General features: G+C 54.0%; 5 protein-coding genes across 9 annotated transcripts; 3 read left to right on the top strand and 2 right to left on the bottom strand.

The window, feature by feature from the left end:
- The first annotated feature begins 7691 nt into the window (after nt 1–7691).
- On the top strand, nt 7692–20136 carry ATP4A (ATPase H+/K+ transporting subunit alpha). The gene is made up of 22 exons (XM_065925791.1): nt 7692–7703; nt 7794–7934; nt 8036–8095; nt 8477–8680; nt 10003–10116; nt 10314–10566; nt 10849–11117; nt 11773–11971; nt 12344–12453; nt 12557–12691; nt 13138–13330; nt 14345–14520; nt 15002–15138; nt 15226–15376; nt 15472–15640; nt 15732–15886; nt 17073–17196; nt 17612–17757; nt 19111–19244; nt 19616–19717; nt 19809–19900; nt 20108–20136. Exons 1-22 carry the CDS (start codon nt 7692–7694, stop codon nt 20134–20136), a joined length of 3105 nt encoding a protein of 1034 aa, XP_065781863.1.
- Nucleotides 20137–23064: 2928 nt separating this feature from the next.
- On the bottom strand, nt 23065–24957 carry TMEM147 (transmembrane protein 147). Its single transcript, XM_065925973.1, has 7 exons — nt 24754–24957; nt 24583–24652; nt 23985–24044; nt 23762–23898; nt 23537–23621; nt 23325–23446; nt 23065–23242 (listed from the first exon to the last, which is right to left on the bottom strand). Exons 1-7 carry the CDS (start codon nt 24828–24830, stop codon nt 23119–23121), a joined length of 675 nt encoding a protein of 224 aa, XP_065782045.1. The 5' UTR covers nt 24831–24957; the 3' UTR covers nt 23065–23118.
- A 23-nt stretch (nt 24958–24980) lies between these two features.
- Nucleotides 24981–43506, top strand: SBSN (suprabasin). Of its 2 annotated transcripts, none has more exons than XR_010661696.1 (4): nt 24981–25162; nt 42282–42347; nt 42464–42508; nt 43394–43424. XR_010661696.1 is itself a non-coding variant. In XM_065925871.1 (4 exons), exons 1-4 carry the CDS (start codon nt 38947–38949, stop codon nt 43415–43417), a joined length of 1674 nt encoding a protein of 557 aa, XP_065781943.1. In that variant the 5' UTR covers nt 38428–38946; the 3' UTR covers nt 43418–43506. The 2 variants fall into 2 exon arrangements, 1 of the variants encoding a protein (XP_065781943.1); XM_065925871.1 differs by lacking the exon at nt 24981–25162 and adding an exon at nt 38428–40485 and having other exon boundaries at nt 43394–43506.
- Nucleotides 25169–34046, bottom strand: GAPDHS (glyceraldehyde-3-phosphate dehydrogenase, spermatogenic). Its single transcript, XM_065926006.1, has 11 exons — nt 33980–34046; nt 31715–31856; nt 30554–30650; nt 30261–30367; nt 28001–28091; nt 27802–27920; nt 27354–27435; nt 26910–27061; nt 26586–26748; nt 25484–25581; nt 25169–25388 (listed from the first exon to the last, which is right to left on the bottom strand). Exons 1-11 carry the CDS (start codon nt 34044–34046, stop codon nt 25316–25318), a joined length of 1191 nt encoding a protein of 396 aa, XP_065782078.1. The 3' UTR covers nt 25169–25315.
- Nucleotides 43507–51217: 7711 nt separating the features above from the next.
- Nucleotides 51218–64511, top strand: DMKN (dermokine). Of its 4 annotated transcripts, XM_065925910.1 has the most exons (19): nt 51218–51814; nt 52083–52274; nt 52386–52439; nt 52712–52756; nt 53130–53154; nt 53221–53318; nt 54153–54212; nt 54405–54443; nt 56420–56470; nt 56621–56668; nt 56938–56985; nt 59137–59193; nt 59549–59596; nt 61431–61478; nt 61824–61865; nt 62191–62262; nt 62992–63015; nt 63124–63171; nt 64307–64511. In XM_065925910.1, the coding sequence occupies exons 1-18, from the start codon at nt 51413–51415 to the stop codon at nt 63169–63171; spliced, it is 1401 nt and encodes a 466-aa protein (XP_065781982.1). In that variant the 5' UTR covers nt 51218–51412; the 3' UTR covers nt 64307–64511. The 4 variants fall into 4 exon arrangements, with proteins under 4 accessions (XP_065781982.1, XP_065781980.1, XP_065781983.1 ...); XM_065925908.1 differs by having other exon boundaries at nt 53130–53318; XM_065925911.1 differs by lacking the exon at nt 52083–52274 and having other exon boundaries at nt 53130–53318.
- The last annotated feature ends 2849 nt before the right edge of the window (nt 64512–67360 follow it).

The following is a 67360-nucleotide window of genomic DNA, read 5'->3' as shown; positions in this document are numbered from 1 at the left end:
GAAAGCCAAGAAAGTGTACAGAGTCTAGGAATCTGTATCAGTCAGCTGGTGGTCCAGCCCCATCATCTTTTTTTTTTGGTCCTCCTCTCATGATTGGCTGACGTGTGCAAGGGGCGTGTCCTGGACATCCACGGCCCCCCATCCCCCATGTTTCTCTTTACCTATTGGCTGACAGTCGTATGGACAGGCTCACTTTCCTGATGACGCTAATTCAGTCCCACTTGTTGATTCTCCTCTTCTGATTGGCTAGAAGTTGGAAAAAGATGTCCGGGCTCCTTGCCCCTCCCCCTCCTTCCAGAATTAGACGATAAGGTCAAGAGAACTGTATGCCTCATTCTTGGCTTCTGAACCCCATTCTGATATTTGCATACTTCTCTATCCGAGATTACCTTTTCTAACTCTAATTTTCTCAAGCTTCCCTGCCAGGCAAAAGGAAGGGGAGTCGGCATGCCCTAGTCACAAAACGCAGTCCTTGGTTTCTCACGGTTTCTATCAAACGTCTGTGAGTTTTGCCTTCGACTCCTCCAGCCATGCCTTTATTCAGCGAACAGCGAGCCACCTGCCGTGTGCCAGGCTCTGTGCTGGACACTGAGGGCTCTTAGAAACACAAGACACTGCTCAACCCACCCTCCTTCAAAGGGCTCCTTTTTCCTTTGCCTCCTGAGCACACCCTCCATCCCACCCTCGTCGCTGATTCTCACACCTCCCCGACTGTGTTCATCTTTAATAGTGTGGCTCCCAGAGGCTGCGTCCGGGCCCTGCCCTCCCCACCTTGCTGTTCCCCCACCCTTGCCAGAGGTTGTCTCATCTCCTGTAGCCTCGTTTTAAGTTTCCCGTGGAAACTTCCCTGGTGGTCTGGTGCTAAGACTCTGTGCTTCCAGTGCAGGGGGCCTGGGTTCGATCCCTGGTCAGGGGACTAGTCCCACATGCCACAATGAAGATAGAAGATCCCCCGTGCCACAACTAAGACCAGGGGCAGTCAAATAAATTAAATGTATTTTTAAAAAGTTTCTACACTGACAACACCCTTATCTCAGTCCCCAGTTCCAGACTCTCCTGTAAGCTCCAAGACCCTGTTGTTCCGAAGCCACCTGGTCATCTCCCCTGCATGTCCCTGGTTCCTACAATATCTGAGCACTTCCTTGAGTCTACCTCTCCTCCCAGCCCTCATCTCTGGGGCGGCCTCATCGCCCTCAGGCCAGAGCCCTGGGCCTCACCTGAACACTGCCTTCTCCAGCCCCTGTCCCCACAGGGGACCTCCTGAGCACCCCTCCTCCCAGCTGCCCCCTTTGTCCTTTCCCCCAGGCTCCTTCCTCAGCCTTCTCCCTTGGCTTCTAACCTTAGTCTCCTCTGATTCACTCTCTTTGTAGCAGCCAGGGGCAGCTTCCTAAAACTCAATGCTGATTAAGCCCCTCTCTTGATCAAACCTCAGATGCCTCCAAAATCCTAGCCCCTCAGGAACTTCCCTGGTGGTCCTGTGGTTAAGAATCCACCTTCCAACGCAGGAAACTTAGGTTTGATCCCTGGTGGGGAAGCTAGGATCCCACATGCCTTGGAGCAGCTAACCTGTGAGCTGAAACTACTGAGCTCACATGCTCCAGAGCCCACGCACTACAACCAGAGAAAATGTGCACCGCAACCAAAGACAGAACACGACAGACACAATCAACATGACAACGAAGGTCCAACACAGCCAAGAATAAATAAATATTAAAGAGAGAGAAAGACCCAGGGGAGGGAGATAGGGAGCCATGCAGAATCTGGGAGAAAATCATTCCAGGACACGCATGCGTACATGCTGAGTTGCTCAGTCTTGTCCAACTCTTTGCAACCCCATGGACTGTAGCCCGCTAGACACCTCTGTCCATGGGGATTCTCCAGGCAAGAATATTGGAGTGGGTTGCCATGCCTTCCTCCAATTCCAGGACGAGGAAACAGCAAAGGGTTTGATGTTTCAAGGTTTGATGTTACAAAGGCCAGGAGGCAGGACTGCTCATTGTGCTTGAGGCACCGTGTGGCTGGGGTCAGGGGCGTGGTGTGGGGGTGGGGTGGGGGGAAGAGGTGAGGATGGGGAGGCAACAGGACAGCGCACCAGGACCTCAGGCCCCAATGTGAGGACTTTGCTTTCAGCTGGGGTGAGGTAGAGCCCCGGGAGGGCTCTGAGCCAGGAGGGCCTTGCTCTGACTCAGGGGTTCACCGGCTCCCTCTGGCTGCGTATATGGGGACAGGGATGGGAGCAGGGGGATGAAAGCAGGGAGACAGAGGCGGAGAACCCAGGCAGGAAGGGATGGAAGTTGAACCTGAGAGGGAGCAGAGATGGGAGAGATGGCTGGATTGGGGATATGATTTTAAGATCCTGGATAAAGAACCCCCGAGGACATCTGACCTTTGCACATCTGTACAAAGGTGGGAGGGGAGCAGAACCCAGGAGACCAGGCTGCTGGCTCAGCTGGGCTGGGGTGACCTTGCCCCTCCCTCGCTGACCCACTGCCTACTCCTCTGCCAGCTTCAAGGAGAAGGGGAAGCAAGGTCCCTGCCTGCTGGGCCCCTAGCGTCCAGCTGGAGGGGGAGGCGCAGGTGGGGGAAGGGTGACCTGCCTAGGAGGCGAAGGGCATTGCTGAGCCCACTATCTTATCAGAGACCAAACACAGAAAACCAAGGTCACAATGAGCTCTTTCACTCCACAAACACTCTCTGAGGCCAGCCGGGGTGACTCTGGGCTGGGTGGTGCAGGCACAGGATGGTGACCGAGACATCTGGGACTCTATCCTCTGGAGGAGGAGGGGAGAGGAAATGTCACTAGACAGCGACAGCCCAGAGTGGTCAGGCTTGTGAAGGAGGAACTAAGCGTCAGATTAGTCTCAGGCTAGTATAGGGAAACCTAGAGGTCTGTGGGGGCCCAGTGTGGATACCTGATCCAGCCTGGTGGGTGGTCCCAGAAGACTTCCTGGAGGAAGGGGCGTCTGTGCTGGAGCAGGATAGATGAGGGGTAGTTGAACGTGGGCAGGATGAAAGGTGAGTGTCTCAGGCAGAGAAAACTGTATGTTTCAAGGTCTTGAAATGATTTTTTTTTTCTTTTGGCTTGTAGGATCTTAGTTCTCCGACCAGGGATTGAACCTGCAGTGAAAGTGTGGAGTCCTAACCACTGGACTGCCAGGGAATTCCCTTGAAATAACAATTTTGATAAGCAGACATCTTAAAACATGAAGCAGAAGTGGCACATGGGACGAAGGAGGGACAGCCAGCAGGTCTCGTAGGATGCAGAATCCCTAAGAGTGTGTGCGGTCACAATTCTAGGAGACTCTTGTTCAAATTCTCCTGAAAGTGAAAGCTGCACAGTCAAGTCCACACTTTGCAACCCCATGGACTGTTGCCCACCAGGCTCCTCTGTTCATGAAGGTCTCCAGGCAAGAATATGTAGTGGGTTGCCATGTCCTCCTCCAGTGTACCTTCCCAACCCAGGGATCTAACTCAGGTCTCCTGCATTGCAGGTGGTTTCTTTACCATCTGAACCACCGTGGAAGCCCATAAAAACCCATTCAAATATTTGCCATTCATTTAATAGTCTGCCTTCTCTGATAGTTAGGAAAAAATGTTCAATTCTGAACGTTAATTGTTCTCAAGAAGTCTCTATTGCCCCATGTGCCCCAGGTTCATGGAAATTGCTCCCTGTGCTAGATGGATCATGTCACGCTTTGTGACATTCTTGAGAGAAGTCTTTGCCCCTGAGTGGTGCTGGGAGTTGCCTGTCCCCTCCCCACATGGCACAATCCACCTGGGCACCGCTCCAGGTGCCAACATTAGTACACCTCCCACTTTATCCAGATCCTGCCTGGGGCACCTGCCTGTCCACCGCGGAGACAGGGTTAGGATTGCTTGGACACGCAATGAAAAAAATAAATGCACAAGCAAAGACCACGCCCAGCCCCCCGCCGCCAAAGATGCAGAACTTGAGTACCAGCTGAAGACCGTGTAAGCAGGGGGCTTGTTAAAAAAAAAAAAAAAAAATTAACAGGACACTGACTAGTCAGAATGGATGAGGCCATGGGGCTGGAGCAAGGTCGGGCTGGGATGGGTGTGGGAGGTCTGGGGGCTCAGACAGTGGCTGTTTCCACTACTTGAATCACTGGTCCAGCTGAGTGCCATCCACGACTGCCACATAGAAAATAAAAAGACCATAGAACAGCCCTCTGGTCATTCCCTAAACCTCTTGATGTCCATGTCTGACCCATTCCAGGCTGCTTGAAAACTCGAAAATAAAGCCCGCCCTGACATGATACTCAGAGAACACAAACATCACTGCCGTGCTCCTGCCAACCACGAGGAACCATCTGCCAAACCAAACCAAGGGAAATTCTGCACAATAACAGAGATACTCTTCCAAAATGTTAAGGTCATGAAAGGCAAGGAAAGACTGGGGGAATGTCACAGACTGAAGGAGTGGGGAGCCAGGATGGCTAGACGCAAAGTCTGGTTCTGGATTGGGTCCTAGACCAAGAAAGAGACATAAGCAGGAAAACTGAGGAAATTCAAATAAATTCTCTAAATCAGTTAATAATGTCATATCCACATTAGTTTCTGAATTTGATCGGGGACTGTGGTTGTGTAAGAAAGTGCCCTTGTTCATAGAAGACAAATGCCCAAGTATTTATAGATAAACAAGCATCCTGTTTCCAACTTACTCTCAAGTGAGTCAGTGATTCAGCTAGAACTTTAAAAAAAAAACCTATCATCTATCTTGTTGTTCAGTTGCTCAGTCGTGTCCAACTCTTTGTGATCCCATGGCCTGCAGCATGCCAGGTTTCCCTGCTCTTCACCATCTCCAGGAGCTTTTTCAAACTCATGTCCACTGAGTCAGTGATGCCATCCAACCATCTCATCCCTTCTCCTCCTGCCTTCAATCTATCCCAGCATCGGGGTCTTTTCTAATGAGTTGGCTTTTCCCATCAGGTGGCTATGTGTTTATTAATATCTATGGCTTGGAAAGACCAAAGGCAAAAGAAGAGGGAAGCAGAGGATGAAATGGTTAGATAGCATCACCGACTCAGTGGACATGAATTTGAGCAAACTCTGGGAGATGGTGAAGGACAGGGAAGCCTGGTGTGCTGGAGTCCATGGGGTTGCAGAGAGTTGGACATAACTTAGCAACTGAACAGCAATAACAAATCTATCTATCTTTCTATTTATATCATCTGTCTAGCGCAGATATGGTCAAATCATTAAATTTAGGGGAAACGTAAGCAGGAGTTCATTTTACTATCCCTGTGACTTGTAAGTCTAAAATATTTAAAATCATTGAAAACGAACATAATACAACTAAGAAATGAGAAATACAAATGAGGTAGGGACCAGAGAAAGGCAGTCCCTGAATTTTGATGGGGGTCTGCACTGTATCTCAGGTCAGCCCTCTGCTGCCCATGATGGTGCCTTGTCTCTGCACCTGTGACTTAGGTTGTGGGCTTCCCTAATCGATACAGACGAGCCTGCCTGTCTGCTCCCAGCCCTGCACACAGCGAGGGGACACCAGAGGAGTTCCTAGTGATGAGACTTCCTGAGAACCTGGCTGGTGCTCCAGGTTTGTTAGTGAATGTTCCCAACCACTCAAAGATATAAATCCTGTTCAATATCCAACAGTGTCTGTCGAGCATCTACTGGGTGCCTGAGATCACCTTTCCGGGCGCTGTGCATACAGCAGCAAACACAGCCAAGTCCCTTCCACTGGGACACTGATGACACCAAGCAAATAAGATACAAGGTCAGGTTGTGTTTAACGTGTGAATGAACAGGGTAAGGGGATGGAGCCTGGTGGGGATGCCGTATTATATGTGAGGACTCTCTAAAGAGGTGACATATGATTTGAGACCTGGAGGGGAGAAAAAGCCAGCTGATATCTGAGGAAAAGAAGGGCTTCTCTGGTGGCTCAGCTCCTGCAATGCAGGAGACCCAGGTTCAATCCCTGGGTCGGAGAGATCCCCTGGAGAAGGAACAGCTACTCACTCCAGCATTCTTGCCTGGAGAATCCCATGGACAGAGGAGCCTGGTGGGCTACAGTCCATGGAATTGCAAAGAGCCAGACATGACTGACTGACTGATTGGAAGAGCGTACCAGGGAGAAGGAACTGCAAGTGCAAAGGCCCTGGGGCAGAAATGACCTTGGTCTGGACAAAGCACAGCAGTAGAGGCTGAACTGGGAGAGGTGATCCGGGGCCAGGTCTTACAGGAATGATTTCAGAGTTCAGTCTGAGTGTGAAGGGAAGCCTGTGGAGGGTTGTAAGCAGGGAAGGAGTAACACAAGCCGCTTTACACGTGTGACTCAGAGAGAAAAGTACCCGGTGAGTGAGTGAGTGTGACTTTGGCCCTGCCTCCTCTCTTGGGGTTTCCTGCAGCCAGGTGGAAGGGGCGGTGAGGGGTTCCGACTGCTCCCAGGTGACCCGCCCCAGAAGAGAAGGACATCACCCAGGCAGTTATCAGATCTACCCACACATGCCCCTGGAGACACTGTGAGGCTCAAGCAGAATATCGAGGACCTGCCATCCCACCAGGGCAGCCCTCACGGCTTCCCATGGAGGTCCCTGCCTGGGGAGGTTTCGATGGGGGGTCTCCAAACCTCACACCTGGTACCAAGCGCCAAGTTCTAAAACTCCCTTCCCCACTTTGCACCGTGGTTCCCACCTGGGCAGGTTGGGGTGGAGACAGGGCAGTGAGTGAAGGCTGTAATGGCTGTAGCTGGAGGGTGGCAGGCCTCTGGGGTCCTCTGAGCCTCAGTTTCCCCCTCTGTATGATGGGAATAATACTGCCACCTTCACAGGAATTTCTCGCAGGGACCCGTGTGCTCAATACTGGCCCATGCTTAGCACTGCTGCTGTGAAGTTGGGGTGTTTTCATTGGTGAGCGCCTATGAGAGCCGGGCTCCAGGGTCAAACTTGGGCTGGAATCCGGTCCCTGTTACTAAATTACTGCAACCTCAGGCAAAGTCCTCGATCTCTCTGTGGCTCGGTTTCCCCACCGATACAATGGGGGCTAATAAGAGAACTAATAAGAGAAGCTAATAAGCTTCGTGGGGCGGTTCTGAGGAGCTAAGGAAACATTCGAGCCAAGCACACAGGGCTGACCCAGCACGGGATAAGTGCTCCCTGAACGACAGGCATTAGAGCCACTCTTGTGACCCCCACACACCCAGGGGTCCAGCGCCTGCTATTCAGCTTAAAATAGGACAGACACTCTGCAGTCAAGCTGCCTGCTTCTGAGTCCTACCTCTCACATCCTGTGGGATGTGGGGACATGTGACTTCACCCCCCTGTGTCTGTCTCCCGATCTGTAAGTGGGGGGCAGGTGAGAATGGCACTTACCTCAAAGGGTAGTTGTGAGCTTAAACAAGCTAATACATGAAAGCCCTTAGCACAATGCTGGGCACGTAATGAGCACCTTATGTTTTTGCTATTCCTCTTGTCAGGACGGCTTTCCCCAGTGGGCCCTTGATCACAGAAACAGATTGCAATGGGGTCTGGGCTGGTAGGGCAGCCCGGTAGGAAAGGCCCGAGCTGCTCAGGCCTGGAGGTCACCCCAAGGAGCCCCGTAATCAGCTGTAATCAAGCCTGTCCTGCTCCACCCCCCCCACCTCCCTGGGTATATCAGGGCTGGTCCAGACCCCAGGCTCGGTCTCAACAAAGGAGGGCACTGCATTGGGCACCATGGGGAAGGCAGTGAGTGCGGTCAGGGGTGGGGGGTGGAGGTTGGAGGCAGGGCTCTAGTGGGATCTGATGCCTTCTCTGTTCCCCCCACCCTCCCTCCAGGAGAATTACGAGCTGCACCAGGTAGAGCTGGGTCCTGGCCCTGGTGGGGACATGGCGGCCAAGATGAGCAAGAAGAAGGCGGCCAGTGGAGGGGGCAAGAGGAAGGAAAAGCTGGAGAACATGAAGAAGGAGATGGAGATTGTGAGCAGGGGCTGGGCGGGGCTGGGCGGGGCTGGGCGAGGGTGAGGGCAAGGGTGGGGGCCCGAGAGACAGAAAGTGAGTGTGGTGCCCCCTCCATGCAGAATGACCACCAGCTGTCAGTGCCGGAGCTGGAACAGAAATACCGAACCAGTGCGACCAAGGTGAGCTGGGGCCAAGAGAGACGTGGGTGCAGGGAAGGAGAGGGGGAGAGAGAGAAGAACATTAGAAAGGGCCAAACAGGGGCTTCGCTGGCGGTCCAGTGGCTAAGACTCTGAGCTCCCAATGCAAGAGGCATGGGTCTGATCCCTGGTCGAGGAACTAAGATCCTACATGCTGCAAAGGGCAGTCAAATGAAGACAAGAAAAGGCCAAACAGAAAGGGACAAATAAGAGAGGCAGATAAAAAGAAACAGAGAGACAGAGACAGCAGGAAGAGACAGACAGGGAGCAGGAGGCGGGTGAGAGAGACAGAGGCAGAAGAGCTCTTGTTAATGAGAGGAGAGCCCTTGGTGACCACCACGACCCCACCCCGCCCATCCCCAGGGCCTGTCTGCCAGCCTGGCTGCTGAGCTGCTGTTGAGGGATGGGCCCAATGCTCTGAGGCCGCCGAGGGGCACCCCCGAGTACGTCAAATTCGCGCGGCAGCTGGCGGGCGGTCTGCAGTGCCTCATGTGGGTGGCCGCTGCCATCTGCCTCATCGCCTTTGCCATCCAGGCCAGCGAGGGCGACCTCACCACAGACGACAATGTGAGTGGCGGGTGCTGGGAGCCAGACCTGGGACACAGGGACCTGGGGGACAGAGGGCAATCAGCATGCGACTCAGGATACAAGTGACATAGGATGGGGATCTAGAGACACGGAAAAACAGCTCTAAGACGTGGGTCGTGCGGGCTGAAGGACACTGGGACAGACTCAAGATCACAGGGGATGTAGGGGAGTCTGTGTCGCAGAGATGGAGGACATAGGGAGGAAGACATAGGCAGGCAACAATTAAGATATGGTCCTGGGAAGGGACTTCCCTGGCAGTCCAGTGGTTAAGATTTCACCTTCTAATTCCGGGGGTGCGGGTTCGATCACTGGTTGGGGAGCTAAGATCCCACATGCCTCAGGGCCCAAAATCCCAAACATAAGACAGAAGCAATATTGTAACAAATTCAATGAAGACTTTAAAATGAAAATAAAAACAAAAACCCCACAGTCCTTGGAAAACAGAGGTCATGAAGACATGAGACAGACCAAGGACAGAGGGCCCAGGGGACAGTGGGACTCAGACATGGGGACGCAAGGGCATGGGGACACAAGACCCAGGACACAGCGCATGGGGACACTTAAGCTACTAGACCTGGAGCACACAGACATGAAGGATATTGAGATGCAGGGCAAGAGAACATTGGATACGTGACAGGGTCAGGACAAGGGACAGGGGTGGCCCAGGGACATGTGACATTGGACAGAGGATTGAAAGTCATAGGGCATGTGACACAGGATGGGGACTCAAGGGTACATAGACGTGTGGAGACAGAGGACACAAGGACCCGGAATTTGGGACCTGGGACGCTGTGGGCGACACAGAACATGACACATGAGATCGACAGCACGCATGGAAGCGGTGGCATGAGGCCACGGGGGCTGTTGGGCACCAGGGACAAGGAGGAGTACACGAATTTTGAAAATACAGACTATGAACCTTGGAACACAGAGAACATGGGACACGGAAACGTGAGGCAGAGGACGGTGCAGAACGCAAGACTTGGGGGCACCGGAAAAGGGAACACGTGCCACCAAGCTGCACGGTGATGTGGGGCGCAGTCAGGGGCATGGGGCCACGGGGCCAGGGAAGTGGGATCTGTGCCCACAGCGAGCACAGGGCAGCTGAATGTGGGATGCGACGCTCATGGGGACAGGGACACAGGTCAGAGGAAATAGTGCCTGAGGCTTCCTAGTAGAGTGGGGAAAACCATGGAGGTGACCCTGGAGGAAATCACCAGGGGGACCAGAAAGCAGGCAGTGGCCTCAGGCAGGGAGCTTCCAGCCCCTGGTCATTCCCCACCCCTCTCTGCCTCCCTTAGCTCTACCTGGCGCTGGCCCTCATTGCTGTGGTCGTGGTCACCGGCTGCTTTGGCTACTACCAGGAGTTTAAGAGCACCAACATCATCGCCAGCTTCAAGAACCTCGTCCCCCAGGTGGGTCCCCAGCCCCCAGCCACTGGCATTTTCCATGGCTCCTCCCATCAGGCCCAGCTGGCCCCTCATCCCCTGCCCCCAGCTCTCCTCACAGGTCCTCACCTCTCCCCGCTTTCACCTCCCCACCTTCCCACTGCATGCGGCAACTTCCACCCCTGCTCCCTGCCCCCCTCAACTCTGGTCCTCTGGTCCCACAGCAAGCAACTGTCATCCGAGACGGGGACAAGTTCCAGATCAATGCAGATCAGCTGGTGGTGGGCGACCTGGTGGAGATGAAAGGCGGGGATCGAGTGCCGGCCGACATCCGCATCCTCCAGGCCCAGGGCTGCAAGGTGGACAACTCCTCGCTGACTGGAGAGTCTGAGCCGCAGACACGCTCACCCGAGTGCACCCACGAGAGTCCCCTGGAGACCCGCAACATCGCCTTCTTCTCCACCATGTGCCTCGAGGGTCTGTGAGCTCCCCACCCACCCGTCCGGCTGACTGCACTGCCTCTGCGCTGCCCTTTGCTGCCTCCACTGCCCCCTTCTGCTTCATTCTGAGGCCCACTGACTCCCCACTTGATGTGATTGCTGCCTCTCTGGTCACACCGCCTCTCTAGCTCCCCCTGTTGCCTCCAGTGCCTTCCAAGACTGCCTTCCTTGGTTCACGCTGCTGCTTTGCAACGTGCCCCCCACCCCCACCCCAGTGCCGCTCACCTGACGCTGAGCTACCCTCTTGGCCCCACTACAGGCACCGCCCAGGGCCTGGTGGTGAACACGGGTGACCGCACCATCATCGGGCGCATCGCATCACTGGCCTCAGGAGTAGAAAATGAGAAGACGCCCATCGCCATCGAAATTGAACATTTTGTGGACATCATCGCAGGCCTGGCCATCCTCTTTGGTGGCACATTTTTCATAGTGGCCATGTGCATTGGCTACACCTTCCTGCGGGCCATGGTCTTCTTCATGGCCATTGTGGTAGCCTATGTGCCTGAGGGGCTGCTGGCCACTGTCACGGTGAGCTGGGGATGCAGAAGAACCATACAGTGAGCTGAGAGCCCTGTCCATCCATCTTTCCGATCATCCAGGCTTCCCTGTGTCCTCTCCCTATCTGTCCATCCATCCTCCATCACCTCTTCTCCTCCTCCCCACCCCCATCTTTCCACCTGTCCCATCCATTCAGCAAACACCCACTGGGGCTGCTCTGGGCTGGGTCCTGTGCCACACACCCAACACTCAGAGATGAACAGGGAAAGGGCTTTGGCAGGAGGAGGCTGAGGCTGGGTGTCGAAGGCTGCTGTGGGCAGCCTTCCATAGTGAGCACCCAGTCCTGGGCCAGTCCAAGAGGGGGCCTAGGGAATGTTAGTTTTCTTACTTTGATTGTGCTGATAAGAAATTACAGAACCTTAGCTAGGACAGCTAAGAGAGGGGCCTGGCTACATTTATCTGGACAGATTGGGGAGGCATCCCAAGTGGAAAGCAGAGTGGACAAAAGTTTGGAGGCAAGAAAAAGCCTAGTCTTTGCAGGGGGGATGCTGTGTATGCAGTACTGTGGCGGTTTAATGCTACATACTGTGGTTGGTGTAAAGGATCCCCAGTGCTGAGAAAGGAGGGAGGTGGGGTGGGAAGCAAGGCTTGATCCCCACGCCTGCATTCCCTACCCTTCCCCCAGGTGTGCCTGTCCCTGACAGCCAAGCGGCTGGCCAGCAAGAACTGTGTAGTCAAGAACCTGGAGGCGGTGGAGACTCTAGGCTCCACCTCGGTGATCTGCTCTGACAAGACGGGGACCCTCACTCAAAACCGCATGACTGTGTCCCATCTGTGGTTCGACAACCACATCCACTCCGCGGACACTACAGAAGACCAGTCAGGTGTGAGGGTGGGGGTGGGGGACGGTGGCTGGGCGGGATCTGGTAGATGGTGGAGATCTAGAAGGGAGCACCAAAGTTAATGAATGAAGTCTGGGGAGGGCTTTGCATTACTGGAGAAGGGGCTCCAGCAGTCATCAGGCAAAGGCTGGGTCCTGGGTGGCTAAGCTCCGGGTCTGTGAAGAGGTTTGATATTTACTGGGTCTCCTAAGAGACTTGATACTGGGTCTGGAGAGAAAGTTCCGCCCCGAGGCATGTGGAGGTGTGTGGGTCCCACCCAGGCCGGGATTCAGTCTTGAATCTAGGGGGCTGGGGGACTCGATTCTGGTGCGGGAGAGCCCCTTCGTAGCCCCAGCCTGGATGCCTGGCCTCCAGGGCAGACATTTGACCAATCCTCGGAGACGTGGCGGGCGTTGTGCCGCGTGCTCACCCTGTGTAACCGTGCTGCCTTCAAGTCGGGCCAGGACGCAGTGCCGGTGCCCAAGGTGAGAGCCGCGGGCGCTCAGGGGAGTCGGGGGAGGAAGCCTGGGGATCCCGGGGGACTGGTGGTGCAGCTCTGCTCGCCCCTGACACCGCCCGCGTTCCCAGCGCATCGTGATCGGGGACGCGTCGGAGACGGCGCTGCTCAAGTTCTCCGAGCTGACGCTGGGCAATTCCATGGGCTACCGCGAACGCTTCCCCAAAGTCTGCGAAATCCCCTTCAACTCTACAAACAAGTTCCAGGTGTGCACCCACCGCGGCCGGCCCCGCCCACGGCCCAGTCCCGCCCACCACAAGTCCCGCCCACCGAGGGCCCCACCCACATTCCGGGCTGGCCTGCGGCCGGCCTTCACTCTCAGGCCCCTCCCTCTACACAGCCACAGCCCAACAAGGGCCCGGGCGCTCCGCCAGCTCTCAGCAGTCAGGCCCTCGGTGGGGAGAAGCTCTCAATCCAAATCGCGCCCCTGTCCAACTCCGACCTAAATTCTGCACGTTCCCCACGCCCAGGCCCTTATCCAGGCCGGTAGGCCCTCCCCAACCCTCAGCCTCTACCAAGGACCTGCCCAGCAAGCGAGCCCCTCACGCTCAGTCTCCCCCTGACCCACCCAAGGCTGGTTCCCCTCAGTTCCCCAAGTCTCCCCTCTCCCCCTTGACCTCGCCCACAACCCCACCTCTTCCTCCGCCCACAGCTGTCCATCCATACGCTGGAGGACCCGCGAGACCCGAGGCACGTGCTTGTCATGAAGGGCGCCCCCGAGCGCGTGCTGGAGCGCTGTAGCTCCATCCTCATCAAGGGCCAGGAGCTGCCACTGGATGAGCAATGGCGCGAGGCCTTCCAGACTGCCTACCTCAGCCTGGGAGGCCTGGGCGAACGCGTCTTGGGTGAGACCCCAGACCCTGCCCAACCTTCTGGGCCAGCCCTAGCCCTGACCTTTCCCATCCTTGTTCGACAGTTGACCTGCCCCAGTCTACACTCTCAACTTTGACTTTCCCTATCTCAGTCATGATCCCTGTCGTCAATGCCTACCTCCACCCAACCTGTCCTCACCTGGATCTTACCTCTCCTGACTCAACCTGTGATCCCTTGATTCTCCCCAACTCTTGCCACACCCGATGCCCAGCCCTTGTTTTCTTTCTCCTCTGCCTTTCAGCATCCTCCTCCAAACCTTTTGACTTTCTTCCGTCTCTGCCTCAACTCAAGGTTTTCCCCAATCCTTGTCCTGACCTCTGATCCCTTCCCAAGTTTTATCTTGCTTCCTTAAACCTCCATAACCCCTGCCTCGGATCTTCCACTTTGCTTGGTGTGTGACCTCTGGCAAGAAGAGTCCCTTCTCCAAACCTGTTTCCTCGTTTGCAAGATGAGGATGCTAGTAACTCCCAGAGTGGTTGTGGGGATGGATTCCAACACAGTCGTCTCTCAGTGTCCATGGGGGATGGCTTCCAAGACAACCCACCACATTCCCTCCACATCCTTATTACGCCATAGATACCAAAATCTGCAGGCATTCAAATCCCTCATGTAAAATGGTGTAGTATTTGCATATAACCTATGCACTTCCTTTTGTATACTTAAAATCATCTCCAGATTACTTGGAGTGCCTAATGTACTAGGTAAGATGTACCTATGCAGGTAGTTGTCAGCGTGTGGCAAACTCAGGTTTTTTCTGGAATTTTCTGAAGATTTTTTGGGAATATGTTTGATCTGCAATTGGTTAAATCTGTGAATGTGGAAGTTGTGGATACAGAGGGCTAAGTGTACTGTGAATGAAGGATTCATCACAGGGCTAGGCATTCACAGATGCTTGGTGCAAGATGTGGTTATTTTACTCATCATTTGGTTTTGCTATGGAACAGTTCATCCAGGACTCCTATTTGACTTCCTTGTTTTTTGGTCAGGTTTCTGCCAGCTCTACCTGAGTGAGAAGGACTACCCACATGGCTACGCCTTTGACGTGGAGGCCATGAACTTTCCAACCAGTGGCCTGTGCTTTGCGGGACTCGTATCCATGATAGACCCACCCCGGGCCACTGTTCCTGATGCTGTGCTCAAGTGCCGCACAGCAGGCATCCGGGTATGCCCCTGGGGAGAGGGCCAGGCAGGGGTGAGAACAAAGGGTGACAGTATTTGAGGATGAGCAACCCTGCGACAGAAACCCACCTGAGAACAGCTTGAACCACAAAGGAATACATTGGTTCAAGAACTGAAAAGTTCTGGGGAATAAAGTTTTGGGTATAGCTGGATCCAGGAGTTCAGTGTCTTTAGGAATTTGCCTTTCTCCACGTCTCAGCTCTGCTTTTCTCTCTGCTGGCTTTATTTTCAAGCAGTCCTCCATTTTGGTGGGCAAAGTTGACCACCACCCAGCAGCTCCAACTAAATAACATCCCACCTGTTTAGCCATCACGCCAAAAAAAGAGTGCATCTCTGGCAGTTATTCCACATTCAGTTACCTGTTCATCCTTGAACCAATCACTGTGGCTGAGGAATTCCACTGGGGCAGACAGGGAGAGTGGGTTAATCTGAAGGGGTCAGGGGTCTGTTGGTTCCTCCTTCAGGTGATCATGGTGACAGGTGACCACCCCATCACAGCCAAGGCCATTGCAGCCAGCGTGGGCATCATTTCAGAAGGCAGTGAGACAGTGGAGGACATCGCTGCCCGCCTCCGTGTGCCCGTGGACCAGGTTAACCGGAAGTAAGCCCCCTTATGTCCTCCTTGTAGTTCTTCCCATACCCCACATGGACTGAGGCCCCAGTGATGTCCTCCCGCCTCCCTTTCTAGGGATGCCCGCGCCTGTGTGATTAATGGCATGCAGCTGAAGGACATGGACCCATCAGAACTGGTCGAGGCACTGCGGACCCACCCTGAGATGGTGTTCGCTCGTACCAGTCCCCAGCAGAAGCTGGTGATTGTGGAGAGCTGCCAGCGACTGGTGCGACCCTGATGATGAAGGCGGGCAGATGGGCTGGGCTGGCCCTGGGCTGCCCTGTCATTGATCACCCTCCCACTTGTACTCACTGCCTGCAGGGTGCCATCGTGGCCGTGACAGGAGATGGTGTGAATGACTCCCCAGCCCTGAAGAAGGCCGACATCGGCGTGGCCATGGGCATTGCCGGCTCGGATGCTGCCAAAAATGCAGCGGATATGATCCTGCTTGATGACAACTTCGCCTCCATTGTGACAGGCGTGGAGCAGGGTCTGGGCCAGATCAGAGATGGAGGCCAGCAGTGTGGGTGTGGGAGGAAATGGGTTAGGGGGAGACTGAGGTACCTGCTGTCCCCCCACAGGCCGACTAATCTTTGACAACCTGAAGAAGTCCATCGCCTATACGCTGACCAAGAACATCCCTGAGCTGACACCGTATCTCATTTATATCACTGTCAGTGTGCCCCTGCCGCTCGGATGCATCACCATCCTCTTCATAGAACTCTGCACTGACATCGTGAGTCTACGGCCCCGATGCCCCCACCCATACAGTGCCCAGAGACATATGCCCACAGGCAGGCGTGATAGAGACCATCACGGACAGTCGTGGACTCAGAGTGACACAGATGTGTGTACAACAGACAGCCAGGTGTGGACACACAAGAAGGCAGGAAGATAGCCATGGACAGAATTACAGACATAGACACACAGGTGGACACTTAGGTAGGCATTGACAGACTCAAGGATACACATGGACTCAGATATGGACACTCAGAGATTTTAACAGACACAGCTATCTGTCTGCTTGGATTGCAGACAGACATTCCCCAACAGAGATGGACAGATAAACAGTGTCAAATAGACCTCAAGGCAGACAGACAGAAAAGAGCCTCAGATACAGCCACGAATACAGCCAGATGCATGGTCATGTCACAGGTTTATTTGACAGCATTTACACAATGCTTGCTCTGGGCCAGGTATATGTTAATTACTTCATTTTGTCCTCATAACTACTCTATGAGATGAGTTTTATTTCATCATCCCCATTTTACCAATGAGCTAATTGAAGCTTAGACAGCTTGAGTGCCTTGCCCCAGGTCAGACAGCTAATTCAAGCCCAGGCAGGCTGGTGCCCTGAGCCTCTGTCCTCGGTTAGTACACTGCTGCCACTCTGCGGCCACAAATAGACGGGTAGGGGACAAGGAGGAGACCACAGAGAGACAGAAGAGATGCAGAGATAGTGACAAAGAGAGATATAGAGACAGGAACACAGAGACATAATCACAGCATGAGACAAGAGACAGGAACAACAACAAGAAAAAAACCAAGAAAGTAAGGGACGGAGAGAGACAGAACATGCAACAGGGAAAGCTGTCAAGACCAGAGGAGCCCAGAGAAGAAACAGAGAGGAGGAGGAGGAGGAAGGGAGAAAGACAGAGACAGAGACAGAGAAAATACACAATAGCAGAGATAAACAGACGTTCCCATGGAGATGGACACCAGCACAGATGTGGACACACATGTGGAAAAGGACCAGATGAACTCAGGCTGTCCAGGCAGGTGTGATTGTGTGATCACTGTGGGTCTCACCTCCTAACCTCAGTTCTGTCCCTGTCCACTGCAGAGAGGAAGGGGGGGTCCAAAGAGTCAGGGGCGGGGGCCCAGGCAAACTGCCAACCCTGGTTCTTTCCACTCCTGGCCAGTTCCCGTCAGTATCCCTGGCATACGAGAAGGCTGAGAGTGACATCATGCACTTGCGTCCACGGAACCCAAAGCGGGACCGACTGGTCAATGAGCCCCTGGCTGCTTACTCCTACTTCCAGATCGGTGTGTGCCCGTGGGGGCGGGCTCGGGCGGTGCAGGGCCGTCCTGAGGGACCGCTCGCTGACCGCGGGGTCTCTACCTGGGGCTTTGCCTTGTTCTGGATCTTGGTGTCTGCCTTTCATCTTGGGTGTCTGTCGTTCTCTGAGTCTTTGCCTGTACACGATGGCCTCTGTGGTTCCCTGGGTCCCTCCTCTGTCTCTGGCCTCGTTCTCCTTGACCTTGCCTCTGGGTCATTGCCTCCTGTCTTTTTCGGGTTCTCTGGGTGTGTGTCTGTCCCCGCCTCTCCCTGTGGACTGTCTCTTGTGTCATTGTCGATCTCTCTTGGAGTGTTCTCTGTCTGTCTCCATGCTACTATTTCTGTGTGTTCCTGACTGTCTCTCCATCTCTGTCTCCCTGTGTTTCCTTGCTTCTCCTCCAGGTGCCATCCAGTCATTCGCTGGCTTCACTGACTACTTCACGGCCATGGCCCAGGAGGGCTGGTTCCCTTTGCTGTGTGTGGGACTGCGGCCGCAGTGGGAGGACCACCACCTCCAAGATCTGCAGGACAGCTATGGCCAGGAGTGGGTGAGTCCCTGCCCCCATCCTCTGAGTTTCCAGTGCCACCTGCCTTGAGCATGGCCCACATTCACTCTTCAATGCATGACTGAGCTCAGTCAGAGCCTCCTGGACACCCAAGCTCTTTGCCAGTTCTGGGGTCTTTCCCACCACAGTCTTGAGCTCCAAACTCTCATTTCTGATGACCCTAGCTGCAGATGGGTCATCTCTCTGCCCTGATAGCAAGACATCATCTCAGGTGTGGAATCAGGGTCCCGCCCCCCCCACCCCCACCCCAGTATCCTGTTTTTTTCCCTGCAGCAGCATGATTTACAGAGTATTTGCATGTGTGACTGACTTAGGTGAAAGCTGCCACACAGAGAGGCTAGATCTGGCTGGCAAGTGTGTTTATTTTGCTCTGTGAAGTGACAGATCTGGACATTCCCCCTGAACATTTACTGTTGTGTTAAGAAAATAGATCTTGGAACCAGACTGCTTGGGTTCATTGTCTGCCACTGCTCCTCACAGCTGTGTGAGACTAGGCGAAGTCATTTGCTTCTCTGTGCCTCAGTTTTCCCACTTCTAAAGTGGACAGCATACTCATGTCTTATCTTGGTGACTTTCACCTTATTGATTTTTACACTGTGGTCCCCAGACCAGCAGCATCAGCAACACCTGGGAACTTGTTTGAAAAATCTCAGTTTTTCCCTCAGTCCCCTGGGGTCAGAAACTCTAGGGGTGGGGCCCCCGCATTTTAACCAGTTCTTCTGGGGGATTCTGATGTATGTCAAAGTTTGAATACCACCAATCTACCTCATAGAATATATTGGGAGGATTCAGTGAGATAATACATGCAAAACACTTGGTACTTGGAGCATAGTAATTGTTCCTTACACAATGAGTGGTGTGTATAGATATAGTTACACTGAAGACATGGACTGACGAACCGTGGCTGCCGCCTCTAAATGTGGCTTCTGCCACATTCCTTAAAGGCCCGTCTGGCTCACATTTGCTATCTTCCCGGGTCCTGGAGTCACCAGACTTTGTGTACCCTGCCTCAGGGTTCGAATTCCCTTTTCCCAGGTGCTCCCTTTAGGGTGCCCAGGAAATCCTGCATCCCTCCTTTCACTATGAAGGCCATTGACCTGACCTACCGACAGGCCAGGCACTGACATCTGAGCTCACCAGACCAGGTTTCTAGGCCCTGCACTCTGGGGTCCTGCAAACCTGGCAGATCCTGCATCTCTCCTTTGTCCCCGCCCCAGCCTCTGACACAAGGGACAGAGTATTGAGGGGCTCGTGGCCCCAGGCCCTGTGTGCCTGGCTGGCTGCAGAGGCTCTCCGCCTGGGCTCAGGCTGCTTTTGTTTCCTCTGGGTCCACAGACGTTCGGGCAGCGCCTGTACCAGCAGTACACCTGCTACACCGTGTTCTTCATCAGCATCGAGATGTGCCAGATCGCTGACGTGCTCATCCGCAAGACACGCCGCCTCTCTGCCTTCCAGCAGGGCTTCTTCAGGTGTCCCCAGCCGGCCACAGCCCCACCCCCACCTTGCCCTCGGAGCCCCAGCAGGTCTTGACCAGGGCTTGCTTCAGCCAGCAGACCCCAGCACTGGATGTGCCGGGGCCAGGTGCTAATGTTCCTTATCAATTCCTGGCCAAGAGCTCCCACCCCGTGCATCTCAACTGGCTCTTCCATGTTTCATCAGCTAAAGGGGTGATACTGACCACTCCTGGGGTAGGGCCAGCGTCCAGTGGGGGACGCCAGGGTTCGGTATTTAGAACATCTCCCTGCAGCTGCTATCTGACCCCCTCTGACCCAGCGCCCTGGTGTCCATCTGGTCCCCATCTCCTCCTGGCCTGTCTTTGTCCCGCCCGCCCCACCTGCAGGAACAGGATCCTGGTGATTGCCATCGTGTTCCAGGTCTGCATTGGCTGCTTCCTGTGCTACTGCCCTGGCATGCCCAACATCTTCAACTTCATGCCCATTCGGTGAGGGGCTATGAGCCGTGGGCATCGGGTGGGCCTGCGGGACACAGACCTGGGGGTAGCCTTGACCTTGCCATCTCGCCTGTGGCTTCAGGTACCAGTGGTGGCTGGTCCCCATGCCCTTTGGCCTGCTCATCTTTGTCTATGATGAGATCCGGAAACTTGGAGTCCGCTGTTGCCCAGGAAGTGAGTGTGGAGCCTGGAGGCCTGGGGATGGAGGGCTGAAACTTTTTTGGAGCTGCTGCCTTGACGTTTGACTTCCAGTACTTGACCTCTAAACCCTTGACCTGCCGTATGAAACCACCACTGAGCTATCGCCTTTGAGCCCCTGGCTCCCACATACTCACCCGAAAACCCCAGCACTGAGTCTCTTTTCTCTTTCTCCCCCCCCAGGCTGGTGGGACCAGGAACTTTACTATTAGAAGGACCGCTGCCTTCAAATTATCCTCGTACCCGCCACAGTAGGGGTGGAGGTGGGGGACACCTGGAACCCTCTGAACAGCTGCCAAAACATCTGAGCAGTCGAGCTCCAGCACCATCTGTGTCAGCTCTTGTAGCCCACAACTCAAACCTCGGAGAGACCTTCCCCACTCCCCTTCCCCACCCTCCCTTCCCTAGGCCCAGTTCTCTGAGCTGGCCTCAGGGAAGCCCCCACCTGAAGGGTAGGGGGTGCTTTGAAGAGGAGTGGGAGTTCACAGCTCCTACGAGGTGGGTCTCTCCTTAGGACTCCAGGCCAGCAAGTCTTCTTTAAAAACACACTTGTGTCTGCATGATAGTAATAAACCAGCTCACACTGACTGTGCTTTTATTTGGTGCTGGGCATTGTCATCTTGGTTTTTTTTCATGAGCCCCTTTGTTTCCTACAACTCAGGGGCTGTTTGTTCCAGGCTGTTATCTCCAGTTTCTAGAACACAGCCTGGCACATAGTAGGTACTCAGTAAACATTGCCTGGGAGAAGGAATTCCCAGTTCTTTGCCGAGAGTGACAGCATTTCTGGGCAAGCTGGTGTGACCATGGGCACGCTCCAGAGTAGTGCCTTTAAACTGTACCACTAGCTAAACACCGCCTCTGGGCTTTCCTTTCTTAGTACCCCTTTCCATCTCTGGAAGCTCCTCAACAGGTGTCAGAGTCGTTTCCACCTGAAGCAGCCCCTCCCTGTTCACAGGAGTTTCCGGATTCCACTTACACCTTTGCAGCTGCAGTGGGCACCCTATTGCTGGTTAGTCCCAATAGACTCCTGGAGGCTAAAAGTCACAGGTCCCCTCCTCACACCCCATCACCTGAAAAGTTAATCCTCCAACTGTTGGAAATTCCCCTGTCCACAGTCCCCACCTACTTTTGCCACTCCTTTCCCCAGTCCTCTGTCCTGCCTCTCTTCCCTGTTCTTTCACAAGTCTCTCTGGCTGGACCCCAGGCTTCTCCTTCCTCATCGGCACAGTCCCCACACCCCTACCAGCCTCAGCTGTCTCTGCAGTGATGCCCACATCTGTCCCCAGCCTCCCCTGGCATGTTCAAGGGGGCCTACACTGGCCTCTGCATCATCCTCCAAACCTGCTCCTATCATTCTGGCTCCTTCTCCCTGGGAAACGTCGTGAGCCCTCAGGGGTGCTCACAAACACCACACTTCTATTACCCTGGACTCCTTCCTTTCTCACTGGTCATCTCCCTACTCCCCACCCCCAGCCCACCTGGCAAGATAAAAACACACAGCTCCCTGAACTCATTCCAACCAGTTCTTGTTTCATTGCAAAGGTCAGGCCCTCTCTCTTGATTTCAAGGACTTAACTCCTTGAAAAGCAGGGCCTTGACACCCACTTTCTTCTCTTTGCCCCATGAACTCATCCTCTTTAAGTCTCAGCTCACACGCCCTTTCCTCCAGGAGACAGACAGCTGTCTTTTTCCTTCCCAACCCTTATCACTGTAGCCTACCAGGGCCACCATCCTGGCCAGGGTTCACCGTCAGTCCTGATCCCTCTGGCTTGCATGCTCCCATTCAGTCCCTGAGCCCCATGAAAGCTGGGACTACTTCACAGACAGATGGCTACCAGTAGGAGACCTGGATCAGAGTCCCTGCTCAGCAGATAGTTGTTGAATAGTCATTTCTGCAACCTTCCCTGTATGTGCTCAGGGCTAGGTGGGGCATGGGAGGGGGGTATGAGAGAAAGCAATGCCCTTATACATCCACCCATGTGGGCTTGGGGAGCGCCCCATCCACCCCCTTTACCTATCAAACTCATGGTGACCTCTCACTCCCCTCCCCACCCCATCCCAAGGCCCCTGGGAACCCTGTCTTGACTAGGAGCAATGAGGAGGAGGGCTACATGGTGGTTGCCCCATCTGAAGGTAAATGCTGCCTGTGGAAACACCAAGACTCAGAGCAGAGCTGCAAAGATCTGTGTTTGGTGCTTTCCTAGGCCCCGGGGCAAGTAACATTATGGCAGGACTTGGAGAGCCTAGTGGAGGGAGGCAGGCAGGAAGGGAGAGAGGCAGGGAAGGGGCACCTGCTCTATCTCATGTCCTGGGGGATCCCACTGGGAACACCAGGGCTGGGGTGCACCTTCCCACATGGTCAGGGTTTGCAGCTGGGTGGAGCTTAAGAATGTCATACAATGCCCTGTTTCTAACCTATCCCCCTTAGAGAAGGGGAGGTAAGCAGAAGGAAGCTGGCCTCACTTGACCATGGAAGGACTGGGATGAGCAGAGTGGTATTCAGGGTAACAGCCACATTGGTGGGCTCTGCTACTGGGCTGCAGCTGTCTCTGTTTTCCACCCTAAGAAGACTCAGGCCACGGTTTAATCCTAGGGCCACAGAAACGAGTCAGTGCACTGAGAACCTCAGAATCACAAAATAGATCCTCAAAGATAAAACCAAGGGTCCAGTGGACTGCTCTGGTGTGAGGAGCCCTAGATGATTGTAAGCAGAGAAGGGTGAACTAGTAAGATGGGGGTTTCAGAGAGATTCCCTTAGTTCCCATACAAAAGGTGGATGGGGGGAAGGTTTGGGACCAGGAGCTGAGGAGGTGACCAGCCAGGGAAGGGCCACGTGGGAGACGGCCAGGTTAAGGCAGTGAGGAGAAGCCCTCAAGAATCATTTCTTGGATTCTAGCTCCCCTCTGTCACCTGTTCCCTGAGGGCCCAGGCTCTGCCACTGCTCAAACACTGTCTACAAGCCCTCAGTCAACTCAGGGAAAACAAGGAGCAGAGGAGTTGGTCCAGGAACATAGGACAAATCAATGCTGCCTAGTTTCCCGGCTTGTCTACCTGGCTCCAAAACCAAAACGAGGGCCTCTGGGACCCAGGTGAGCACAGTACTGGCAGACAGTTCGAGAGAGAGAAACGGAGGCAGAAACAACTTTCCAAATACTGTTTACTTCACTGAACCTGGGGACGGGGAGATGCCAAGCCTAGGAGTGCACGTTGACAACAGCGACATACAGAGCCAAGGTGCTGAGGGCCAGCAGCCCCGTCACTAGTGCTCGGGCCAGCAGTGCCGTCCAGCTGCCCAGGGAACAGAGGTGGACAAAGGTCCTGTGGGGAAACAGCACAATGAGGGAGGGAGAAGAGAAAACCTGACCCATCTGGACCCGGCCTCCAACCCCACCCCGCTCACTCCATGACAAAGGCCTTGTAGACGCTAAGGAACATCAGGAGGAGGACTGCTGGCCGGTAAGTGTGGTACAGGTCGTAGCGTGTTATCATCCACACCTGGGCAGAGGCGATGATGTAATGGACCTGGAGGGAGGCAGGGAGTCAGGGCTGGGCATCAAGAGGAGTAGAGCCACCAGCAAAGGAGGTGTGTGTGGGGTAAGTGGGACTGCATACCAGGCTGATGTTGGAGTCGATGCTCATCTGGATGTATTTCCAGTCAAACTCAATGCCCCGAGCTCCAACCCAGAGGGGGATGCAGCTGAGGAAGGCAAAGGGAGGGATTCTCCAGTACCCAGGCACCCTCAGCACCCAGAATCTGAGTGAGCCCCCGCCCTCCAGCACCCCCTGGAACCCAGGTGTCCTTTCTCAGGAGTCTGGGCTCCGGGCTGCTGCACACACCGGGACATAATGAGCTCGGCGGTGGCCCAGCCCAGGGCAGCAACCATGATCTTGTATTCCCCCTTGCCGGCATTCCGGGACATGACAAGGTTTAGGCCTATCAGGTCTGCCACGTCCACGCTGGCCTTCATGAACTCCTGTGGGTCAGGTTGAGGCTTGAGTAAGCACAGGTGCCAGGGGCCCCCACGCCTGTACTCCCTCCCCCTCCCTTGCCCCCACTCACCCCAATGAAGTCATAGATGCCGCCTTCCCAGGTGGGGAAGAAAGTGGCCAAGAACAGCATCTGAGACCAGAACACAGAGAGGTCACCTCAAGGTGAGGGAGAGCAACCACGTGGATTGGGTGGGAAGATAGTATGTCGAGGGGAGTACATTGGGGTTCTGTGGGGGGTCCATGTGGAAGAGGGATCAACCAGAGAGCAGCAAGAAGGCAGGAGCTGGGGTGATTGAGAGCAAGGGCTCGGAAGTCTGGGTTCTGTGGTGATCAGAGGGGATCGAGGTCAGGTCTGGAGGCACGGGGGCTGGTTACCCACCAGGGCAGTGGTAACAGTGTTGGTGGGACTTCGGGGTTAGTCAGCGGCTCTTACTAGTTAGTATCCAAAACCCTCTTGGCTATGTAATTGAATGTTCTCAGTTTTACTAAAAGTGCTATACAAAAGTTGCTCGGGGACCTCTCCTCGGGTTCCAGCCCTTCTAAGCTCGGCTTCCCCGGCCATTCTGGAGCACTCAGTTGGGGTGGGGAGTGGCCCCACCTCGGGGGTCCGGGCGGGAGCAGAGACGCGGGTCCCCCGAGCCCTAGCGCGGCACCGCTGGCGCCCTCACCTTGCACAGCTGCACGAACAGGTAGGTGACCCCGGCCTGGACGCACTTCCAAAAGGCGTTGTACTCCGACCTGCGAGAGTGGGCGGTGAAGGGTCGGCTCGAACCGCGGCCCCCGCTTCCCACCGTCCCGTGGCCCCCCTTCCCACCGCCCCGCGGCCTCCCCGCACTCACAGGCCGCTGCACTTGTAGGTGATGAAGTAGGGGAAGTAGGCCAGGGCGAAGCAGTTCCCGAAGTGGAAGAGCGTCATGACGACGGCCGCCCGGCCCGCCGGAGCGCGCCTCTCCGCCTCGGCGGCCTGGCGCCCGATCCCGGGCCTGGCGCCCACCTGCCTTCGCCGCGGCCCGCGCGGCCTTCTGGGAGCCTGAGTCCGTGGCGCGGCGCGCTGACGTCATCCGGCTCCGCCGCGGCGCCCGGTGGCGGCCAGCAAGGACCCCGAACCGGAGCTGGAACTTGCGCCGTCCCGGCCTCTCGGGAGCGGCATCCGGGTTCGGGCGCCCGGACCGAGCTAGCGCGTGCGGCGCGGGTCTGGATCTCGGACCCGACCCCGTCGTGACCGGCGCAGAGACATGGCGCGTAACTGTGAGCACTCTGGGTTTTTATTTTACCGCTGGCCCAGCGGCACGGGCCCCTCGCGCGGGGACGCCCACCTTTCCCCTAGGGGGCCGAGGACGGGGATAGGAGAAACAGGTTCCGGCCCGGGAGCCCTGGGAAGCAGAGGCGGGCCAGCTTGCTTCACTTGTCTCTGCTGAACATGTAGCGGACGAGGTCCACCACCCGGTTGCTGTACCCGTATTCATTGTCGTACCTGGAGAGGGGGGGAGGGATGGAGGGGGTTCAGGGGAACCTTTCCGACCACTGCCACTCTGCCCACCGAGGTCTCTGAACCCCTTCCCCCTTTACCACGAAATGAGCTTTACGAAGTTGTCGTTGAGCGCGATGCCGGCCTTAGCATCGAAGATGGACGAGTGGGTGTCGCTAACGAAGTCCGTGGACACGACCTGAACATCAGAATTTCAAAGATAAGCGTGGGTCGCAGAAGAAGGACCTTCAGGAGCTCAGTCTCTTGGGCGCACGGTGTTTGATGGAGCCCCACTCTGTCCAGGTTCTGGGGACAGGGTATGAGGGAGACTCAAGGGGGGCTTTGGAGGTAGGGACCAGGCTAAAGGATACAGACTGCAAACAGCCTTTGATGCTGCACCAACAGACATCTCTTCCTGGGAATCCTGTAAGGGGAATGAGTCGCCACAGGTCCTTGAGGGGAGGTGGTGAGCCCTACTCTGGACGACTAGGAGGATCTGGTCAGCTCCACCCCTCAGTAGGGTCTGAGGTGGAAGGAACTGGAGCACCAGGGCCCTGGTGGTTTGACCCTAGCATGGTGAAATGCTACAGGAAGGTTTCCAGCTCTGAGGATGATGTGATCTAAGAGATCCCGGCAGCTTTGGGAGGGTGGACTTGAAGGAGCTAAAGCAGGGAGACAGCACCAAAGTGGACTGGTGGAGCAGAGGGAGGTGATACCCTTTCCTCATAGGGAAGCATGGGCTGTGGACAGCCCAAAGCAAGTGTTGAAAAATGGGAGTCCTTGTCTTGTTCATTAAGCATGTGTTGAACACCTGCTGCATGCCAGGCCCTGGGAAGATGGCTGGAGCTACGGAAGTGAAAAAGGAGTCCCAAGGTCACTACTGTCTCGGACTGTTCATGCTAGCAGAGCCAACAGTGACCATTGAAATGACATTTCAGGTAAAGACAAGGGCTACAAAAAGAAGAGGTGAGAAGTTTAAGTAGTGACTTGGAGAAGGTGAGGACACACTCTGTGGCTCCCTGAGGCAAAAGAAGTCCAGACCAAAGGGGAGCAAGTGCAGAAACCCTGATCTGGTGGGGAGAGCTGACCTTCCCAGTCCTGCAGGTCCTGTCCTAACACACTGCAAACAACTCCTTGGCAAATGGAAAATCACGCTCCCTCCCCAGAGGGCTCTTCCCAGGGTCCCTTCTCCTCAGCCCCTACCTCATCCTCCGTGTAGGCAAGGATGCCAGCCATGGGCCCCTTGGCTGCTGCTTTGATGGCATCCTTGATGGCTGAGTATGGGGTAGCCTGGGCCAGGCGGCAAGTCAGGTCCACCACAGACACGTCTGGGGTTGGCACTCGGAATGCCATTCCTGTTAGCTTCCTGAAGAAATCCACAGCAGGGGCACAAGTCAGAACCCAGGGGACTCACCACCATTCCCCCTTGTCTCTGCTTTCCCCACACTGGACACCTCCAGGATTGGGGGCCAGTCCAGTCCTCCTGGGGTGCGCCTCCACCCCAGTTGCAGCCTCATGCCCTCATACCCTTTGAGGTCTGGGATGACTTTGCCCACAGCCTTGGCAGCCCCCGTGGAGGCTGGGATGATGTTCTGGTGGGCGCCACGTCCGTCTCTCCAGGCCTTCTTTGACGGCCCGTCCACTGTCTTCTGGGTGGCCGTGTAGGAGTGGACTGTGGTCTTGGGGAGGAAGAGGGCCAAGATGAGGCCTTCCCGGCTGCTAGGCTGCTTCTTCCCAGGCCCAAGGTTAGTGGTCCAGGTGTGGAGGTTGGCAGGGCCACCACCACCACCCATCCACAGGAGGAAAACATCCAGGCAGGATTCAGAGTTCAAAGGATGTCACCACTGGTGGGCTTCTCCCCACCCAGAAAACCGGCCTCTCCCTGTTAACTCCACACATGTAGCAAGTACGGGAGGAAGAGGTACAGGCTCCCAGCTGTGTCTCCTGCCCCACCCCCTCTCCCCAGCTCACCATCAGCCCTTCCAGAATCCCAAATCGTTCATGGATGACCTTGGCGAGGGGGGCCAGGCAGTTGGTAGTGCAGGATGCATTGCTGAAACAGCCAGGAGTGCCAGGGCACCGTGAGGTGAGCCGCAGAGCCGCCCCTTCCCCTCTTGCCTGACCCTCAGGGTTTGCACCCAGACTTGGTTTGTTGAAAACTTGGGCTGGGGATGAGGGAGCAGTGGGGAGGGGAAGCTCCCCAAGCATGTTCTGAGAGCATTTCTAACTGATGGCTTTAGGGTAACGTGAACAAGAGGGCTGCTAAGACCTTGGGAAGGGGAAGTGGAGTGAAGTGAAGACAGCACCAGGGGCCGAGGGGGAGTGGTGAGGGTGAGACGGATTCCTATCTACCCCCCCCCCCCCACCAGGCTTGTCCTTCAAGCACACCCTGCAGAATATTCTGCCCATACGTCGTTACCTGACGATTTTCATGGAGCCGGGGTTATATTCCTTTTCGTTCACCCCCATGACAAATGTGGGTGCGTCTGGAGATGGCGCACAGATGACCACACGCTGGGCTCCTGCCTCGATGTGGGGCTGGAGAAGAAGCAGAGTGTCGTGAGGCGCTTCGAGTGCCACCCCACCCAGGCAGCCCCGGGTGTCTCCTCCCAACTTACCTTAGTTTCCTCTAAGGACAGGTACACACCGGTGGCCTCCACCACAAAGGGGCTCCCGACAGAGTTCCAGGGGATTTCTTTGGGCTGCTTGCTGTGGAGGGGCGGCAACGCCGTCAGTCGGTCTCTCCCCTGCCCAGCCTCCCCTTCATAGTCCCTGGCCTTCACCATTTGAGAAAGGCTGACCCGAGGCCTTCCTGCCAGGCCGTCTGGCAGGAATGAGCGGCTTCCTCATCTCCCTGGGCACCACGCATGGTTCTTCTCACTGTGGTCATCTGGCAGGTCCCCCTTTTCATCATCTGACCCAAGCAGCTCTTCTCTTATCCCCCCCTCCCCTTTTTCTTCCTTCCAAGTTGGGGGAAGGGCCCTTCAACAAATTCCTCTGCAGCAGTTGGGGAGCTGGCATGCGGCAGAGTCAGTGCCCCTGGAGACCCCAGCCCCCTCCCCTAGGCTGTCATGGGCCCTGCCCTCCTGCCCAGGGGCCTGTTTTGAGGATTCTATTCAGTCGTTCTTCAAAGAAGTACTGAGTCTACCCAGGCGGCCAGAGCCTGTGCCACAGGTGCCAGAGCAACAGTGGTACTGCAGACTGACGGGGCCCTCCCTGCCGGGGGGGCTGCGTGAGGCCTGGTGGGAGGAGGACCTTCCTGGTGCTCCCTGCACACCTCTGGCCCTTCTCCCTGCTCCGGCTGTGGTGGGTATGATCAGCATCCCCGTCAGATACACAGGGAAACCAAGCTTCGTTCCCTTGCCCAGGGTCATGCAACAGGAAGGGTGGAGCAGGGTAAAGCATACACATAAGCCACACTGCTTGTGCAGACAGCCCAGAGGGCATCCACGGGGCTGCAGTGCAGAGCAGTGGGGAAGGGAGAAAAAGGACTGCAGGCACCAGAGAAGGTGGCACTGAAGTGGGGCACACACTGAGGGGTGGCTGTGTGGGGGCGGAGCAGCACTGGGAGAGTACCCTAGGGGACAGGGCTAATGGTGCCCAGGCCCAGGAAGGAAAGGACTCTGTGTCTGAGCAACGACTGCTCTGCTGGAATCTGGAGATGTTTTTGCTGTCATGACTTCAAATTGGGGTCAGCCAGCTTCTCTCATTCTGACTCTCCAGTCCTCACCTCCACCCACACCTGACCACCAATGGACAGCGGGGCTGAGAGTGGACCTGCTGGGAAGAGCGCTGGGAAGGCTGTGGATCTTGCCTGCAGCTGGAGAGGGCTTGCAAATATGCATGTATGTTAAATGGAAGGCAGCCACAGGGCCAGCAGTGGCTAATTTACCTTAGATAAAGGAGATTTACTGATTCCCATTTTATAAATTTCAATTTTTTTTTTTTTTTTTTTGCTATTTTGAAAATGTACTTGAAGCTTAGTAAACATCTAGTTGTTACTGATTTTGACTTAATAGAGTCTAAACATCTTTAAGGGACTTCCCTGGTGGTCCAGTGGTTAAGAATCCACTTTGCAATGCAGGGGGCATGGGTTTGATTCCGAAGGTTGGGGAACTAAGATCCCACATGCAGCAGGGCAACTAAGCCCACATATGGCAACCACTGAGCCCATGGGCCACAACCAAGGCCTGAGGTAACCAAATAAATATTTAAAAAACCACAAATACATCTTTAGATGAAGGAAGAGTGTATCAGTGAGAACTGGGTGAAGTGGGTTCTAAGAGGTGCTGGAGCAGGGTTTCAAGAGCTTGATGGCCCGTGTGTCTTTGGTGACATGGAGGGGCTGGGGCATGGGGCACATAGTTGGTGGGGAGTCCTGTCAGCAGCTGGGATTTTGTTTGTGGGGTGATGGGAAACCACTGGAGGATTTAAGTGGGGATGGGGGGGTATCCAGGTCCAGCTGATGTTTAAGAAGGCTTCTGTGGCTGCTATGTAGGAACTGGATGGAAGTAGTTGGCTAGATGGTGATGCCATTTCCTGGGCAGGGGGATAAATAGATTGGAGGCTTGAAGGATAATCAAGAGTTGAATTTTAGACAGGTTGAGCTGATATGTCTGAGAGAAAACATGCACATGTGTGTTAAAAAGTATTTTGAGTACAGTGGGGCATCTTTCTAGATTAGTGCTTCACCATTCTAGGGGTCAGGGGCGTCTCGGAGATCACCTCTCCAAACCAGTACCTGGAAGCATATGCACATACAATTTGGGGGGTTACAAATTGAACCCTCCATGAGAGGCTGGAATCCCCTTCTAATTAATCACCCCTACAACCCCGGCATTAGTATGTTGCAGGTTGGCATCAGACAGCCGCCCTTACCACTGGAAGACACTGATCTCATTGTTATCGACAACCAGTTGTCCATTCTTGTGTTCCACGCTCCCCTTGTATCGACCATGGGTGGAGTCATACTTAAACATGTATACCTGCAGGAGACAGAATGACTTCTAGTCCTGGGGTGGATGGGGAGTGAGCATCCCTAGGGAGCAGCACCCCCCTCCCCCACCATGAGGGGTCCACAGGGCAGCTGGGAGCCTTCCAGAGAGCTCTCCCGAACCCCTTCCCCTCTCCGGTCCCACTGTCTCCCACCTTGCCTTTTGTCTGCTGCTCACCATATATTCCAGGTCAATGAATGGGTCATTCACTGCTACCACCTTAACGCCCTTCTCCATGCAGGCACGCAGCACTAGGCGACCGATGCGTCCGAATCTGCCAGGGAGAAGGTTGGGGGTTTGTCCTCAGATTCCTCAGCTAGCAGGCAGAGGAGGGGGCGGCTAACAGAGAAGAGGCCTGCTCAGGAGGACTGGGTGGGATGTCTCAGTCTGGGGAAGACAGTCCGATCCCTGTGCGGGCTAGTGTCATTGTGCTCACATGACCTCTCCCGTTTCCACTGCTTTGTGTCTCTGCCCCTCTGTCCTCTCTCCCCTATTCCTCACTTCATAGCTGGGTGCATCCTGTACAACTTCAGGTCAGATTATATCTCTTGAGCTGAAAAATGAACACCTCTGTCCCCATCTATCAGTAAAACCAGGTCCAAACTCCTCACCACGGTCCTCCAGGCCCCTATGTGGGGATGGGGGAAATCCCCATCTCCCTCCTCTTCTCCCTTGCTTGTGCCACCCCCCCCCCCCACCAGCTGTGCCGAATTCCTGCCTGTCCTTAGAACACTGAGCTGCCCCCTACACCCCATAGCTGTTGCTCGCTGTCCCATCATCACTCAGGTCATTGTCAGACCCGTGTCCCTTTCCAGAGACCTTCCCTGAGTCCCTGGCTAACAGCCCTCTTCAGTCTTACTGTCCCCCCAAGTTCCACACTGTTCACCACTGACCTGCCATGTTCCGTATTCTATGACTTTCTACCCAAATGTGAGCTCTCAAGGTGGAGCCCTCTTGACTTTATCCCTGTGTTTCTCCAGGATAGGCAAGATGAAAGCATTGGTGAGATATGAGGAAATACCCCCCTTAGTAATAGAGAGTTGTTGTTTAGTCGCTATGTCATGTCTGACTGCAGCCCCATGGACTGTAGCCCACCAGGCTCCTCTGTCCATATCCATGGGATTTCCCAGGCAAGAATACTGGGGTGGGTTGCCATTTCCTTCTCCAGGGGATCTTCCCAACCCTTGGATCAAACCCAGGTCTTCTGCATTGCAGGCAGATTCTTTAGCTGAGCCACCAAGGAAGCCCAATGGGGTAGAGGCTGCAAAGCCTCTACCAATGGGGTAGAGCTTTAGGGGTAGGCCCTAAAGCTTTGGGAACTGCTCAGGGGTGACTCACCCATTGATGCCAACTGTCAGCTCCCGAACCTTCTTAGGTGCAGGAGGGGGCGGTGGTGGAGGTGGTGGGACTTCCGCCTTGATTGGCTCCCGCTCAGGCTCTGCCTCAACCCTGGGCTCTGGTGGGGGCGGTGCTCTGGTTACTGTTGGGAGCAGGGGAGAGGAACAATGAGCTAATGAGCTGTACCATCACTGCGACAGAACGAGTCATCTTTGCCACTCAGGATCTGCCGCTGGCTCCTGGCCCCTAGTGGCCAACTGTTGAGCCCAGTGTTTCCCCAAACTACCCGATCCACAGAGAGAATAGGGGGTGGCCTTGCTTTAAAATATCAGTGCCAGGGCCTCTTCCCTAGGGATTCTAACTCAGTGGGTGTGTATTTTTAACAACTGCTTGGGGTGATGGTCTCTGTGCCTCATGTTCCTCCTCTGTAAAATGGAGATGATAATGGTACTTCTCTCAGAGAATTGCTGTAAGGATTAAATGAGGTGAGAGTCTAGGAAACATGCCACACACAATTTTGAAGATCGTTTCCCAAATTTGTTTGATCTAGTGTAGTGGTCCCCAAACTGTCCTGGTAAGGCTCACGGGAAGACCTCTTCCTAGGGAAATCTGACTCGGCAGGTCTGCACTGAGCCCCAGGAATCATGTTTCCAAGGTGATTCTTATCATCAGAAAAAAGTCCATCATAACATATCAAAATGGAAACCCCTATCAGCTTCTTCTCCAGACACACATGTCCACATCCATACTACATTTAAAACACCTATACCTGAATTGTGTTGTCTGAGCTACAGTTCAGGGCTTGATGTGGGGAGGAGGGACCTGGTGGAGACAGCAGCCAGGGAGCCTGACTGGCAGAGGGTTTCAAGCTGGGGGTCAGGCCTGGATGTCAGCCCTGGCTCAGCCACCTGCCAGCCAAGTTGTCTTGAGCAAGGTAATGAAACTAGCCTGTTTCCTGGTGTCACACCTGACCCTTCACCTGAGGGCTACTGTGAGGACTCAGCGAGATCTCAAGGCACAATCGATGCTGGTTTTAATAGAGGGGAGAACATCTGACAGTAAATGTATTGCTGAGCAAAGGGAGAGGGAAGGGATTGGAGAGAGCCTGGGGGATGAAGGTTGGAGTTGTGTTTGGCACCAGAATCAAAGGGACCTTGGAAGGGGTGGGATTAGGAGCTGAGGGGTCAGTCGACCTCTTTTCCTAGTCTCTCCAGTCTGCCAAAGACCTTGTGACCTGAGGCTGGGCTGTGTGTGTTTCCAGTAGCGCTACGTAAAACTATTGGTCAGTGTTTATTGGTGGTTATTGGTGACCTTAAGAATGTCTGTATTCCTGGGGATTCTGTTTCTGCTCTTGTGAAAAGGGGGGATTTCTTCATATGGTGAAGAGTAGGGATCTGAGCCCACTCTGTGACCTTTCAGGAGAAACCCCAGCTGGTCCTTCTTTTGCAACTTCCCCCAGGCTTGCCTTCTTCCCTCTGCTCCTGGATCGGGTACATGGGCTGGAGGAGAGCTGCTGCGCTGGGAAGGAAGAGCCTGGGGGCAGCTTCAGTGATGAAGTCTCACCCATGTAGGTGAAACATGGTACTGGGCGCGCTCCCTATCAGTTATTTACAATGACCCTCCCATTTCCTGGTGCCACCAAGGGCTAGGTGCTGTGCTGAGCTCTTCACGTGCATCAGCTCACTGAATCCTGTGAGGTATGCGCCGTACACCCACTTTGCCGAGGGGAAACCAACGACTGAGATCACTTAGCCAGTGATAAGCAGGGAGGGGGGTTCAAGGGCTACAGGCGTTGCAGGGGCTCCAGCACTCTGGAGCCCCGCCCAAGCCCCGCCCACCGCGGCCTCGCCCACCCCTGAGATGCAGAGGCTGCCGGCTGCCTAGCCCTCAGTCGGTAAGCGGGTGGGGAGGGAAGGGAGTGAAGATCCCGGGCCTCGTAGACCCGGCTCCCGTCTTCGCCCAGGCCGGGTTTCTACCCTTCCACGGCGCTAGTGGCGCAAAGCCCAGCCTGGGGGCTGGGATCCCCTTCCCCTCCACCATCATCATAGAATGCACTTTGCCCGAAAACCAGGTGGTGAGGAGGGTGGGACTGTGGGGAGCGAGGGCAGCGGCTCTGGATGGAAGAGCCCCGACTGGCAAGTGGTGCCTCACCCCGCGCCTCCTTTCTGGGTCCTGGTGGACACTACTGGGGCGCCTCCCGCCAGCAGGAGCTCGGACCCACCGCCCTTTCTTCCCTCCCTGGGGTCGCTCCACCACCTCGCTCACACTGGCACGGCGGTCGCAGCAGCTGGACAACGGTGACATTGGTGAGGACGATGTCGCGTTTCGACATGGCCTCCTAAGGTTTCATGGACCAGCCAGCCGCCCTGGCACTCGCCGCGATGTTACTGCTTGACGGGGCTCTGGGCTGGAGGGACAGGAAAGTCTTATTGAGACGTCACCTGTGACGTCACAGAAGAGGCGGTGGGAAGGCCCAGTCCCAGTCCAGGCACGTGGCTGTGGCCGTGTACCACCCTCCCAAGACCAGCCCTGGCTGGTTGAATGGAATAACATTTTGCACTGGCCTTCAAAGCCCTTTCTCTGTTCTGTTCTTGGGCACACAGGCTCTATGCTCTTCTGGATAGTTATCCTCGCTATTTCTTTTTGCTCGGAAGTCCTGTATTTAATTCATTTGTTCTGATATTCATTCAAGTTCTTCCCTTGGCAGCCTCTTGGTTTCCCTCAGGTGCCACGCTCTAAGAGAGTTCCTCCTAACTCCACATCTAAAGTTCGCTCCTTTCTCAGTCACTATCTGCCATGAACATTACTCCCTCCATCTACCCATCATCCAGGAATCCTTGTTTGACTTCCCATCCTGGGTTACATATGAAAATGTGCCAAACTGCTCTAGGGTTATACTCTATAATTTTCTTTTCCTCCCAGCATATGTCTCTCTCTAAAGATCATTTTATTTATCCATTTTTTTCTTGAAAATTGTCTCTGCCCATTAGAAGGTTTGTCTGCCTTTGTCACTTTTATATCCCATTGACTAGAAGAATGGTACTTAAAAGGTGCTCGCTCAAAAAATAATTCCAGAATGAATGAATAAATGTAACCTCCTGAGGTTTCTTCTGATGCCCAAACTTGAGTCCTATCCTCTCACACATGCTGTTCTTTTCCTGATGGCTTTTCATGTATTTAGTTTACCATGATACAGTTACTCATTTACTTGTTCATTGTCTCCCTGTTGGGCCCATTGTTTTCTGTTTTGTTCATCACTGGTCCTCCAGCTCCTGTGTCTGACACAAAGCAGGCTTTCATCAAACATTCTGGGAGGAACACAAGGACAGATGGCTCCCTTCCCCCAGAGCATGGGGTGTGGGGGCTTGCTTGCTCATCTGTGACTCACAGACAGGCACCTTCACCTGTAGGGCCAGTTGATACACAGCTGTGACCAAGATTTAGGGGGGATTTGGGCCAGGAGGGAGTCATCATCCCAAAGAGAGGTGTGGAAGCAAGAAAGGGCAGAATGACATAACCTCTTCCTTCCCCTAACCTCCGTAAGGACTCAGTTTGCTAAGCATCTGCCATGAGACAGAGCAAGGGTGAGGCCCTCCTGCTTGGATGGGAAAGGTGAAACTGAAAATAAGTTGAGTGAACAGTTGGGGAGATGTCGGCAAACCCAGACCAAAAAACAGAACAGAGATGGGGGGTGCTGAATTTAACATGTATAGCAAGTTGGAGGAAAAGTGTGCACAAATAAAACCAGGACTGAAAAGGGACTGATTTTGTATGACTTTGCAATAATAGATATGAAAAACTAGATGCAGTTAAAATGTTCTTAGAAAATATGAGGGATCAAAACTGGTGTAAAAAGAAATGGTGGAACTTCCCTGGTCTGGGAAGATCCCACAAGCCTTGGGGCAATTAAGCCCATGCACTGCAACTGTTGCACACAGTAACTACTGAAGCCCACAAGCCCTGGATATTGAGCTCCACAACTAGAGAAGCCACCACAATGAAAAACCTGGACACTGCAACTAGAGAAAACACATGCCCAGCAACACAGACCCAGCACCACCAAAAAAAAAAAAAAAAAAAAAAAAGAGGAAATGGCAAATCTGCATAGGCCAATAAGAGAAGAAACAAGGAGTTAAGATCTTTCCTTCCAAAGGGTGACTCAGATCCCAATGATTTTATGGGCAAGATGTGCTGAGGCCCTGGGAACAAATACTTGCCATTCTACAGGACCTAGTGCAGAGCCTGGGAAGCTGGAAGTGGAGCTGGGAAGCCTAGTGGCAGCTCCTGTGCTGAGAGGCTCTGGGTAGGGCCTGGGCTCTGAGGCCCCATGGAGTGGCAGGCACACTCTTGTGTATCCATGTTGCACACTTCATGTGAGTGCTGTGGGGATGCTATGACAGCTCAGCCCCTGAAACCTCCACTACCACTCTAGGAAACAGCAGAGAAAGGACAACTCCAGGTTAATCTCATATATGGAGATAGATGCCAAAGTCCTGAGTTAAATAGTGCAAGTGAGAATGAATGGTTTTTCCAGTAGTCATGTACAGATGTGAGAGTTGGACCATAAAGAAGGTTGAGCACAAAGATTTGATGCTTTCGAACTGTGATGTTGGAGAAGACTCTTGAGAGTCCCTTGGAAAGCAAGGAGATCAAACCAGTCAGTCCTAAAGGAAATCAACCCTGAATATTCATTGAATAGACTCACGCTGAAGCTCCAATACTTTGGCCACCTGATGCAAAGAGCCGACTCACTGGAAAATACCCTGATGCTGGGAAAGATTGAGGGCAGGTGGAGAAGGGGGTGACAGAGGACAAGATGGTTGGATGGCATCACCAACTCAATGGATATGAGTTTGAGCAAAGATAGTGAAGAACAGGGAAGCCTGATGTGTTGCAGTCCATGGGGTCGCAAAGAGTCGGACATGACTGAGTGACTGAAGGACAACAATGAGAACTAGGCACTGAAGGGAAGGATGGAGACAGACAGAAGATGGTAGGATGGGGCGGGGTGAGGAACCGAGTACATTTCTGAAGGAGAAACCCCACCTTTCAGTCTCGGGGCAGATTAAGTTTCTGAAGCTCACCCTTCCCCACCTAGCAACCTCCTGGCCCGGGAAACTCCCTCATTCTGGTGCTGGACAAGGGCAGGAAAGCCACACCTGAGGTTGCCCAGAGATTTGACTATATCCTTGGACTGTGAAACCCACTTGGTGAACACAAGCTTGGAGTGGTGGCACAATTAATCATGGTCCATGGACAGAGCCTAGAGAAGGCAGAACCTCCTGGCTTTCTGAGTCTGGATCCCTGGATCTGAGATGGGGCCCTGGGTCCTCTGGGGGGAGTGGATCTTGTCACCCTTGTTGAGCAAAGCCTGAAAACAAGTGCAGATTCTCGCCACACCTGGGCACCCACATGCATAACTCTGCTGCCCCCACCTGTTCACACCCAGCACATTCCTTCGTGCCTGGGCTGCCCACCTGCAGACCCACCTCCGCCCCCTCTCCCAGGCTCTCCCCTTGGCACCAAAACCCAAATGTCTTTCACCCTGGCACCCAACTGTACCCACCCACTGGCCATCATCCTTCTAGTTCCTCTGAACCAGCTCTACAGACCCACCAAGGACAGGCCTACCACCACCCCCTGCCCTTCACTCTGATGTCCCGCTCCACACCGAGGCCAAACTCTCAGCTGTTTCTGTCTCCAGCCCTTGCCAGTATGTCAACACTTGGGACTTCAGGTCGGGACTTAGGAGGCCTCAGGGGGAGGAGGGAGGAAGGGATGAGCTCCTGGCCCCCAGCCCAGGTTCTGGCTGACTGACTCCTGCTGCCCTGGGTCTTCAGCTCCTCCCTGTGGCTGCCTCAACCGGCTTTTCAGGAGACACTGCGTCCTGTCCCAGCTCATGGCAATCAGTCCTCTGCCCTTGCCCAAGGGCTGGGAGGTGGAGCAAGAATGTGTTTCTGGTTCCAAAATCTGCCACCCTCACCACGGGACCTGATGCTGTTCTGGGGACACATACAAATTTCCCTCCTTCATGCTCTGAGACCCAGGCTCAGGCCTGGACTCTCATCCCCTGGTGTCTTCTAATCCATCCATTGTTCAACCTACAAATGTTTACTAAATGTTCTCGAAGCTCAGGATGTAGCATGACCAACACAGACAAAGGCCCTCTGAAAGTCTACAAACTGATAGGGGTGTGTGGGGGTATTTGTGTGTGTGTGCTCAGTCATGTCTGACTCTTTGCGATCCCATGGACTGTAGCCCCCCAGGCCCCTCTGTTCATGGGGATTCTGCAGGCAAGAATACTGGAGTGGGTTGCCATGCCCTCCTCCAGGGGATCTTCCCAGCCCAGGGATCGAACCGAGATCTCCTGCATTGGCAGGCGGGTTCTTTACCACTGCGCCACCTGGGAAGCGTACAATCTGATAGGTGAGACAGACAATAAAAAATAATTTCGGATTGTGGTAAGAGCTATAAAAAGTAAAGGATGGCATTTCAGAGTATAACTGGGGGAGGGCCAGGGAAGGGTGTTTTGAGAAGGTGACATCTGAGGCAAGAAGAGAGTGAGGAGGAACCCAGCCTGTGAAAATCTGAGTTCTTCATTCCAGGCAGAGAGAAGAGCAAGTGTCAAGGGCATGAGGCAGGAATGAACTCAGTGTGTTTGAGGACCAGAGAGAAGACCTGTGTGGCTGGAGAATAGTAAGTGCGGGGGGCGGGGGTCAACAACAACAATCAGAGCAAGGTCTAATGATTGCTTCCACTTCCTGGGGGGGTGCTTCTGGCCCCTGCTCCCCATCTTTTCAGACTCTTTTGCTGGGGAAGGTGGATCCTTAGGTCCCTTGAGAGGAGTGAAGATGCTGAAGAACCAGCCAGGGTCCTAGGGATGGAGGGTGACTGAAGATGGGGTTGGGAGAGATGAAGCCTGGATAGTAACTGAGGAATGAAAAGAGCAGGTGATTGAAAGGACAGACATCTGGGCTCTGGGGTGGAGGGCGCAAGCTGGGCAAGGAGCAAAGATGCCGCGTGAGTCTTCTCCATTCATGACTCACCCTCTCTTCCTCCTCTTCTCATTGCTCAACCCCAGATCTCCCTGGGAAATACCTCCCTGACTGGGGACTAAGTACCTCACAGGGTAATTGAGTCATGAGGGGTGGAGAAGAGCAAAGGAGGCAGAGGATAAATAGCAGCTTTGCCTCCCTGGCTCTTCTCTGCATCCTCCCCGCTTGCCCAGCAATATGCATCTTGCCAGTTTGCTCAGCTCCTGCTCCCTCCTGCTGCTACTGGGGGCCCTGCCTGGATGGGCGGCCAACAATGACCCCATTGAGAAGGTCATTGAAGGGTTCAACCGAGGGCTGAGCAATGCAGAGAGAGAGGTGGGCAAGGCCCTGGAAGGCATCAACAATGGAATCACTCAAGCTGGAAGGGAAGTGGAGAAAGTTTTTAATGGACTCAGCAGCGTGGGGAACCAGGCCGGCAAGGAGCTGGACAAGGGCATCCAGGGGCTCAACCACGGCTTGGACAAGGTAGCCCATGGAATCAACAATGGCATCGGACACACAGGAAAAGAAGCAGAGAAGCTTGCTCATGGGGTCAACCATGCTGCTGGACAGGTTGGGAAGGAGGCAGACAAAGTGATTCAGGGGGTCCATCATGGGGTCAACCAGGCGGGAAGTGATGCAGGGAGGTTTGGCCAGGGGGCCCACCATGCTGCCGGGCAGGCTGGGAGCGAGGCAGAAAAGTTTGGCCAGGGGGCCCACCATGCTGCTGGGCAAGCTGGGAAAGAGGCAGAGAAGTTTGGTCAGGGGGTCCACCATGCTGCTGGGCAGGCTGGGAGCGAGGCCGAAAAGTTTGGTCAGGGGGTCCACCATGCTGCTGGGCAAGCTGGGAAAGAGGCAGAGAAGTTTGGCCAGGGGGCCCACCATGCTGCTGGGCAAGCTGGGAAAGAGGCAGAAAAGTTTGGCCAGGGGGCCCACCATGTTGCTGGGCAGGCTGGGAGCGAGGCCGAAAAGTTTGGTCAGGGGGTCCACCATGCTGCTGGGCAAGCTGGGAAAGAGGCAGAGAAGTTTGGTCAGGGGGTCCACCATGCTGCTGGGCAGTTTGGGAACGAGGCAGAGAAGTTTGGCCAGGGGGTCCACCATGCTGCTGGGCAGGCTGGGAAAGAGGGAGAAAAAATAGTCCAGGGGGTCCATCATGGGGTGAATCAGGCTGGGAAGGAGGCAGAGAAGTTTGGCCAGGGAGTCCACCATGCTGCTGGGCAGTTTGGGAATGAAGCAGAGAAGTTTGGTCAAGGAGTCCACCATGCTGCCGGGCAGGCTGGGAAAGAGGGAGAAAAAATAGTCCAGGGGGTCCATCATGGGGTGAACCAGGCTGGGAAGGAGGCAGAGAAGTTTGGCAAGGATGTTCATTATGCTGCCGGGCAGGCTGGAAAAGAGGGAGAAAAAATAGTCCAGGGGGTCCATCATGGGGTGAATCAGGCTGGGAAGGAGGCAGAGAAGTTTGGTCAGGGGGTCCACCATGCCATTGAGCAGGCTGGAAAGGAGGCGGGTAAAGTGGCTCAAGGGGTCCATGATGGGGTCAACCAGGCCGGCAAGGAGGCAGAGAAATTGGGCCACGGGGTCAACCACGCTGCTGGCCAGGCTGGAAAGGAAGCGGAGAAGCTTGGCCAAGGTGTCCACCATGCTGCAGGCCAGGCCGGGAAGGAGGAGGACAGGTTGCAGCAGAATGTTCATAATGGGGTCAACCAAGCCGGCAAGGAGGCCAACCAGCTGCTGAATGTAGGTGAACAGGGGTGGGGAAGTGGGGAGAAGGGTGTTGGGGAGGGAGAGGTTCAACCCTTGGGACATTTGGGAAGCCCACATCATCATCATTTGGTGAAAGAAGCTTGGGTGGCTAAGCTTGGGGGAAACTTGGTCTTTGCACTCTCCATCTCCCTTACAAAGGAGCTGGTGGCCAACCAGTCAGACAGATTAAGCCATCTTATCTGCAAAGCCCTGTATCAGAGAGTGTGGATGGTACCCCAGCCCCACCTCCAGGGAGCTGCCCTCCCAGTGAAGGTGATCATTAGGGAGGAGCACAGTCTCCCCTGGGGAACAGGAAGCAGTTACTGAGGCCAAGATCTATTATGGAGCAAAGAGAATGAGTGTTGAGAAAACCCAGAACGTCAGCATGAGCTTGAGGACTAGCTTTGGGAGATAAGCCCCCTCTGTTTAATTTTCATAGCAAGCCTCTGAGGTAGTCAGGGTAAGGGTGCTGACTCCCTGATTCTCAGATAAGGAACCGGAAGCTCAGCGAGGTTTGAGGGACTTGGCAAGGTCACGTGGCTAGCACACAGCTTTGGTGAATCGCAAGTTAGGCTTCTTTCTCTTCCTCTACACTGCCCTGTCAGAGGAGGCCTTCCAGAGGATCTTTCTTCCTTTCTTCCTTCCTTCGTTTCTTTCTTTCTCCATGCCATGCAGCATGGGTTTCTCTGGTGGCTCAGATGGTAAAGAATTTGCCTGCAAGACCAAAGACCTGAGTTCGATCTCTGGGTTGGGAAGATCCCCTGGAGGAGGGCATGGCAACCCACTCCAGTATTCTTGCCTGGAGAATTCCCACAGACAGAGGAGCCTGGTGGGCTACGGTCCATGCGATTGCAGAGTCAGACATGATGGAGCAGCTAAGCATAGCAAGCATAGTCATGTGGCATATGGGATCTTAGTTCCCAACTGGGGATCCAAGTCCCACCTCCTGCATTGGAAGTTCGGAGTCTTAACCACTGGATTGCCAGGGAGACTTCCTGGGGGATTTCTGGTCCCCACTTAGGTAGAGGGGACACATACTGGGAGGCAAGCTGCACCACCGGCGGCATTATGGGCACCAAGGAGGAGCAAGAAAAGGCTGACTCCTGCCTGCCCCAGTTCCCCACTCCCCACTCTCCATGCAGAGTCTTGGGACACCAGCTTGCAGACTGACCCAGGCCTTGAAAGCTGCCAGCCACGGAGCCAGGGATGGGTGGGTGCGGAGAAAGGAACTATGTTGAAAGGGAGAGGGCTGTGAGTCAGATGCCAGGATTCACTGAATAGAGCCCAAGAGAGGGTGGTTTGTTTGGGGATTCAAGGCTAGCAGCAGCAGTGCAGAGGCACAGGCACTGCTGAGAGTCTGGGGAGGATTCAGGATAGGAATCAACCCGAGTTAGTGATCAAGCTGGAGTGTGTGTAGATGAGTGTGTCAGAAGTCAGGGCAGAGGTTAAACTATTGTCCTGGTATTTGTGTGGCTCCTCTGGGCTCCCTTTCCAGTAGGGCCCCTTCTCAGTGACTAAGAACATCTCATTAACTAGAACAAAAGGGAATTGAGGGAAGACTGACCAGTAAGGGCAGACATGGTTCCTGGCTTCTCCTCCCATCTCTCACGGAATTCCCACAGCCACGTGGGCTTTGGGTTTTCTTCCTGGACAGTATGGGTCGGCAGGTGATCTTATGCCTCCCACCCCAGCCCCAGTCACCCTAGGCGAAATGGGCCACCGGGGAAAAGGAAGTTGGGAGACCCTCAAGGTCTGGGGGGTTGTAATGACAGTCTGGGCTTTGTCCACAGAACGGTCATCCAGGCGGATCCACCGCCCAGCACGGAGGGGCCGCAACCACAACCTTAACATCTGGAGTAAGTCTCAAGCACACAGCGTGGACTCGGAGGGTGGTGTGCAGGGTGCGGAGGCTCTCCTCAGGTGGCAGGTGGGACAGATGCTGGGGCCTGACCCTCTTGTCCTTGAATTTCAGGCTTCGGTCAACAAGCCCTTCATGGCCTTGTCAGTCCTGTGGAAGGTGAGTGCCCAGGTGGTTTCTGGGAGATGTTCCCACACCCCCTTCCATCACCTGTTCATTGAGAGCTGCGCTGCAGACAGACACTCAGGCTCTGCAGATGCCAGCCAACCTGCTTCCCAGCTCTGGTCTGCCTTGCCTCCCTGCTCTCTGCCCTTCACATCCTGCGCTCACCTTTTGGGCTCTCTCCATTCCCATCCAAGCAGAAGAGACCTTCAGGCATCCCTGTGCATCTAGGAGCTGGGGGGAGGGAGCTGCCGAAACCTTCCTGTGCGTGCCCATCACCACCCGCCTTGGCATCTCCTGTCACACCCCCTCCCTTCACTGTGACTTCCTTGGCTGCCTTGTCCCTGCTGTCTTGTGGCAACATCCTGGGTGGCGGGAACCCCAGCTCTGTCCCTGGTGGACAGCAAGCCCCTCCCCATCCCCACCCACACCCCCACCAGGCTAAAGGCTCCTCTGGGATCCTGGGCCTCCCTCTAGGATCCTGGGCCTCCCTCTAGACCCAAAGAGAAGTCCTAGCTCTCATCTGTGCTCAGTACATTCAGCGGCCTGAAACTGGATTCAATGGGTTGAGGGTGTGGAACAGCCCTAAAACTATGCCAGAAACTCAGAGACACACCCATGTTTATTCCCGGGCTCTGGAGGTGGTGGAGGATCCTCTCAGGCAAAGCAGACAAGGCTTCTCAGTCTCTGCCGAGGCTCCTGGCACCTGTGTCTGGGTGGACCGGCTCCCGGTTCTTCCTGAGTCTAGGTGCCGCCTTCCTTAAGATAGTCCCTGGAACAGAAGCAATTCCTGGCCAGAGTAGCTAGTCTCCCTTTCACCTCTCTAGGGGGTGTGAGGGCGCAGGACTCTGTATCCACTCCCTCTCTCCTTCTCTCCTCCAGAGCGTCACCAGCATCATTCCCTAAGCTGATGAACTGACCTGGTTGAAGAGACTGACATTCCTATTGTCATATCCGCTGAAGTGACCTGAAGGAGCTGGGGCCCGCAGGGCGGGGAGGGGGTGGGGGTGGGGAAGGGAAGGGGGAGGATGGATTTCTAGAGTCCCTTAAGGGGTCAATACTGAGACTTGTGAATAAATACAACATATTGTACAACCTCATGGTCCACTGTGCTCCCTAAGCGGGGGATCTGTGGGAGGAGGCTTGTCTTTCCTCCTCTTTCTACTTTGCTGGAGGAGCCGGGAGTCTGAGGCACAGGATGGGTGGAGCTGGAGATTTCTGGCTGATCTGATGGAAGAGGGTGGTTACAGGTACAGGTTATGCTTCACTACTGCAAAGTTTGTGCTTGATCCCGGGAGGAAATCCATGCAGGAAAAGCCCCTCTGGGCCAGTAGTGGGGGCAGGAGCACCCGGGGCAAAAATGGCAGGAACCTTGGTGGAGCCCCAAAAGTTAGCATCCTCATTTAGGGGTGTGGCACCAAAGGAATACCAATAGTAACCTGTGTGTATTGTGTAATTAAGGCATGCTAGGCACCCCGTGCATTACATGCATGACCTCACCGAATCCTCTCAATTGACCAGTTAGGTAAGAGGTACTGCTATTGCTCCATTTTATAAAAAAATCACACGGAGTTTCAGGCAAGTTAAGAAACACAACCAAAGTCACACAACAAGTGGAGGGAGAACCAGCCACAAAGGATATTCTGAAAACCCAGAGGTCTTTTGCTGTTTATTTTTTAACATTTTAAAAATATTTTCTTTTTGGTTGCACTGGGTCTTTGTTGCTTTGAGCAGGCTCTCTCTCGTTCTGGAGAGTGGGGGCTACTCTCTCATCATGATGGGTGGGCTTCTCATTGCAGTGGCTTCTCTTGTTTCCGGAGCACAGGCTCTAGGGTGTGCCAGCTTCCGGAGGTGCAGTTCATGGGCTAAAGAGTTGTGGCTCCTGGGTTCTAGGGCACCGCCTCAGTAGTTGTGGTGCACGGGCTTGGCTGCTCTGCGGCTTGTGGGACCTTCTTGAGGACCAGGGATCAAACCTGTATCCCCTGCATTGGCAGGCAGATTCTTATCCACTGTACCACCATGGAAGAGTCCTCTTGCTGTTTAGTATCAGTAGGGAGGGGACTCAGTGAATAAGGAGAGAGGAAGGAGGTACACGTATGAGGCCTTCTCTCTGGTAGGACCACAAAGGGCTCAGGGGGAGGCCTCTTTCTGAGAGGAATGGTGAGACACAAGGCCCCGTCCATCTTCAGATCTGTGGATGGCTCAAAGCCCAGAGCAATGATGCTAGCAACTACTATATACTGAGCATGCAGTAGGTTCCAGGTACCATATGAAAGATCCTCTACAACCATTGAAGCTTCCTACAACCCAAAGGATATGATCTACACTGTATGGATGAGGAAGTTGAGGCTCCGAGCAGCCAGGCCACTTACCTGGGATAACCCGTGAGAAAGTAGCAGGCCTGTCTATTGTCAGAACCTGACCTTGCCCAGTTGCCTATAAAGTCTGTAGATCACTCACCTCGCATGGGCGGAGTTCTGGGAGACCATGTGCCTGTGGGCCACGTCCGTCCCCTCCAGGGGCCACCACTTCCTCCCATATAAGGGGGGGGCGGGTGTCTGCAAGAGAGGACTACAAACATGGCTTCCAGCTCCAAAATTCTATCAACCGTGGGACCAGAAATAGAGACAGCGTTTTTACCCTTGGGGAATTTAGAAGCTTCCTGGGAAGGCTTCCTCAATGGCTCAGCGGGTAAAGAATCTGCCTGCAAAGCAGGAGACATGGGACATGATGTGTCTTCCTGATCCCTGGGTCGGGAAGATCCCCTGGAGGAGGAAATGGCAACCCACTCCAGTATTCTTGCCTGGAGAATTCCATGGACAGAGGAGCCTGGCGGACTCCAGTCTGTGGGGTCACAAAGAGTTGGGCACACTTGAGTGATGAAGCACAGAGCACAAACAGCATTTGAGAACAAATCCAAAGTGATGTATCAATAAGGACTAAGTGACGCACCAGGGACGGAGGGGCCTCATATGCACAGTAAAGGTAACGTTCTTGGCACTTCATATTCTCTGTGTTTTTCCTTGTTTGTAGACTACCACTATTTTATTTTATTATTTATTGGGTTTTTTTTGGCCTCGCTCCCTCCCCAACCACAGATAGAACCCAGGCCCCCAGCAGTGAAAGCGTGGAGTCCCAGCCACTGGACCACCAGGGAAGTCCCTGCTTAAACAACATATGCTCCTTTTCTTCCCTGGCAATATCTTAAGTGCAAAAATGAAAGAATTTTACAGTGGGTGCCTGCATCCTCACCACTTGGATTCCACCATGAACATATGACTATGCTTGCTTTATCACATTTCCACTCAACACGCACCAAGCCATCTAGCCATGTATTGATACTTTTTCTTCTTTTGCTATACAGTAGGTCCTTGGTGGTTATACATTTTAAATATAGCAGTGTATACATGTCCATCCCAAACTCCCTAACCGTCCCTTCCCCTGATCCTTCTGCTCAGGTACTGATACATTTTCGATGCTTTTCAAAGTAAATCCCAGAGCTTTGTTTCTGGCATTTCAATAAACAGAAGCATTCATTTCTATTGGGTTGGCCAAAAAATTCGTTTGGTTTTAAATAACAATAAAAGACATATTTTTCATTTTCACAAGAACTTTATCGAACAACTATTCACTAACCAAACAAACTTTTTGGCCAGCTCAATACCACATGTTTCCTACACATGTGGGAACAGAGGATCTACTCTGTAGTGAACGTCCTTTCACCTGGTCTGGAAGAACCCCTTCCGAGTGGGGAATCATTCTTTCAGAAAGTAAAAGCTTTCGTTGATTCTATTTGCCCCCATTTTCTTGCTAGGTTGGCTTGAATGGAGTTCCTGAAAGTGCCAAAGAGATATAGGATAAAGCTGGGGGTCAGTCCTGGGAGGCTTCTGGAAGAGAGGAGTTGAGCCAGATCTGAAGATTACAAGAGGCATGGCTGAGTCCTGCCTCGAGGCCTGGCGGGCTCTGCTTCCTCTGCTAGGGACGTTCGCCCTGCCTATCTGTCCTTTCCGGCCTCCCCCTCTGAACAAAGGGCTATCTCTGATACTCTCCCATAGTGCACTGATCCTGGTCTTCAAGGTGTTGCGACAAACTAATTATATACTTGTGTGTGTGTGCAAGCTCAGTCGCTTCAGTCGTGTCCAACGCTTTGTGACCCAATGGACTGTAGCCCGCCAGCTGCCTCTGTCCATGGGGATTCTCCAGGCAAGAATACTGGACTGGGTTGCCATGCCCTCCTCCAGGCGATCTTCCCAACCCAGGGATTGAACCCACATTTTCTGCACTGCAGGCAGATTCTTTACCCACTGAGCCACCTGGGAAGCCTGCAATTATCTCCTTACCTGTTTCATATCCATTTCCCCTAGACTAAGAGGTTCCAGAAGAGGGGTCGAGGCCGGGCACAGGTGTCTGGCAAGTAGTAGAGGGGAGGTTACCGGCTGGAGCAGGCTTGGGATGTCTAAGCAAGAAGCCCAAAGCTGGGCCAGATAGGTAGAGTCAGGCAAGGGAGTCAGAAAGAGAGGAGGCCAGTTGCGGAGGCTGTGGAAGAACAGGGAGAGGAGACTGGGTGGGACCGTCACCGCCAGCTTTTATTGGGTGTTCACTCTGGACTAAGCATTTACAGACATGATTCAGTCACCCTCATAACCTCCCCTGAGGCGGGTCCCACGATCACCCCCTAAGAGACGCTGAAGCCGAGGCTCAGAGAAGGGACAGAGTTGATGGAGGCCACCCAGCTAGTAGGCAGTGATGGCTGGCTCCTTGACCAGAGCACTTTCCTGCTGGGCATCTCTGCTCAAGGGGCAGCGGCGGGCTTCCCTGTGACCCTGGGTGGGGGAAGGGCTGCTTCCAAATAAGTTCCCCGTACCAAGTTGCTTCTTTTTGGGGGTGGGGGAGTGGGAAGCACATCGCTTGCGGGATCTTAGTTCCTGGACCAGGGATTGAACCTGTGACCCCCCACAGTGGAAGTGGGGAGTCCTAACCACGGGACTGCTAGGGAATTCCCCAAATAAGTCCTCTTTAAAAGTAAATCTCTGCCTTTGGCCCATTCAGGGGGTACCTGTGTGCCTGTGCATGTGTCTCAAAATTAAACAACTGCCAGAAAAGTATTCCAACAGCAGTGATGTGTCTGACACTAGCAAGAACATATTTCGAGTGTTCTTATGCGCCAGGCACCGTCCTAAGCTCTCTGCGCGTGTTATCTTGTGTCATCCTTGTATCCACCCCTCTTGCAGTAAGTAAGTAATCAAGTCAAGATTTGAGCATGGGCTCCAGGGCAGGATGAGGTGAGCCAGCAGCCTCCAGTCTGAGGCCCAGGACCCCGCAGAGGGGAGCAGAGACACCACCGAGCCCCGAGCCCCATGTCTGCTCCATCCTTGAGTCCGGCCTCCGGCCTCCCCCCGAAGCCTCCTCCCTGGCCTCTGTACATCTCAGACCCACTCCCACCCCCGTCTGTTGCTCAGTTAAACATCTGAATCAGGTCACAGCCTTCCTTGGTTCCCAGCCCTTGGCTGGTTTTACCTCATTAGGAGTCAAAGTCCTCACCATAGTCCCCAAAGTTCCACAGTCTGGCCTGGTTGTGTCTGGCTTCAACCGCTCGCATTTCCCCTCTGCAGCAGCCACAGTGGTCCCCAGAATAAGCAGGCTCCCGCCTCAGGGCCTTTGCCTATTTTCTCTGCTTGGAGTCCCCGGGTTCTAGATACTCTCATGGCTCACTCCCAATTCTTTTCAGTCTTGGGTCATACATCACATCTTAGAGAGCCTTTTCCTGACCACGCTATTTAAAACACTATGAGGGGGTTCCCTGGTGGCCAGTGGTTAGGACTCTGCATTTTCATTACTGTGACCTGGGTTCAATCCCTGGTTGGGGAACTAAGATCCTGCCAGCCAGGAAGCACAGCCAAGAAAACAAAAAACTCCAAACTAAAACAAACCCCAAACTCCATCTTGTCTATTTCCTCACCCCCTTGTATCTTTCTTTATAAGACTCTTCATCACCTGATATGTTCATTGTCCAATCTCCACTCAGTGAACGTGAGTTCCCTAAGGAGGGAGATTTTCATGATCTTGTTCCATGCTGTACTCCATGCCTAGAACAGGCATGACACAGACTAAGCACTCAGTAAACACTTGTTGAACGAATGAAGTAGTGAATTAGAGAGAAAAGCTGAAATCAGAGAGTCTAGGCATATCAGATTTGTGGATACTGTTGTGCATAAAAGAAGAGAAGAGGCACGGAGCTGTAGGAGAAAAGACTGTTTGGAGTCAGATCTAGGTCAAATTCTGACAGCTCCATTTTGCCATGGTCTTGTATATGATTTTGTATGTGTGTTAAACAGCTCACGACCTCAGTTACCTCATCTGTAAAATGGGAATAATATCTATCTCTCGAGATTATAGTGAGGACTAAATGAGATCATTCATGTGAAAGCACCTCATCTCCTGTTTATTAAATACCCAACAGGTATTTAATACACAACAGGTATTTAATACACATGCCTTCGGACTGATCTGAAGTGACCCCTCAGGTCCACAGATGTCTGTGGGCAGTATTTTCCAGAAGGTAGAAATGGGACTACTGGTGGCATGGGAGAATTTAGATGGCTTGTGAACAGGGCTTTGAATAAGTCTGAATCAAAATCACTGTTTTCTTAAAATGTTTAAGAAACTTTCTGATTAGGTGAAGAAGGAGACTCCATTTCTGTGCTGGTAGACTCAGAACACCTCTCTCAGATGTGCTAATCTTTTTTTTTTTTTTTTAAACAAAGAGGATACAGGAACTGCCTCCAGCTATAATGTAATACAATTGCTTGCTTCTCACTTTGTTTTTTTGTACTTTGTATTTATGGGCCAGTGATCCTGGCTTTCTACTTAGAGTAGTGATATAAAGTATTCTCTTAAAATATACTTAAGAAGGTAAGCTGGCTCCAAAAAGGAGAGAGAAAGAAGAAAGAAGAAGGAACAGGGCAGCTCTATGCCATGGCGAGGATGTCCCATGAGGGAAGTGTGGGAAGGAGTCTTGGAGGTGGCGAGCACGTGTGCCACCTCCTGCCCCGAGGTCCTGTGGAGGTGGGGAGCAGCGAGTTGAGCCCCGGGGGGCGTGGGGTGTCCCGTCACTAACCCCGGAGGCCTCAGATTTACTCTTGCTCTCTGCCCCTCACAGGACCCCGGAGCAGAACCCAAACCAATTTTACCCAGAGAAGAATGAAGGTTCTGAAAACCAGAGGAGGGTCTCAGGCATCAAGAAGACAGAGTACGCTGGGAAGCAAGCTCAGGAGCGAGCCAGCCTGGGCTGGGCTTTGCCACCACTGTACGCTTAATGTCCTCTCTGAGCACCAAGTTCTCTGCCCCTAAATGGGGGTAATAATAGCACCGATTCTTCCAGGGCTGTCTGAGCCTTAAAGCACTTAGTCCAGTGCGGGGCACATACAAAGCCGTAGATCAACTGCAGCCACAAAGATGAGGACGACTACTATTGTATTACCACTATTATTATCATTAAAGAGTCAACAATGGAAAAATAGGGAAGTAGGAAGGAGCAGTGGAGGACAGGCAGTGTTTACATCGTGAGAGGTGATGGATGTTACAAGTCGGGGTGCGGGTGCTGGGGTGGAGAGAGACTGACTGAGAGACATTGAGAAAGGCAGATGGAAACTGGCCCCTCCTAACTGGGCGATGAGTCCCAGCAATACAAGGCAGTGTGAAACGGGAGGACCTGGGGTTCACGGGAGTGGGAGAAGCGGCCACACTGGCTGAGCAGCGAGCCATGAGCCCTCCGGAGGATGCTCGAGTTCTGCACCCTGAGCTGGGCCCAGGGGAGAGGACCGCTGTGCTGACCCCTTCTCCCTCGCCAAAGCTGCTCTGGCTCGTTGGGGAGCAGCTGGGGGTGGGGTGGGGTGAGCTGGTGTATTCCCAGCCCTCACAGCAGGCTGTGAGCTCACACACGTGCCCCCTCCAGGCCTGGCAAACAGGATAGGTGCCTGGGTCAGGCCTGGCAAACAGGATAGGTGCCTGGGTCAGCTGCACCCTCCCTAGGTTTTTCCCTCCCACTCGTTCCCTGGGGGTGGCCGGCCCGCCCAGCTCCCCTGCTCCACACCCAGCTTTCTCAGCCCAGGTGCTAACTGACACGCCCTGATGACCACTCTGAGGGTCGCGGCCCCTTCCCTCCCCGACTGATGCCTGGGGTCCCAGGCTCTCTGTGGCTGAAAGGCGTGGCAGTGTCAGGCTCTCACCTGTAGGTGGCAGTATGGGAGAGGAGCGAGACAGGAGACTGGAAGGCTGGCGAAGGTCAGCTGCACCCATTGTGGTGCCCCGGATCCAGGCTCGATTACACCTAGGATGGGTCCTGTTCCACTGGGCTCCTTACCCTCACTCCCTCTTTTGACGTCCTGCCTGATTCCTCCCTCCTAGGTCCCCTCCACACCACCACCTTTAGGAGGCACCACCAGCCTAGCTCCCCAGATGCCCCCACCCCCACCCCGCGCCCCAAATTCCTGGGGTTAGGAAATCAGAACACTTTGGCACTGAACTCATCCCATTTCTTCCTCCCTCCCTGATGCACGGACTCCCTCTCTGTTTCGACACAGACACTCAGCCTCACAATTACAGTTCATTACCCTATCGGGTGGTTGGATCTGAGTCACTGTGGGGAGGGACCCTGAACTGCCCAGCCCTGCCACCTTCTTACAGCTACACTATAAGGAGTAGCGGCGTGGAGGAGGCCTTTGGGAAGACAAGGGCATCTGGGGAGGGAGAGAGCAGGCTGCAGACCCAGAGGGAGGGCGAACAAGAAGCCAGAAGGAAGGAGAGAAGGGAGGAGGGCAGGCAGACGCCGGGGAAGCGACAGGGCTAGAAAGGGAACCTGGGTGGAAAGAAGACACTCAGGAGACAGGAAGTGAGGCAGAGATGAAGCTAAAGGGGTCTCTGGCCTGCCTCCTGCTGTTCCTGCTCCTGGGCAGTGGGGAGGCTAGCCCGCTGCATGGTGGAGAGGAGGACTCCGGAAAAGAAGTTAGGGAAGCCATTGGACATGGGGTAGGGGAGGCCCTTGGACACGTGGTGGGAGAAGCCGTCATCCACGGAGTCGAGGAGGCCATTGACAGAGGGACTGGAGAGAAAGCAAGCTTGGGAATCAGGGAGGCCAGGAACCCCCACTTGGGGGATGCTCTTGCCCACAAGCTTAAGGAAGCGAGCCACGCTCTTGAAAACACTGGGAGCGAGGCTGGCAGACAGGCTGAGAATATCATCGGACATGGAGTGGACCCTGCCCACAGCTCCTGGCAGGGGACGCCCGGCAGCAACGGAGCTTGGGTGAGTGGCTGGAAGGCCGCTGCGGAAATGGGAGGCTATGGGCAGCTGGGCTGAGGATCCCGGGAAGCAGTTGAAAGGAGGGATGCCTCCTCATCGATGGCGAGCCTTCCACGTCAGGCCTCCCTCCCCCACTGCCCTGGGTCTTTCTCCACCTGCCACCCCCCGGGTCCTGCTCTGGTTCCTCTCTCTCTGAGCAGCTCTGCCCGCCCTCCCCCACCGCAGAGTGAGGAGGTCACACACACTCAGCGCAGCCATGTCGTTCTTGCAGGGTACCCATGGGCAGCCTCCCTCCGGAGGCCATGGCATCCCTGGCTCTCAGGGCGGCCCTGGAGGCCCAGGGGACACCCGGGACCACGTGTTCTCTGGAGGCTCAGGTGGCCACTTTGGAGCCAATGCTCAGGGAGGCTCCTGGGGCCAGGGAGGCCACAGAGGGCCATTCAACCTGGGGGCCAACCCTCAGGTAAAGTAACCATCAACCCTGATGCTTGCCCCCTCCCTCCCCTCAAGCCCACACTCTTGGTGCCTTCCCCGTGTCCTTCCTGATCCCAAGCTCATCTCACCCTTCCTGCAGGGAGCTGCAACCCAACCTGGTTCAGTGAGAGGCAGCAGCAACAGAAACACAGAAGTAAGAGGAAAAGCCTGGAGAGGCAGAGGTGTCTGGATGCATGTGATAGAAACTGGGAGAGACACAGCAGAGAGAAAGATGGGCAGGGGAGGAGTGGAAGGAAGAGGCAGACTGGTTGGGGAGAGATGGGCGTGGGGATGAGGCTCAGAAGAGTGAGCTGGGCTTGCGGCGGGGAGATGCACCGGGACAGGAAGCCAAGCCAAGGATGCCGGAGAGCCCGGCCTGGCGGAACAGCTTCAACTGGAAACCCACCCGTCCCCTTCCCTCCACAGTGCACCAACCCCCCTGGCTCAGGTGGAAGCTCTAGCAACTCTGAGGTAAGAGGATGGGGCAACCTGAAGCATTTCTGCATGGGGAGGAGACAGAGAAACTCTACTCCTCTCAAACTGGGTGGGAAATACTCCTGAGGGAGGAGGGAGAGGGAGGAAAGCCTTCTCTCTTGGTGTTCTCATCTTTAGACCTCACTCTGGTCTCTTGGCTCAGACGGTAAAGAATCTGCCTGCAGTGAGGGAGATGGGGGTTGGATCCCTAGGTGGGGAAGGTCCCCTGGAGAAGGGAATGGCTACTCATTCCAGTCTTCTCGCCTGGAGAATCCCATGGACAGAGGAGCCTGGCAGGCTACAGTCCATGGGGTCACACAGAGCCGGACAGGACTGAAGTGACTGAAGCTGGTCTCTTCCTGCCCCTCAGGGAAGCAGCAGCAATGGCGGCAGCAGTGGCGGCAGCAGTCATGGTGGCGGCAGCAGTGGAGGCAGCAGTGGCGGCAGCAGTCATGGTGGAGGCAGCAGTGGCGGCAGCAGTGGCGGCAGCAGTGGCGGCAGCAGCAGTCACGGTGGAGGCAGCGGCGGAGGCAGCAGCGGCAGCTCCGGGTCCAGCGGGGTATGTTCTACTCATTTATTGCAGGCAGAGATGGGGTCCCTGGTGGTCCCTGCTGAGGACACTCACTCCAAGGTCTTCCTGAAAGATGCCAGCCCCAGGGTAGCTGGCGTCAATGGGGTTGTTATTCCAGGCCCCCCGTTTTGCGTTGCCCACCTTCCAGCCCCACCAGGCGGTACTGCTGACACGTGCGCTCTAATTTGCAGAGAAGGTGCCCTGCCTACTGTGTTTACCCTAGCCCCTTGCCACTTGGTGATGGGGGATGCTGCCCCCTAACCTCTGCTCCTGCAGGCACGTCTACTTGGTGAATCTGACCAGAGCTGGGGTGGTGGATGGAGCCAGAGAGGTGGGCCCAGGGAAACCTGACACTTACTTGGGAAGCTCCCAGGAGGATGGGGACACGACCACATGTGGAGACTTAAGGACACGTAGAGAACTGCGGTGTAGATGCTAATAATAGTGTCCCTACATGAGGGATGAGAGGGTCAGGAGGGGACCATGACCTGGGAGCGGATGAGGGTGGAGCTCCGACCAGGGGGCCTGCAGAGAGGGGGTACAGCTGGCTTCCTTGGGGTTCTGGGAAAGGTCTCAGGCAAGAACAAACCAGGTGCTGTAAGCTGCCATAACTTACTGCTCCCTGCACCACACACTTTCCCTGCATCTAGGACACTAGAAATTCTGATCATGGTGGCTTCTCCCATGTAAGGATTCTAGGGGTCTTTCCCCTCTCTATGTTCCAAGAGAGGGTGAGGGGATGGGAACAATCCCTACTTCGGGAACTCTGGGTCCTCCCGAGTCCTTTGAAGCCCCCACACGGACTCTTGCTCTCCCTTGTAGGGATACAATCCCAACTCCTCGGGGAGCACGGTTGGAAGTGGTGGAGGAAACAAACCTGAGGTGAGTGTGAAGAGGCATGGAAGGTGGGTGATGGTGGGAGAGGACAGCTCCCCCAATCCCTGCAGGGAACGGGGGCAGATGCTGATGGGGTGATGGACCCAGGCCAGCCTTGGGTTGCGAAAGCTGCAGTCTGCGGGGCTGGACTAGGTATCTGGGTGGGGACTGAGAGTCTTCTCTTTGTCTCTCCCACAGTGTAACAACCCACAAGTTTCCGGGGGATCTGGGGGTCAGGTGAGAGCTGAACCTGCAACGACTGCGGTTCATCCCCGCAGCGGTGCCCCCTCCTCAATGCAACTCCGCTCACCCCTCTCCTAATGCGAGCCTCCGTCCCAACCCTGTCTGTGGGGAATTTACAATCCAGGGGGAGGAAACCATGGGCATGCTCCTCAAAAGACTAATAAGCTCCCAAATAATAATTAATTGTAGGTCCTTACATGAGCTATCTCATGTTAGACCACAGACTGGGGCTGTGAACAATTGTATGAAAACCAGTCCTTTTAGAAACAGGATTGTTTCAAATGTCCTATACACGACCAGTGAACAGAATTCAGTGACGAGTTTTGAAACTGATTTTGAAAGCATACCTTTCCCTTCTAGTTATCCTGGAAATCTGGCTTTCTGTCAGCACCTGCTGTGCTGACAGAGGAGGTGTTGCGCTAAGGTCCCCAGGCAGCGCCCAGAGGTCTTGTGAAAACACGGATTCTGATTCAGCAGGACTGGGGTGGGGCTGAGACTCTGGTTTCCAACAAGCATCCTGGCGAGGCTGCTAGCCCAAGTGAGAGGGCGAGGAGCAGGCCTGGTGGGGAGGAGGGGCTACACTGAGAAGGCTCCGTGGAGAGCTCCTCACGGATCAGGGACATTAACCTTTTATAGGTAGGCAGGTTTTAAGAAAACTCCATTTGTAATTCTATTTTTAGTTTTCTTTTTGCACACCAAAGTCTTAAATACGTAGTGAGGTGGAAAAACAGACAAAAATAACAGAATAGTCAGTCAGTTCAGTCGCTCAGTTGTGTCTGACTCTTTGCAACCCTGTGGACTGCAGCACACCAGGCCTCCCTGTCCATCACCAACTCCCAGAGTCCACCCAAACCCATGTCCGTTGAATCGGTGATGCGATCCAACCATCACATCCTCTGTCATCAAGAGGATATTTGTTTTATTTTATTTATTTACTTTTTGAACTCACCCCACAGTATGTGGGATCTTAGTTCCCCGTGCATGCATGCTAAGTTGCTTTAGTCGTGTCCAACTCTTTTCAACTCTATGGACTGTAGCCCACCAGGCTTCTCTGTCTGTGGGGATTCTCTGGGCAAGAATACTGGAGTAGGTTGCCATGCCATCCTCCAGGGGATCTTCCTGACCCAGGGGTCGAACCCATGTCCTGTATGTCTCCTGCATTGACAAACGGGTTCTTTATGACTAGTGCCACCTGGGAAGCCCCTTAGTTTCCTGACCAGGGATCAAACCCACACTCCCTGCGTTGCAAAGAGGAGCCGTAACCACCGGGCCACAGGGGAAGTCCCAAGGGGATATTTTTTTAAAACCAAATGTAAGAAGACAGAATTGACAAGTGGAAAGCAGTGAATTTTGAGTTAAAAGATGGAGGTTTGAGCACCAGCAGTATCACCTGTCAGATGTGTGTCTCCAGGCAAGTCAGCTGACCTCGCTGAGCCGGGGCTTCCTCTTGTGTAAGGCAGGGACAGCGAAGCTCACTTGTTGACGCTGTCAGTTACTGCAGAGCTTTCTGCATCGTAATCATACCAAGGTGGTTCAGAGTCCTGGCCCTGGAGTCTGACAGGGAGACGGGAGCTGAGAAAAGCTGCTGGACAGCTCTCTGCCTCCGTTTCCTTCTGTAAAGCAGAGCCGTCTCCACATGGGAAAGTGGTGGAAAGAGGCTCAGTGTCCTGTGCACAGTGGGACTGCATATTGGCTACTAGTGGTGTTTGGGGAGCAGAGAATGGGGGAGGGGGGAGAAAGAATATGGATTTGATTCAAGGGACTGTGTAGGGTTAGTCTGGAGAGCAAGCAGCAAATCAGTCCAGGAAGGCTTTCTGGAGGTGGCGGCTCTTAGGTGCTGTGGAAAGAAGTGGGGTGGATGGCTTGACAGAGAGTACACAGTACAAAGGCTGAGAAGAGAGAGGTGATAGGTGGCATGCACGACAGGGTTGCATGGAGCCTTGAACATCAGTCCCCTTTTCCCGACCCAGGGGCAGGGCTCTGGTGGAGAAGGCGAAGCTGTCAGTGGAATCAACACCTTGGTGAGTGAGAACGTCCCTCCTCTTGGACCATGGTGTCAAGGACCCCTGCATGCCCTCCCCACCCCCGCCCCAATACCCATACCTCCCACCCCCGCCTCCAGCCCACAGAGTGGGTTCTTACTCTCATTCTATTTCTCATTGGTCCCTTAGAACTCTCAGACATCTTCTGAGCCCTTCAACTTTGACACTTTCTGGAAGGTGAGTTCGGCAGGAGTGCTCTGCTCACTCTTCTTTGGAAAACCAAACCTATGTTGCTTGGTCCCACAGGCTGAAGTCTTTGGGCTATTGGGTTGGCCAAAATGTTCGTTCCGGTTTTTCCATACCATCTTTGGGAAAACCCGATCAAACTTCTGGCCAACCCAATATAATGATTGTCAGCAGTGGCCCTTGGCCTCTCTTGTCCTGAGGCCCTGAGTCAATCACACTATGATCCAATTTGACCATTCTTTTTTTTTTTTTCCCTGCAGAATTTTAAATCCAAGCTGGGCTTCATTAACTGGGATGCCTTAAACAAGGTAAGGACTTGAAGGCCACGTCATTTTGATCTTTTTAAGAGAGAGATGTAGAGAAGAAAGCGAAACTCCGGCTAGGTGAGCCAGGGAACAGTGATGATGGTCATTAAGAAAGCATTTCCGCTAGTCATTTAAAAAGAAAAGATAAAAACGAGGAGGAAGGACAGCTGAGACCTGAAAAGAGGGAGAATTTCAAAACAGCTGGGAGTGGGGGATAAGGAGGGACCAGGTCTCTTTCATGTCTCAACATGCAGACCTGAACAGTCCTGAACCTCAGTTTCCCCGGAGAGTAAGAAGACCTAATCCCTAGGGACAAGAGAGGGAGCAGAGGCAGAGGGAGGCAGGGCATGGACTGAATCATCAAGGGGAGCTAAAGTTCACCTGAGGATTGATGCCAAGAGAGAAGGGAAAAGGGAGTGAACACTCCAGGCATCAGGCTGGGCCCTGCACAAACATAATCTTAGGAGATGCTCAGGGCTCAGAACCCTCTTGTCCTTCCTCCCGGCCTACCCCTTACTCTCGCAGGGGAAGCCGTGGCCAGGCTGGTCTGATACCGGAATAGCAGATGTATCTCTAGAGCAGAGGGGGTGGACTGGAAGTGGCGGGGGGTTGGTGAAGGACAAGTAAATGAATCAGATACCAAAGGCAGAAGCTAGAATTGGTGGTCCACTGATCCTTTGGTTTGATTCATTTTCAAAGAACAATACGGCAACCCTGGGCTCCTCTTTCTACGGCCTGTGACAGCCCAGAGCCGAGAAGCAGCTGCTTCTTGCCACTGGGGCTTGCTCTCTAGCAGTCAGATGCCCCCTGCCCATCCCAGTCCTTCCAGCCACCTGACTGGAGAAACTAGAGTTCCTGACCCTTCAAGTAAAAGAATGCAGACTAGGATTCTTGCCCTCCAAAACTCGTGGGGGAGGGAGATGGTCGGTGGGGAAACAGAGAGGCAGTCCCCACCTCAGGAATGTCACCCTCTGGGAATAAGATGGGGACTGAAAATGGGAGTTGCAGAAGCTCCCAGCTACAGCAGAGTCCTGGCTTGGAGGGACAAAATGAAGAAAACAGACTTTTCTATTTCATAGAGAATGGTCTCTGGTAAGAGTAAGACTCCTTGCCGTGGACCATGCTCAGGCCTGTGAGCATGGGGACTTAAGAATTTAATGGGAGAACCAGGGCATGCACAGATACTTCCCAGGGGGTCAAACGTTTTTGTACATCTAGGGGGCAGTAAAGGGAGTGCTCGCTGCCAAGCGGGATTCACTGGGGCGTGGCTCCCCCAGGAGTAGATCTCCCAGGAAAGGGACAGGACACAAGAGATGGGCAGAGAAGAGGATGGAGCCATCCACCTCCTTCATGGTAGGGGGAGGGGCAATGAGGGAGCCAGGACTCAGATGAGGAATGAGGACAGGGGCCCACACGTTCCTGGCAGGTATGGGGTTTTCCAAGCCCAAGAGCTGGACTTGATTGCATGATAACCGTGGGCACAAAGGTCCCTGTAGATTTCTGATGTGGAGCTCCCATCTACCCCTGCCTTGGTCCACTGCTCCCCAAATCCCTAGTCCTTGAGTTCCCCCTTGGAACTTCTTTCTTTGCCCAGGACCAGAGGAGCTTTCGCACCCCGTGACTTCCAGACACGGAGCTACCAGATGGAGGGGAGCCCCCTTCCCACCCATTCTTAAATCACCACTATCTCCCTACTAACCTCAATGCTTGCTCCAAAATAAATCTTAGCTATCCCACATTCCTGGTCTCTGCTCCTTTCTTAACGTCTCCACTGTTGTTCTGAGGGATGTGGGGGGGCGGGGTGGTTGGAAGGGGGGACTTCGGCTCCACATCTCTGGGCAGGTAGTAAGGTGGGAAGGTCCAGGGGGCAAGGCCTGAGGTTGTGCTCTCCCTGAGGCTGGGGGTGGGGGACTGGGCTAGAGAAGAATGTTGTCATGTGCTGCAGGGGTGACCGAGGGGTGGCTAATGGCTCCAGAGGCCTAGCCTCCCTCTCCCTGTCCCCCAAAACAGTATTCTGGTGTCCCTGGAGGCACCAGCTCCCCCCAGACCTCGTCACAGTGAATGCTGAAGGCTGAGGGATACAGGAGCAGGGGTTCAGGTGAGGGTGGGTGGGGACAGGCTCCTTGCTCACCGGCTCCCCACTTTCATCCACAGGGCCAGGCCCCACCCCCCAGCACTCGTGCCCTCCTCTACTTCAGGCGGCTCTGGGAGGTAGGAGAACTCTCACTCTTTGAAGAACTGGGAATCCTGGTGATCCTGCCCCTCTTCCCTCCCTCCCTCAAGGCAGCTACCCCTCTGCTCCAGTCTACCTATCACAAAAGTCCCCCTCTTCTCACTTCTGAGATGCCTCATCTCCCCCAAGTCTTATCACCAGGACCATCAGCAATGCTAACACCCTCAGTCTCCTGGAGGCTTATCTTCATCTAACCCCAAACTACACCCAGGTGCCAAAAACCCCCAAAACCCGTTCTTGCACGTGATCTTGAAACTTTCACAACAACCTGCCACACTCCACCCTCTGAATCCTCTTTCCCTGTGGCCCACTCATCTTTCCTTCTTCCTCCAGGATTTCAAACACAACACTCCTTTCTTGAACTGGAAAGTCATTACTGAGGTAAGGGCCATAGAACCCCCGGTTTGGGGGTCAGGACGCTCAGCTCTGGGGACACGGGACTCGGGGCCCTGGGTAGCGCCGTGGAGATTCGTTTCTGTTTCCTCCCTGCCGAGGGAAGGTGCCTCCCTCAGTCCCCACTTTCCTCCTTGTGTGCATGCCCAGCGGAGGTGGGGTGGGAGAAGGAAGCTGTGAGTCACAGAGAAGGGAGCCGGGTGGGAGGTCCTCCCGGAGATAAAAGCCGAGGTCGAGAGTCGAGGGCTCCAAAGGCGGGAGATCATGAAGCCGGCCACTGTCTCCTCTCTGCTGTTGCTCCTGCTGGGTGTGGCCTGGCTCGGGGGGAGCCACAGCTGGGTGGGTACTGCAGGGGGAGCAGGGGGCGGGGGTCGCGGGGTGGGGGAGATGGAGGGGCCTGGGGCTGGGCTCAACTCTCAGGGCCGGAACGGGGTCACTCAGGAGGAAAGCTGAAGGGCAGTGGGAGGGTAGTATCTATGGGGGGAGGAGGAGGGAGGGTCAAGGTCGCGTGCAGGCAGGTGCGGGGTGGGGGGGTCTAGTTATCTGCGTTCTAGGAAGGATGGGCAGGGCCTTAGCGCCTGTTGAAGGCCACACTTAGGTTTCGTGGGGCTAGTGGCCTTCGGGAATCAGGACTCTGGGGCACTGAGGCCAGGGTTGCAGGCTCCCTTGTTCACGTGGGCACGTGAGACTGGACAGATGGGGCCACATTGTCTTGATTTTTTCTAGAAAAACTAGGGCTATCAACTCTTCACAACTAATTGAATTTACACATGCGGACCAAGCCAAAAAATGCCTGTGGAGGCCTGTGGCCCTCCAGTTTGTGTCCACGTTTTTGGGGCTAGGAGTGGGGTTAGAGGACTTCTGTGGTGGCTCAGATGGTAAAGCATCTGTCTACAACGTGGGAGACTTGGGTTTGATCCCTGGGTCAGGAAGATCCCCTGGAGAAGTGGGGTTAGAAGTCAGTGACAGAAAGAAAAAGAAGTCAATGGCAGGTATGGATAAGGTGGAGTGTTAAGCCAGATTTGGGAAGAACAACCTGAGCCTGAGAAAGAGACAGGCAAGATTGCCCCTTGCCTTGATCAGAGGAGGGGAGGGAGCCTGCGCATCTGTAGTGCTTCTTCTTTAAAAAAAATATTTATTCATTTCCTTAGTTGCAGCACGCAGGACCTTTGATCTTTGTTCTCGCATGGGGACCCTTAGTTGGGGCATGTGGGATCCTAGTTCCCTGATCAGGGATCAAACCCGGGCCCCCTGCATTGGGAGTGCAGTCTTAGCCACTGGACCACTAGGGAAGTCCCTGCAGTGCTTCTTAAGGGCTCTGCCTACTTTCCTGTATTTCTCCTTTTCCTCTCTCTCCTTTGACTTGACTTCCGTGGGAACCAGCCGGGCCTTCCAAAGACCCCGTAGAGAACAGCACTTGGGAAGAGGGATGCCCCTGTGAGGGGAGCAGGGCGTGTCGCAGGCTGCAGATGGGTGGGGCTGACACGGGCTCTGCCCTGGGAGCTTGTGTAGTTCCCTCTCTTGTTATCCTGGCTCAGGCCGGCGCTGCAGGTGCCTGGGCGATGGTGGGGCTGCCAAACCCGTTCTCTCCTCGTCACTGCCCACTGAGTGTGGCAACCTGTCCTCTATCTATCCGGGCCATCAGTTTCCTCCTGGCCCGCCGCCTTCACCACAGGCAGCACCTATCACGGACCCCGAGAGGGGTGGGTGGGTCAGGTGGGACGCTGGCCTCCAGAAGGAGGGCAGAGCCTGGGTGGTGAGAGTCTGGCAAGACCTGGAGGACCGCGAGGCCGCCCTCATTCTGACTCCCCCTTCCTTCCAGGGCGAGGACATGCCATCGCTTCAGAAGAGGGCAGGTGGGGCTGGCCAGGTGAGTCCCTCGCTCAGAATGCCTTAGAAGGCCCATGGTCCCTCTCCGCCTAGCTCTTATGCAAGCTAAGTCACTTCAGTCGTGTCCGACTTTTTGCGACCCTATGGATTGCAGCCCACCAGGCTCCTCTGTCCATGGGATTCTCCAGGCAAGAACACTGGAGAAGATTGATATGCTCTCATCCAGGGGATCTTCCTGACCCAGGGATCGAACCCACATCTCTTAAGTCTCCTGCATTGGCAGGCGGGTTCTTTACCACTAGCGCCACCTGGGAAGTCCACCCGGCTCTTGGTTTGGCCAATCTGAAATTCTCCCTCCTCACGCCCAGTTCTATCATTTTCTCAGCCTGGCACAGGATGGCAAGATGCAGTAGCTGTGACTGCTAAGGTGAGCTGACTGCCACCTGACCACCTGATTCAGACTTCACTTTTTCCTTGGTCTCCTCTCCTCACCTCCTCAGTGACACCTGAGATGCTGGGAGAGGCAGAGAAGGACAAGGGAAGCCAGGCCATCTGGGCCGGGAGGTGAAGTGAGGTGAAGGCATGGGGTGTGGCTGACGGAGATGCTACGGAAGCAAACTCGTGACATGAGGAGGGGAAGAGGCAGGGGCTTTGAGAAAGGTCCAGCCAGAGCAGGGGGGTGGGAATAAAATGCCTTCATCCCTTCTCTCCTGATCCCCTACCCATCACTCCTCCACTGCTTCTTTCCACAGAACTACAATTACAACCAGCAGGGACCCCCTACAGCCCTTGGTGGGCAGTACCCAGCCAAGACCCCTGCTAAGGTAAGACTTGCAACTGCCCACCCTCTCAGAAGAGTTTACAGGGGAACGTGACTGCATCACATGCCATGGAGAAAACTGGGATCCTCTCAATGAGGAACATAAGCCACCTCAAAAATCACAGGACCCAAGGCAAATCTGCTGTCCATCTCTAACTGCTGACCTTTCTGGGGGAGAGGAGGCTGGCCCAGAAACTCTTGGTTGGTGGGAAAATGAAGGTTCCTTTTCATAAAGGAAGTAACAGGAAAGGAAAGTGAGGATTTTGCTTTATTCAGGCTCAAAGAAACAATTTTATAAATTCAGTAAAGGAATATGCTAAATACTAATTCAGCTGGTTAACAAACAAACGAACTGCCAGTATTTCCCTCCATCTCTCAGAATAATAAAGCCCCTGCCCTGAAAGGAGGTGAAGCTGCAGTTAATACTCCTGTGGCTATATCCACTTGGCTCATCCCCTGGGCAGGCAGAGGGAGACGTACCTTTCCTCTTCCCACTCCCCTTGGTCAATGCATGCTCAGGGACCACATTCAGTATCATCTTGGGTAAAATGCATGCAGGATGAGAACTTGGCTGTGGCTGAAGGGCTGCCATCAGACCAAAGGATCTCTGGGATGACCCTGGTCTGAACCTGCCGGGGCCACGGGCCCTTCCTGAGCTGAGAACGTGGACATGGCTGAGAACGGAGCAGTCATGGAGGCCCTCATCTCACCTCCTTTGATCTTCTCTTTACAGGGGGGAGTCACGGTTTCTTCCTCGGTAAGTTCTGGGCCAAAGAAAATTTGGCTCTCGAGAGAAGGGGTCTGAGACCAGAGGGTGCATGGGGGACGATGCGCTGTCCATTCAGACCTTCTCCTTGCTCCACAGGCTTCCCGGACACACCCTGGCCTGCTGCAGTGGGTGAAGTTTTGGTAGGTGAGTATCAGGAACTGAGGCATAGTCACCTGGGGTCAGGGCTGGGGGCTGGGCCTTCCCTTTGTTCTAGAAGAACATGCTAAAGGTGTTAAGGAGGAAGAGACACCCGAGTGTGGCTTGCGGAGAAAGACTCATAAGAAAATGACCAGGAATGTCCCTGGTGGTCCAGTGGTTAAGACTCTGAGCTTCCAATGCAGGGGGTGTGGGTTCGATCCCTGGTTGGGGAACTACGATCCCACAGGGCTTGGCCAAAAAAATGTTCTTAAAAATTGAAAAGAAATCAAATCTTCTCTTGGATTTAGACAGAAGTCATGATCACAATAGTGGGAGAATGGGACTATTTCTTCACTCCACCCACTTTTACTATGCCATGCCTATCTTTTTTTTTTTTTTTTTTTTAATATTATTTTATTAGTTGGAGGCCAATCACTTTACAACATTTCAGTGGGTTTTGTCATACATTGACATGAATCAGCCATATAGTTACATGTATTCCCCATCCCGATCCCCCCTCCCACCTCCCTCCCCACCCGACTCCTCAGGGTCCTCCCAGTGCACCAGGCCCGAGCACCTGACTCATGTATCCCACCTGGGCTGGTGGTCCGTTTCACCATAGATTTGATTACCAAGGGACATCTAATATTACACATTCCAGATAAAACGTGCATGCAGGGACTACAGGCATGAACATTTGCTATTAAAGAAATACAGTGATAAAGAATTGTGATTTTTGTATACCTAAATAAACATTCTAGAATAAAAAAAAAAAAAAAAAAAATTGAAAAGAAGACTATACTTCAGTTAAAATAAATACTTAGAAGAGTTTTTTAAAAATGACCTAGAACACTGGGAATGCTCCCTCTGAGTGCTGGGTGGGCCAGGCAGGGACAGGAACGCACATTAGATTAAGGAGCAGGAACAGGATAGGAATTGTGTGTGGAGAGGGGAAGGGGCTGTGGGATGAGCCTTTCAGGTGTAAAGTTTCAGGGGCGGGAAGAAGTGAGTCGCCAGGCTGGGAAGGGGTAATACTTGTTTTAGGGAGGAGGGAGAGGAGCCCGCAGGTGGCATGGGCAGGACATGAGGGAACTGTGGGCACAGCGGCTGGGGGAGATGAGAGAACGCCTGGTTTCAACAGATCTGGGAGTGGCCGGTGTTCTACCATCTTCTCTTTTCTTCTGGACAACCACTTCCGACCGCGACTGAGGCCCTGAGAAACATGAGTCGTCAAGGGACCGGACTGTGCCCCTGCCCCAGCCCTTGGTCCGCGTGCCGACACCTGCCTTTTCTAGCTTGGGGTCCCGCCTGCCTGTCCCTTGTCTGCTCCCGCACACCGTGGTGATGTCTCCTTGACCTCCAGTCTCGGGGGTACCCCAGCCGTTTCTGCACCGGCTCCACTCTGTGACCTGAAGTCACCGTGACAAAAATTCAGGAGGAGCGTCCTACTTTAGAGTTTCTCTGTGGAAATAAAACATGAATCTTGTATCCCTAAGACTTTGGCAGATTTTATTCTCTTTAATAGGACACTGATGGTCTGGGGCAGGGAGGAGGGAAGACGGGTTTGGGGCGGGTAACTCACCTTCCTCGTGAGTGTGATCACTCAGTTGTGTCCGACTCTTTGCAACCCTGTGGATTGCAACCCGCCAGGCTCCTCTATCCATGGGATTCTCCAGGCAAGAATACTGGAGTGGGTTGCCATGTCCTCCTCCAGGGGATCTTCACCACCCAGGGATCGAACCCACATCTCCTGCATTGCAGGCGGACTCTTTACCATTGAGTCACTGAGGAAGCCCCTTCCTTCTGAGAGGGGTGTACAAAATGACTGACATGAGGGGGATTAGGAGATTCAGTTCCCAGGGCTTAGCTCAGGGCCTGGCTCATCAAATAGTTGATGAAGAAATGAAAGAAGCCGGGCGCAAAGCAGACTTAGGGGAAATGACTTGACGTGCATCCGTTTCTCACGTTTGTCCTTAAGCCGGGGTTCCTGCTTTATATTCATCTCTGAATCTCAGGGGCTTCCCTGGTGGCTCAGACGGTAAGGAATCCAACTGCAGTGCAGGAGACCCGGGTTTGATCGCCGGGTCGGGAAGATCCCCTGGCAAAGGGAATGGCAACTCACTCCAGAATTCTTGCTTGGAGAATTCCACGGACAGAGGAGCGTGGCGGGTTCCAGTCCACGGGGGTCGCAAAGAGTCGGACACGGCTGAGCCAGGAACACTTTCACCCTTCCTGGATCTCTCCTGGCTAGGGAGGGCCTTGCAGTACCTCCTCGCAGCCACAGGGGGGAGAGCGCGTCCGTCCCCGCGCTGCCGCTCAGTCCTTCCAGCTGAATTGACAGCTGGCTTGACAGATGGCTTCCTCCAGGGAGAGTGGGTGAGCGACAGAAACTGCTGGACCTCACGTTGCCTCCTGCCAATCCCTGAGGGATTGAGGGAGAAGCTGGGGATTGAGGGGTCGAGGTGGTCAACATAGTTCTGGACTTGGGGCGTTCATGGTCCAAAGGGCTGAAAGCCACCCTCTAAAGTTTAAAGCACCAGGTGAGGCAGGTTGAGGCCCTCTGGTGTAAAGGATTCTCATAAAACAGAAGGCCAGCCCTTTCTCCTGCGAGGACCTCTGAAGCAGCTTCTTGATGTAGCTTCTGACTTTTGAGTTTCTCCTAACATCCATTCTCCCACAGCAGCCAGAGAGTCTCCCCTGCTCAGAACCCCCCACAAACCCCACTGTTGTTGTTTAGTGGCTAAATCATGTCTGACTCTTTGCGACTCCATGGACTGTAGCCCGCCAGGCTCCTCTGTTCTCCAGGCCAGAACACTGGAGTAGCTTGCCATTTCCTTCTCTAGGGGATCTTCCAGACTCACGGATGGAACCCGAGTTTCCTGCATTGGCAGGTGGGTTCTTTACTGCTGAGCCACCAGGAAAGCCCACAAATTCCATTAACCATCAAATAAAATTTCAACCCCTGAGCATGGCTCAGCGTGTTCTGGCTCTGGTCTCTCTGTCCATTGTCAACCCAGATGTGCTTGGACAGTCTCCCAAAGAACACTGCTGTTACCTGTCCCTGAAACCTGGGATCATCAAGAGGCTAAAACTTTAATGACTTTTGGTCTAAATGCAAATCCCCAAGCCAGCTTAACCTAGGTCACCTCCCCAGCCACTCTCACATCACCTGGTCTTTCTTTCTTCACAGAACTTGTCATCCTCTGAAATGATTTTGTTTCTTAATTTTTTTCTTAGGTTATAATCTGTCTCCTTTAATGGAACAGAAGCTTCACAGGACAGGTTTCTGTCCATCTCGAATCCTCAGCACCAAGAGCCAAAAAAACTGTTTAATAAACATTTGGGAATTAGAAAATGGAAGCGGGGTCAGCATTAAGTGGGTTCAACAGAGTCTTAGCCTCTGTCAGGCACTTGTGAATGTAGCTTATAATGTATAAGAAGTATTGAGATAAAGTAGGTAAATGAGATGGTCTATCTCCAAGTTGGTCAACTTTTATATCGTATTCTGGGAATACTCACCCACGAGAATTGCATGAAAAAATTTTCAATTCAGTCGTTGTTTGATATTTTTGAAAAAACAAAAGTAATTCTAGCACAGGTCACTGTCAAGCAGGAACAAAATCTTTTCATGGAATGTATTAGTCATTATCCTTGGGCTTTTACAACCTTGGTTTGAATCTATCATAATGAAATAAAACTCTATTTCTCGAAAAATAAAAAAAAAAAAGAATTAAGTGGGCTGCATCTAGGAAGTCTTCCTGGGAGAAGTTTAAGCAAAGTGTATGCAGAGCAGAGGCTGGGCGGCAAGGGAAGAAGCCAGACCTGCTGGGCAACGTGACTGCATCCTTGGGTGTGACCACAACACCGGCAGAAGGAGGAAAGGATGAGATAGGGATGCCCTGGGCTCTGCCTCTCCATACCCCATACCTCATATCCTGGCCCCCTTTCTCTCCAAGGATTCTAGGCTTTTCACCTCGATGTTCACAAGACCCTGAGACCCTGGGGTGCTGCCCTTCCCTGAGCCCAAGGAGGCTGGCTCCCAGCCCCTAGGTGTGTCTGTAATGTAGCAATCAGGGTTGGGCCTCGCCTCCCACCCACACTCAAGTTCTGGCAGATTTGGGGCGGAGTGGGCCAAGGCCTGTGGGAAATCAGGGGCTTACTGGTATTCTCAGAGTGAGAACGAGGAGATCAGTCA

This window comes from Muntiacus reevesi, chromosome 2 (genome assembly GCF_963930625.1).
Source record: "Muntiacus reevesi chromosome 2, mMunRee1.1, whole genome shotgun sequence".
Lineage (NCBI taxonomy): Eukaryota > Metazoa > Chordata > Mammalia > Artiodactyla > Cervidae > Muntiacus > Muntiacus reevesi.
Note: the sequence above shows the minus strand (reverse complement) of the source record. Positions and strands in the feature narration are given on the sequence as shown.

What these genes read in the sequence shown, in the direction of transcription:
- TMEM147 (XM_065925973.1), bottom strand. Translation starts at nt 24,830, where the DNA reads ATGACGCTCTTCCACTTCGGGAACTGCTTCGCCCTGGCCTACTTCCCC. An exon ending in GCATCTATGACTTCATTGGG is followed by an intron (nt 23,899 to 23,984) that starts GTGAGTGGGGGC and finishes CCTGACCCACAG; the next exon opens with GAGTTCATGAAGGCCAGCGT. An exon ending in TACAAGGCCTTTGTCATGGA is followed by an intron (nt 23,243 to 23,324) that starts GTGAGCGGGGTG and finishes GTTTCCCCACAG; the next exon opens with GACCTTTGTCCACCTCTGTT.
- DMKN (XM_065925908.1), top strand. Translation starts at nt 51,413, where the DNA reads ATGAAGCTAAAGGGGTCTCTGGCCTGCCTCCTGCTGTTCCTGCTCCTG. An exon ending in ACCTGGGGGCCAACCCTCAG is followed by an intron (nt 52,275 to 52,385) that starts GTAAAGTAACCA and finishes CCCTTCCTGCAG; the next exon opens with GGAGCTGCAACCCAACCTGG. An exon ending in GTGGAGGAAACAAACCTGAG is followed by an intron (nt 54,213 to 54,404) that starts GTGAGTGTGAAG and finishes TCTCTCCCACAG; the next exon opens with TGTAACAACCCACAAGTTTC.
- GAPDHS (XM_065926006.1), bottom strand. Translation starts at nt 34,046, where the DNA reads ATGTCGAAACGCGACATCGTCCTCACCAATGTCACCGTTGTCCAGCTG. An exon ending in GAGATCAGTGTCTTCCAGTG is followed by an intron (nt 28,092 to 30,260) that starts GTAAGGGCGGCT and finishes GCCCCTCCACAG; the next exon opens with CAAGCAGCCCAAAGAAATCC. An exon ending in TTGCCTACACGGAGGATGAG is followed by an intron (nt 25,582 to 26,585) that starts GTAGGGGCTGAG and finishes TCTGATGTTCAG; the next exon opens with GTCGTGTCCACGGACTTCGT.
- SBSN (XM_065925871.1), top strand. Translation starts at nt 38,947, where the DNA reads ATGCATCTTGCCAGTTTGCTCAGCTCCTGCTCCCTCCTGCTGCTACTG. An exon ending in CCACAACCTTAACATCTGGA is followed by an intron (nt 42,348 to 42,463) that starts GTAAGTCTCAAG and finishes CTTGAATTTCAG; the next exon opens with GCTTCGGTCAACAAGCCCTT. An exon ending in CCTTGTCAGTCCTGTGGAAG is followed by an intron (nt 42,509 to 43,393) that starts GTGAGTGCCCAG and finishes TCTCTCCTCCAG; the next exon opens with AGCGTCACCAGCATCATTCC.
- ATP4A (XM_065925791.1), top strand. An exon ending in TGGAGAGCTGCCAGCGACTG is followed by an intron (nt 15,377 to 15,471) that starts GTGCGACCCTGA and finishes CACTGCCTGCAG; the next exon opens with GGTGCCATCGTGGCCGTGAC. An exon ending in AGTCCGCTGTTGCCCAGGAA is followed by an intron (nt 19,901 to 20,107) that starts GTGAGTGTGGAG and finishes CTCCCCCCCCAG; the next exon opens with GCTGGTGGGACCAGGAACTT.